Here is a 72,089-nt window from a genome sequence, read left to right on the forward strand (position 1 = left end):
TCCTAATAATAGGACAGGTGCGCTAGCATCAAACTGTTTATTTGTCACGCTAATGAAATTTACTGTAAACATTACACATTAAAAAAAGAACATTGAACATTAATATTTGCACACAAAAAGGTTCAACTAAACTGTGTCTTTTTGTCTCACAAAAGTCTGATAGCCTAATGCTAACATATAATGCTACACACCATAGACAAGCTAACGAAATTTAGCATGAATGTTCCAGTAAAACTTCAAACAACTGCTACTATAGCACACACGGAGCAGCAACACATAGAAACAAAGCATATAACACGACGCTAGAAATGAGTTGGACCATCTAGCTCTTCTTCATGCTCTAAATTATGCTGCAGCTCTCCCAGTAGACATCAGTGCTGCCCTGCATGTTGTGGCACGAGGCGGAGCTGCGCTGAAGGTGCGCAACTCTAAATTCTGACTGTGAAGCCTTCAGATTCTAATAGTAGGGGAATAAAAATCCCAGTGGTTGAGTAGGGGTTGAAGGTCAAAGGTCAGGAGCAGCCTGTCGTGCGCGGCAACGGATGTCTACCACCTCGTCGTTGATGTGTGGCGATCATAATGTTCTGAGTGTAAGTTCATGAATTCCTGCTTTGTGCTGCTATTACGCGCTGCGGCTGTGACAGCAGGCTAACAGGCCATGCGCACATCTACACTATCTCGACATTTCGCATTAAGAAGCTAACGATGTTCCCTTTTCCCGAGCAGCTGTCTCATCCCGTTCCCCTCCTCCTCCTCTTTTTCCTCGCCACATGACTGATTTTCATCCTGGTTCGCAGGTGCAATTGAGTATTTAAAGGTGGGAGTGCATCTCGTGACGGATGGCGATGGGAGAAATCAATGCGAGGAGTCACGCTATCTGATTTTCTAATCAGCCAATACTGCCACCCATTTTTCTGGCTTCATTAAATCGGTGATTTTTAGGCTTCCTCTTCCCTTCAGTTCATCCGAGAATCACACAAAGGCTGCGAGATGTCGTTTATAGATATCAGGTGCAGTCGTATATCATTTGAAACGACTGCAGGGAAATGAAATTAACTGAATTGATCGCGAAGCAGCGGGCTGCATCCGTCATGACAAAGACGGCAAGGCGCTACGTTCAGATTTGACCCAAAGGCAGAACGTCATGCGTAAATAAAAGTATTGTGAGCAATAAGCAACTGTGAGAAATCTCTCTTTTTTTTTTTTTTTTGAAATAGCCAAGTTGCATAGTGTTGTTATGTCTCGCCAGATTACAATATAGCGCTTTATAGGGTTTCTTTTTATATGATTTTGACAGGCCTGAAATGTAAATTAGCTTTTTAACACAAGGCTCTGTCGTGTCAAGTCAATATAGTTGTCTTTCAAAGAAAGTTAGCATTGAGATCAAATCCACTTGTTCAGAGTTAATCCTTAGTCTCTTGAGAGGCTCTGAATCTTCAATGTCCAGAATAAGTCAAAGGTACAGAAAGAGCTTCAGGACACAAAGCAGAGAAACATTAAGTCTTGAATCGCAAGACAATGTCCAGCCCGGACTAAAGGTACAAAAAGAAGAAAGAAGAAACTCAAGTGTTGAATCTTAAGTAGCTTGAGGTAATTTTCTTTGTGCTTATAAAAAAGACAGCTGTATGCTTGACTGTATCTTGTCCTGATCTTGGAACTGATGTTGTATATATGACTGCACACGGTTTCTGATGGTACCGAGCTGCAAATAAAGTGAGGCGCTGGTCTGAAAAATTCTCACCAGCTCATTGAGCCGAGGGACAGCTACAGACAGAAACCCTTGAGGAAACATACTCAAGTGCAGGCGGAATATGCAAACTGCACACACGAAGGCTGGAGCCGAGAGTCGACCCCCTAACTGCACAACTGTGAGGCGGATACGCTAACCACTATCCACCTCAACGAGTTATTTAACCCCAAAATCTGACACCATGTTTTATGTAAAAAAAGTGACAATTCCGCTGGCTGAAGAGCAGAAAAGACTTTCAGAGAAACCCCCCAGTGGGCAGGCGACAGGGTGAGCTATGCCAAAGGGAACTCATGCGTGTTAATCTCCGAGTAAACAATTACGCTTCTCTTTTGCACGCTAGGTAACGATGTCAAAAAAAAGCTGCAGTCGGCATCGTCCTCCCATCTGTTGTTGCCGTGTTCGGAGTCGACTCGAGCGTCGTGCCGACCTCGCGGGCAGAGATGCCGGCAAGACGTTCGTGTCTCCCGGCGGCGCGAGCAGCGATAGCCGCCGTGCGCAGTCAGAGGCTAATTGTGGATTTCAAATCCGAGCGTACGCTGCCAGGAATAGAAATGAGGCGGCGGGAATGTGGAGAGGGCTCGGAGCAGGAAGCAGATGTTTGGGGTTGTTTTTGTGTACGCCATCAATAAGTCATGACCGGTCGCAAGGTGAACAACAATGCGGGTGGCGAGGCCAGGATACAGTAAAAGCGAAGAAAAACAACAACAACATAATTAATTGAGGCCAACCCGACCTACATTAAAAAATACTTGGAAACAGTTTTTTTCTTCCTAAAAAGTATATTTAATATTATTGTAAGTCACTGTAACATTATGTACAGTTTGAACATTTAATACAGAGATTCTTTCACATACCACTTGAGTTCAAATTGGGGTGAATGTAGCCCATGAACTAAAATTCGTCTAACACCCTCGATGAATTTGCACAACTAGGCGGGGGTTCAGTGTGCTTTTTTAAAAGGTACAAAATTCCCGCTGCAAGCCCTGACGCGGCAAGGTCGTGGGTTCAAGCCACAGTCAGCCGTCAATGCTCCCTGTTTAAGTGTCAGGCGACCCGCCGAGCCACAACAACACGGAAGTGCTTAACGGATTCCTGTACGGCGGGATGGAAGGCTTAGAGACCGTTCAATCGGCAAGACGACTTCATCGACGAGCAGAAAACAAATCTCCGGCGCCGTGTTTCATCCACTCCAAGCAACCTGCAGCCTCATCCGCTCCCACCGGGGAGGAGATTCCAAGTAGATCCCGTAATGCGAAGAGCGCCTCGTTGTTTGATGAGAGACTTGTTATGCCGCAGACGTGTAATACCTGAACAATACAACACGTAAATACACTAATAGGATCGCATGTGTACGGGTTGCGTTTACATCAGTGCCAATTCAGATCAGATCCCGATTAAACTCTGATTACGCAACACATTTCATTTAAATTGGATCAGAAACAGGAAACAGAAAATCTCATTTGAAACCCTAACTTTGGCCTGAAACCTTTGTTTGAAATCCTAATCCTGTCTTGAAACCCTAACTTGAGACCCTAACCAAAGTTTGAAACCCTAATCCTGTCTTGAAACCCTATTTTAAACCGCTAAACATGAACCCTGGGACTTGAAACCCTCCTTTGAAAGGATTGCTCTAGCTCGAAATCCTTGTTTGAAACCCTAACCCAATCTTGAAACCCTACTTTGAAATGGTAACCCATGTTTGAAACCCTAACCCTGTCTACCCTTCTCTGAAACCCTAACATTGGCTTGAAACACACATTTAAAAACCCTAACCCTTGTTTGAAGCCCTAACCCTGTCTTGAATCCCTACTTTAGAACCCTAACACAGTCTTGCATTCCTAAATTGAAACCCTACCTTGGAGTCCTAACCCTGTTTTGTAAAAATGGCTTGAAAACCTACTTTGAAACCATAACCATGGCTTAAATCCCTAACTTTGAAACCCTAAGCCTGGTTTGAAAGCCCAATCCTGTCTTGAAACCCTCCTTTGAAATCCTAACACTGTTTTAGAACTCTAATTTGAAGCCCAGAGTTTTATGGTGTCTTGAAACCATACTTTTAAACCCTAAGACGGGCTTCAAATCCTCATTTAAACCCCCAACTCAGGTTGGAACCTTTACGCTGGTTTGAAACCACAACTCTAATATGAAAGCCTCACTTGAAACCTTTATCCTGCCTTGAAACCCCACTTCCACACTCTAACCCTATCTTGCAACCCCAATTTGAAACCTTAACTTGCAAACCGAAGTGTGCCTTCGGTTTGAAACCTACAGTGATGCAGTGCAGTTGTTATATTTGCAAAACGTCACACCGGTGTAGTGAATTAACAAAATCCACTCCTAAAGTTTACATCTCAATAAAATCCAATAAAAACAAAACAAAACACAGATTCCACCATGATAGACGAAGCCATCAAGGCACCCGGGGGCCATGTTATATTCTTTTGTGAGTGCGAAAGCTGACGCTCAAAGTCACCAATCCGTCATTTCGCGTCCCCGACGCTTGTCAGCGTCGCACCTCTGATGTGGCGAGTCCTCTTCTTCCCCCAACACCCCAGACGCTTTTACATGGCAGCTTTCAAGTCAAAGCGCCGGATGAACATTTTCAAAGTCACAATTCAGACGCCTGGGTACAGACGCACAACACTTGTTGTCTTAAAGGGGACATATTATATAAAAATGGACTTTTTAATTGCCAGTATAGTCACTTTGATTTTCTTGTCTAGAGTTGCGAGCACTAGCAATGGTGGCAGCGAACTTCACAACAAGTTTACTTCAAGCTCTTTATTGATTAAGTTCACTGTACAACGAAACACAAAGGTACATGTTGTTTATTTAAGAAAACCGCTTTAAATTCCTTTTATGAACGTCCGCTAGCTTAATGCTAACAAAACTAGCATCGACGTTGCAGTAGTTATGACAACACAAGAGGTAGCAACAAATGGAGACGGAGAATACAATACTCACAGGCTTTGTGAAAAATGAGAAATATTATTGCAGTTTATTTTCGCCAGTTTTCTTGTGTTTCATCATTAAATCCACGTGTAGTATGTCTGTATGGGTTATACTGCCCCCTTTTGACCGAGGCACTCGCACCAGAATAAGTAGGACAATGCCCATAGAATTATCGAGTATGCGACCCTAGTGAGGATAAGCGGGACAGAAAATGGATGAACGGATGGATTGACATTTAACAACCAAATCACGCTTTTGATATTTGCCTATTTCCGAACAAGCGTCTGGGAGTGAGCCATTCTGAATGATTTTGCTGTGCACAGATGCGATAATCAGCCGCTAATGAAAAGATCGGCACACGCAATTACAGCTGATCCAATAATGATACGACCTGCAGATGAGCCATCGACACAATCGTTATCGTTTGAATGCAGCAGAAGTGCGAGTACTCGTCTCTTGGTTGTCTCAACAAGACCATCACACGGAATTTTGCCAACTTTATACAAAGACGTCTACCGTGGCCAAGCACAAAAGGGGACTTGTCGATGAAAAAGAACAGCTTACAGGTGCACTTTATTACAGACTCATATTATTGAATTAGTCCTAAGAGAGTTCGGAGAAGCACATGTAGCCACTTCATGAGATTTACAATTGAATGAGAAGATCATAATGCTCACTTTTGATTGACCCTATCAAACAGGCTCTCATTTATCAATATGTTGATTATTGTTATGTCTTATAAGTCCGTCTCAGTGTTCGGGAAAAAAAGAGTTAGGGTTTTAAGATAGGGTTAGGGTTTTTGAAGCCTGGTTAGGGTGTCATATAAAGTTAATGGGCAAGAGTTAGGCTTTCAAATTAAATTTTGAAGCCAGAATTAGGGTTTCAAATTAGAATTTGAAGCCAGGGTCAGGGTGACAAATTAGGGTTTGAGGCCCCTCTTAAGGTTTCAAAGCAGAATTAGGCTTTCAAATGAAGTTTTGAAGCCAGGGTTAAGGTCTCAAAGTAGGACTTTTATAAAAAAAAAAAAATTATTAAAAAAAAGAAAATTACATTTTGAAACGTTTTATTTTCCCTCATTTAAAGCCTTCCATCCATCCATTTTCTGAGCCGCTTCTCCTCACTAGGGTCGCGGGCGTGCTGGAGCCTATCCCAGCTGTCATCGGGCAGGAGGCGGGGTACACCCTGAACTGGTTGCATTTAAAGCCTTCTTCAAGTAAAAAAAAATTAAAACAACAAATGAAGTGATAAGGCAATACATGATTAAAAGCAAGCTTTTTTAAAAATAACTAATGAAAAACATTTTAAAAATATAGACGGGGAAATGTTGGTTAAGGTTAGGATAGTGGGGAGGCTAGGTAAGTGTAATGAAAGGAAAGTCGTGTATATATTGGTAAGTATGTGTGAGGTAGCGAATTCTGTTTTGATTTTGTTAAAATTATGTTTACGAAGCAGATATAATGTATTTTTCTTTTTTTCAGCCTGTTTTAAGACCTTTCCCTCAGCCCTGGAAGACAGGCATGTAAGAAGATACACAAATCATTCACAAGAATACTCCCAAGATATATCCCCGAGAAAAACAGAATAACAAAACAAAGAAAAAAAGCTTTTAACAAAATATTTTCTTACTGCGGTATTTAACGTTCATCCTGCTGAGAATAGTCCACTTGCTTCTTTTTCATCCAGAAACGGAGCCGTCCATGGTACCTTGGAGGAATTGCAGCTGTCCGTGTTACCTTGTGAAACTGCGCCCCCACTAGCACCTCTCCGCTTGGGGTGGGTCTGGGATGCCAGTCCCCCCTTCCCCCGAAATCCTTGGCCAGGTTGCCAAAGTCAGGCAGCTATTCCTTTTTTCTTTTTTTTTTTTTTTAAAGAAATAGCTAAATTAGGCCAGGAGGTTTTGGTTAGAAATTAAGCTTTCAAACTAGGGTTGCATTTCAAACCATAATACGGGTATCAAAGTCGGCTTTCCTGCAAGGGGTAGGGTTTTAAGTGTTGCATACCAAATGCCATTACACAGTTTTGGTGTTAAAGCACTCACTTCTGTTTCTTTTCTCTTCTTTTCTTATTCTGGAAACTTCCCATTTTAGAGGCCTTCAATTCATTATAATATTTTCAAACACATTCAATGTGTTGATTGTGTGGATGAAGCCAAACACTTAGAAAAAGAAAGAATGAAAGAAAGGTAGTAAAGCCGTGAATGAAACACAGCGTTTGTGTAACATTCACCCAGATGGATATCTCTTCCCACACACGAGTTTACTTCTCATATGCAAATAAGGCTCAAGGTTTTTTCTCCACAATCTCTGCTTGTGCACGACGTGCGTGTGTGTATGAACGGTGTGAACACAACGCACAGCATCCAGCAACTTCATCACTTTTAAGAATGCATGTGAGCTAACAGTTCCTCTTGGCAGGAAAGACAAAAGAATACGATTAGTATTTTCATTACATACAGGGATGCCCGTAGCGGTGCCTGAGCATTATTCACATTTCATCTCAGCTTATTATGACGGCATGAAAAAAGGGGTAAAAAAAATGGGATATACTACAAAGGATATAGGAAATGCACTTTTGTGTAAGACCAAAGAGGTAATTAGTGTTTGTTTTCAATGTGACACTGCCAATTAGTGGCCTGGTATGCATATTACAATGTTTCCTGTTGTTGTTAAAAATTTTAATATAGTATATCCCCGTTCTGTCACTGATGGTGTGTGGTACACTCGCCTGACTTTGGTGCGGACAGCGTGTTTCAGTTCCCAAATCCAGATTTAAAGTTTTACACCTTCAGTGTAGTACCACGTTGTGCCACAACATGCCGGGCAGCACTGAGCTCGACTGGAAGAGAAGCAGCGCAATTAAAGAGCAAGAAGGTAGCAAAAGTGTTTGTATGTGTTGCTGCTCTGTGTGTGTTAAAGTAGCAGCTTTTTAAAGCTTTTTAATTACCGTAAGGATTGGCTGGCAACCAGTTCAGGGTGTACACCGCCTCCTGCCCAAAGATAGCTGGGATAGGCGCCCGCATGCCCGCGACCCCAGTGAGGAGAAGCGGCTCAGAAAATGGATGGCTGGATAATTACCGTAACATCTATGCTAATTTCCGTTAGCCCGTCTCTATGATAGTCTTCCATTTCTTGAAAGCGACAGCGTGAGAACAGGTGCTAAGGAATACTTAAAAAAGCTTTGTTTTAATAAGTTGAAATGTTTTAAAAGTCTGCGGGAGGGTTAAAACTACAAAAAAAAGATTTTGTACCATCTATGATGGATTTTCACCCTGGGTGGGGTGTGTCTGGAACCTCGCAGTAAACGAGATCCAGTGCACCACAAAGCCGGAACATAGTGTGAACTTAAATTTGTGGATGTCTCTGTGTAGAAAGGCTGCTTGGCTTTACCTTTCGTGGATTTTCTTATTTTTCTTTCTTTGGCCTTTCCAATGGCGTTGCTCACATTTTCTGTGTGAATATTATCCTTTAAACATTGAAATACACGTTGAGTATTCGAATGATGTTATCCCGATGACGCGTGAAGGTCACCGTCGCCGTGCCGCCGTTGTTTGTCCAGCAGAGACGCAGATTGCGACACTGTGAGTTTTTTAAAAAAAAAATTATATTTATATTCACCCCAATCATCAGACAAGCTGTCACCATTGAAGGATGGCAAAGGTTTTATTGCATTTTCCCTCTCCTTCGGCGGCACTTTGCCGGACAACAAAGTGGATTTTCTTTGTCAGAGTTGACATATCCTTGTACAAACTTCTTTTCATATTCTATTTGATGCAAAATTTGAATCAGCACCTTCACACATTCCCGCCTCATGGATATATATATATATATATATATATATATATATTTTTTTTTTATATGCATTGGTCACTGACAAACATATTGTACCATACAGTACCTTTTCATACCATACATTACACGCCATACCATCACATAACGTACCATGCCATTTGTTACTATCATAAATATCATTTGTTACCGTACCAAAACATATCATATCATCTTGTAGCGTACATAACATACTGTTTGATACCATATCTTGTCATATCATACTTTACCACATCATACCGTCTCGTACCATTATATGCTATTCCATACCATATGGTACTGTACCATAACATACCATCAACCCAAAAAACAACAACAAAACAAACAAAAACAACAAAACAAATAAAGACAAATAATTAAATAAATAGCTACGAAAAGAAACTTTGCAAGCGACGACATCACACAGGAGAGCCAATATGGTTTTTGAGTGAGGAATATGAAGTTATGAGGTGACTATTTCAATCTTTTCTCCCAACGCAATTATCGGTTTCTTACTATCTAAAATTAAATCGTCTCACCTTTTTTTTTTTTTTTAAACACAGAAGAACACCATCAGCGGCAGATATACGTGATTCATATGCTATTCATTTGCTTATATCTATTACCGCCCGCTCTACCTTTTAACACGTGCACTTCGATTGCGCTGACGGCGAGTGTGGCGTTGACATGTCCGTCCACGTCGAGGCACGCGAAAGAGCGTTCGTCCATTACGTAGCGAGCAGCGTGTCGTGTGGCGTGAAACAAGATTTGGGAGACGGCAGCTCGTAAAGCAACACCTTTTGACGTCTCCATTTCTGACGCATCCTAATTCCAATCAAGGTGTTTAATGACTTCGAATGGAACACCTGTTTCTCAGTGAATGGCTTCCCCGCACGGACGCTGTTAATCAACCGCAAATGACGAAACGCCAAGAAGGACCGACACAGAAAGAAATCACCTCACAGCCTATCGTAGCAAACCTGCGACACCTTGCAAATGCGCTTCCAGAATGCAAATGACATCAGGGCAATTTAGGCCAATTAAAAACAAAAAAAATACTTTGTGAAGCATCAAAGGTTGTCTTTCCAGTTCATTCAAAACTGTTTTCTATACAGCAAAGCTGTCATTATCTTATTTTATTTTTTTTAAACAATATCACATAAGACTTAAAATACTATATCTTTTCATATACATATGTTTACTACATATGACCATCTGTCCATTTTAAAAATTAAATGTGACCTTTATCTATCTATCTGGCTATCTAGCTAGCTACCTATCTGAAATGATCCTAGCACGTCTTCATTAGCCGGCGATGACTTACTCCCCACGCCCTTTCTTTCCTCCGGCGACGATGACAAATATCCCACGACCCCCGGCGGTCCTCGTGTGTGTTGACGACCCTTGACTTTATTGTCCTCATCGCTCATTAAAGCTGCACCTCTGGGGGATGCAGTGGCAATAAACAGAGCAGTGATGGTGGGCGTGATGGCGATACAACTACGTCAGGCCTCGGCACGGTGGGAATCGATGTTGTGGGCCAGGCGGCTGATGATGGAGCAGCAGCGCGTTTTAATTGAGAATTTTATTGGAAAGTGTGACAAGATGTGGGATAAGGAGAGCTCGCCTCAGTGTTGCTTTTAAATAGGAACATTGTTGTTTTTGTTGTAGAATTTTCCACGAGAAGTAATTGTTAGCACTTTCTATGGAGAAAGAAAATCACTTGAAGTCTTGGTGTTGAGGACAGTCTTATCATATTTTCTTCATATTTTGGAGGGGGGGAAACATAGTCAATGAGTATGGCAGGGCAATTCGGCATTAACATTTTAATTCATGCTATTTAGTTATTTATGTTTATTATTGTTGTTTCGTATTTGACTGAATATGTTGTTTATGTTACTGTTGGTTCCTTTTCTATGTCACTTTATAATGATGATGTAAATATTGCTTACGTTATTTATTTCTATCATGTTGGTCATTATGTGCCCTGCAACTGACTGGCGACCAGTGCAGGGTGTAGTCCGCCTTTTGCCCAGAGTCAGCTGGGATAGGTTCCAGCGCCCCGCGACACTAACCAGGATAAATGCATGGATGGATGGATGGATGTATGTTGGTCATTATTAATATTATTCAAGCAGAATAGGTCTGTGGAAGTGTTGGGATGTCATAATTCTAGACTTCTTCCCATAGTTTATAGCTTTCATGTTCAAAGTAACTGTTCAAACAGAAATTTTTTTCCACAAAAATCTGGTTGACAATGACATTATTCTACACAAGTTTTCCTATGAGACGTCCCCCCCCCAACCCCTCCCACCCCTTTTGTCAAATCATGTATGTAAACATGATCCTTCATTAAAAAAAAAACACTTTTCAAATGTTCAACATTTACCATTATTAAAAATAATAATGTTGGTCCATATTTCTTTTGTCGACCCCGGCAAAATATTTGTAACGGTGTTATCTAACGCCAATCAAAGCTAAAACTGCACGTTTCCTGTACATGAGAACAATCTCCCGTATTCTCCATACGTCTTTTCTTACGATAAAAAACATCAAAGGTGGACTAAATAAAAAAAAAAAATAATAAAAAAGGTAGACGGAATCTCCAAGTTCCGGATGACATAATCTCTGTCAGATTCATCGATCTCCCTCCACTGTCCGATCATGATCTCTATTGATTTTGACTGACATCTTATCCTTCATACTTTAGCTTTCTAGTCGTTCATTCTTCACAAAAAGGAAATGTAGCATTATGATTGACAGCTCTTCTGAGGGCATGATGTCCATCTTCGCACGTTTTCCCACTTTGGGACGGTTGCGTTGGCAGCGTAGTTGCAGCACCATCATATTTCATCTTTCATGTCATATTTTCACCCTGTATGAACTTGTGAGTAGCAGACATCCAATCATCCTCTCCAAGGTGAAGGAATATATAAAATGTATTTCTAAAAGCACTCCGCATATGATTACTTCCATTGAGATCTAGCTTGCAGCAGAAGCAACAATTAGCCTGTTTCCCCGGAATTGAAGGAGGGCGTTAATGGCTCTGCGTCTGCTCTGTAAATGCAGTCATTATGACGCGTTCACATGATATTTAGCAGCATGGAAATAATTAATAGAATTAGCATGCATTTTGCTTACTGATTCCATGCCTTGGACTTGTCACCATGCCGCAACTGGAAGGAGGAAAGTCCACGCAAGTTATTTTCTTTTGATTGCTTTCCCACCAAAAGTCATAGCAGACATTGTGGCCTGATCTAGCTTGACATTAAGGCACGCTTGCAAGACATAATACCAAAACATTGCAGTGCATCATCATAGCGTAACATCGTAGCGGGTCACTGTAGTTGATCATCATAGCTGAATGTCGTAGAGTGACATCGTAACGTGACATTGTAGTCTGTTCTCGTAGCGTGATATTATAGATATTGTAGCGTTACATTGTAGCGTGACATTGTAGCGTGACATCACAGATATTGTAGCGTTACATTGTAGCGTGACATTGTAGCATGAGATTGTAATGTGACATTGTAGCATGATATTGTAGCGTGACATCGTAGCGTGACATTGTAGTGTGTTCTCGTAGCGTGATATCATAGATATTGTAGCATTACATTGTAGCGTGACATTGTAGTTTGACATCATAGCGTGACATTGTAGCATGATATTGTAATGTGACATTGTTACGTGACTAGTAGCATGACATTGTAGTGTTATATCGTAGCACGATATTGGAGCATGATATTGGCGCATGACATCATAGCGTGACATTGTATTGTTACATGGTAGCATGATATCGTAACGTGACATTGTAGCATATCATCGTAGCGTGACATTGTAGCATGATATCGTAGCGTGACATTGTAGCACGACATTGTCACATGACATTGTAGCGGCATAGCGTGAGATTGCAGTGTGACAACGTAGCACGATATCGTAGCATTTTGGAATGACATCATAGCGGAACATCATAGCATGACATCATAGGGTGATACAGTATTAGATTATAGCATGACGTCATAAAGGGATATCAAAGAGGGAGATAGTAGCCAGACATGTTAGCAGAAAATAGCATGACATCATAGCGTGACATCACAAACATGCAATTGTTTAAAGTTACTTGCAACACTAAAACCTTTTGCAATCAACCACGTGCTGCTTCAAGTATAAAGATACATTTCCATGACCGTAAGGTTCTTTTTTTTCTCTCCTTCTGATGTTCTTCCACACCAAACTCACCCAATCATGCGTAAACGAACCTTGCTGTGTGCACTGGGAACAGTAAATTAACTCCCCCAAGGCGCTCATCTAGCCTCTTAATTGCGTCCCGATACTTGCAATGCAAACTCAACAAGGTTTTTGCGTGATTTCACACTCTCTGGTGTTATTTGCATGTTAAACACTGCACACTGTGTCAGTTACCTTTTACGATCTAATCAAGCGGGCACATTAGCGGCTAGCTTTGAGCAGCGCGATAACCTTCGCGAGGAGGCACAAAGACGTCTCTCTTATCAGCCACATAATTCACACGTCCTCTCCGCCGCTCTTCTTTTCATGTGCCTCAGGTACAGAACGAGACGGCCAATAAATGAATTTCATGCTAATTCCGAGCGGCTGCGGCGGTCTGTGTGCGTCTGGGTTATTTAGGGCCCGGTGCTGAGAGAACAAATGGAACAGGACAATGTGACTGTGTGCTTTTCCGACGAGACTCCAGCTGTGATAATGTCGCCTCGGCATAAAAGTCGTCATTTACTCCCGTCGGAACATGAAGTGACTCAAAAAGGCAATTTTATGCTGTACAATTAAGCACACTTGTGAAAATGAAAGAAATTTTGTGATTGGAAAATGGTCAGTATAATATGGTGATTTTGGCCATAGTTGGTTGACATAAATGGACTTGAAATGTAAATCTACATCATTTAAGTCGATGTGATATCGAAATACTGACAATCACAATGTGATATGATTCAGTCCAATTACAACATGATACGTTATGATTCACTTTAATCATATTTCAATATGATATGATATGATTCACTCCAATTAAAATTGACTCCAGTTACATTACGATAAGATTCACTCATCCAATTTGGATACAACACAATTACCTCCAAATACATTTGTACAATATGATACGATGTGATTCACTCCACTTTCAATATGATACAATTCAGTCTAATTACAATAGAATACGATGAACTCTACGATATGATACTATGTGATTCACTCCAATTGTTATGCGAATCGCTCAAGTTACAAGACGAGCTACTCCAATTGCAATACGATGCGATCTGAATCACTCAGATAATACAATTCACTCCAATTACAATATGCTATGATTCACTCTAATTACAATAAATTATGATATAATTCCCTCCAATTATGGTACGATTCACTCCAGTGACGATTACATTTGACTTCCAATTACGCTATCTTAATTTCTGTACGTGGCACAGTTTTGCGATCAGGTCATCACATCGTAGACAGTTCCATCGACGTGTATAATTTTTATTCACTACCCAAACCGCTACACTGTCTTCATCTTCAGCTTTTGCTTCAACATATTGGCCACATTGCCTTTTCAGAATCACAGCGTGCTAATCCAGTTTTTGAGTGCATTTCATTAGCCAGTACTTGACAATTCCCGTGCAGTGTGCACGCACGTCGGGCCGAGAGCTGGCTGCCTCTCTGGAGAAAAGGGCTTGGCTGAGCAATTGTGCACGCCGCTTTAGCATATCTGCCCGCCTGAGCACATAAAACGCAGGTGAAGCACGAGCGGGGCGGCGTCTTATCACTTTTGTCTGTAGCACAAAAGGCTAACGTGGAACGCGTTCGCTTCATTTCCTGCCACCTACAACCACAGGGCTTGCTTTTTTTTTTTTTTTTTGCTTGGCGGGATCCTCGTTTTAATTGCCTACGCAGGTTGCCAGTTCTGACCCGTCATCTCTGTTTCAGCAGCTTGTAAAGCATTTTCGCTTTTTTATGGAGCGCTTGTAGAGCAACACAAGGACGAGATGTTCATGCTGTGAATGTGAACAACCAAATGTGTTCATTTTTTGCTCTAATGGGAAGACAAAGACAATGAACAGGCTGGATGTTTTTCAGTCTTCTTCCTTTTTGTATCTCAGGTGAAGATTTAATATACACGTGGTAGCCACGTATGACACTACGTTTGGCCTATAAACACTGTAAAATGAAGGAAAAAAAAAAGAACGGTTGGCTGGCGATTGAAGTGTCTGATGCTCAACCTTGACATCATACCTAGAGAAGGAAACAGCTTTTCAACAGCTGTCCACTGTAGTGACTGATGTGCAGCTATGATGTCAAGACTCATACGCATATAAATGAAAGAGCTTTCGAATCACTCCACATTGTAGTCTCTGCTGCACAACTTTCACGTCGTACAGAGAGAAGATATTTTGAATAGCCGAACACTGTAGTGACTGATGCGCAATTCTGGCATACAGACTAGAAAAACACTTCCAGTGTGTTAACGGATATTCACTTTTGACATCAAAATGCGTACGCTGTTAACAAAGCCGCTTTTGAATAACTGGCGGCTGTGGTGACTGATGCACAACGTTGTCATCATCCTCATTGAAGAAGCTTTTGACGAGCTGCTTGCTGTAATGACTAAATAAAATAAAAAGTAAATTTCCTGATGAATGTTTTCACAATTTATTTAAGAAAGGCTTTTTTTTTGCTCTCTCGTTCAGCAAAGAAGTTGAGTTATGTGCAGCATGAGCCGTGTTCGCATGTTGTGCCAACGACGTGATTAGCATTTCAGTGATTGAGTCGGAGGCTTGTTGGATTTCATTTCGCAGACGCAAACAATAACCCCGGTGCATTCTGATGGTCCGAAGTTATTGTGCCTGGCGTGCCAGCCCCCCCTTTTTTCTTTTAATTCCTCACCGCCATTTCTATTCATCCCGTGTTCCCCGTCTGCCTTTCTCTCACCTCTTGGCTTGCCGGCGCGCAAATAACATTTAATAGCGCGGACATTGTGCTCCGTCACGCAGGCCAACTGCATTAATTTCAGCTCATTTGCGGCCCCTTCTCCTGCAAAATAAACCGCTGGCGTGTTCGTACTGATTACCTCCAAACGAGGAGGCGATGCGTGTCGCGGCCGAGTCCGTCTCCACTCCGCCGATGATATGAAAGAAATGTCACTGCTTGTTTATGAGGTGTGTCAGAGAAGATTGCAGGACTGCTGTCACAAAAGGTGCATTTCAAACCCAAAGTTTTCCACTTCAATGTAATGATCGACTAGCACGTTTCCTAAGAGGCATTTGCTTCTGTCAAAAGCGCTGTCAACATAACAAACACGTGTGGTCTTACAAGTCGGTCTTCTACACGGAGGCAACCAATCAGAGGAAAGTGGGCGGTCTTAGCCAAATATGGACAAAGCGGATACAAAACTGGGTCAAACAGAAGTAGCTGTCAGAGGAGCCTTTTCTGGACACTTGTATGACAAAACCAAGGTGTTGTTTTTTTTTTTAAATGAAATTGACACTTTTATACTAAGTCCATATTAGCGAATCACTCTATGGAGGTCTAAATAGCCAAAACACGGGATCATTAAGGGAAATAAAATGAATGAATGAAAGCAAGCCCTGCAGGGTGACTTCTCTGGGGAATCGGTTTCCCACATGACCTGTCCCTAACCAACCCTGACCTCTAATCCTACGACCTTAAAATCAGCTGCATCCACCTGTGCCTCGCTCAAAACGCTCGTCTCGGTCACGTGATATGGGTAAAAAGTAAGCTTACAAGCAAGAAAAGAGGAGAGTAAAAAAGACAAAAACAAATGTGTTTAGAGAGGTTCTTTGAAAATCCTGATACAGAAGAAGAGCCTACAAGTTCAGAGAAAAAGAAAAACTGTATTTAACAGACGGCAATATCGGCAGTCCTACTTAAGGTACGGGTTTATTGCTTGTTGACTCACAAACCCACCGCCACGTAATGTCTTGTGACAGGCTGGAAATTAGTCAATGAAGCCATCTGAACTGCTTCAGCATTAAAAGACAAGCCTTTTGGAGTTTTTTTTTTTTTTTTTTTTTTTTAAACAAAAAATCATTACCCCAAGGTGGGACGGGGTTGTTGAAGATAAACAAGCACTAATTCTAAAAACTACATTGAGTGTAATGTTAATTGTATATTAAATAGTTAGTTTTTACATACATTTACAAAATACATCCAATCCGTGGTGCAAAAAATGGTTCAGGACTGCTGATGAAGTGTGTCCATAAAGTATCTTCACAATTTAAAACCATTAATTACAAAAGCAATTGATGAGAAATCAGATCAGTTCTCAACAGTTATCAGAGTTTTTGCATCTTACATTAAATCAAAAAACAATCGGGTACTTGAAATACAAACAAATAACGTGATTCAAAACAAACCACTGAGTACATAGAACAAATCATTTCTTACTAGTTGCTTTTGTAATACACTTTTTGAATTGTTACGATACTTTGTGGAGACTCAGTATAAAAACAAGATGCATCACAATTGTGCCTTGGCAGGAAGATGCATCGTGATCATCATCGACACTATTTAGGATTTACGTCTCAATCCACTCTTTATCAGTGTCGCATTTTCGTTTTAAACCGACTAAAAATGATCGATGGTGTTAAAAAAAAGGGCTGCAAATGAAGTCCGAGCACATCACGGTGATTTATCACAGCGTGCCGCCTCATTTATTCAACGCGGGGAGTAACTTAGCAAGCTTAATGCTAGTTTGAGCGCAACACAAACTTTTGTTTTTGTGTTTTTCATTAGTGCATATGCATAAAGCAACATAGCCAGTAGATTTGCGACTGATAGCGCTGATAGCGACTTTAGGTGTGAAGTTTGACACCACAGTGACAGATAGCTGCTAACATTAGCTAGCAGTCACTAGCTAGTTGTCAGCTAATCTTTAGTTTTCTGCATGATTGCACAAAGAGAAACGTATTTGTACAATTTTTGAACTCACCCACTAGACTGTGCTTTCTTTGTACGGCAACTGTTTGCTTAAAAAAAGTTTAGCACGAGTTGTTAGCAGAGAGTCTTCACTGCTGAGGGACTGTTAAGTGGCTATTGGCTTTGGTTCTTGTACTTACAAGTACTGTTGAGTTAATCATCCAAATGAACGTGTCATTACATCTTTTGTTGCTAAATGGCATATTTACAAAAGCCACAGTGTCTGGGTCGTGTACACCGCAACCGACGCAATTAGCTTTGATAGCTAGCGCCTCTTGAAGCGCCGCACACGAGCCAATGACGTTTATTAACATGTGATGGCTCCCAGCATGGCGTCATTAGCATCAAACATTAGCATCAAGCATTAGCTCCCGGAACAAAGCTGTGGGAGTTTAGTCGCTTCGCACTCAGTTGTAATTCGTGTGCCTGCAACCTGGTCACAAACTGGTTGCTAATCATTTGAAGTTCTTCCCTGACAGTGTTGGGACGTAACTAAATACATATACTTTGTTACTGTACTCAAGTAGATTTTTCAGCTAGCCTAAAGAACACCAATTTCTGTTGTTCAAAAATTCTCCGTTTAATCTAAGAAAAACAATGAAAAAATACAGTTGTTATCATTAGCTAATTTAAAAAAAAATTTCTTCCTCAGTTACAATGTCAGCAAAGTATAAGAACGCATTCTAAAAGCATAAAACTCGAGCCAACGCAAGCTAGCTCTTTAACAACAGCCGACATATAATGTGATATTTTTTTGGTCTTCTTTTTTTCAGTATGAGCACTATGTAAGTTGCTAAAAGAAGGGAACTATTTTGTGAGCAGAGATCCCCCCGCCCCAAGTTATCAAAAGTACAGTACATTTCAGAGTTCATTTTTTTTCTTTTTTTTTTTACACGTGTCTGTATGTGACATATTGACTCATTGGCTGTCGAGACACATACTCCATAACTAGCGTCATGACATGACATCTGACGCACTGCCATTAAGTGCTGGGCCCACTCAGTAATTTTCCGGCTAATGCGTGAACTCACTTGCAGCTACTTGATAGCTGCCATTTTGCTGCGACAATGCAAATTACGTCATTATGCTACATGTATTATATTAACATCATACTGTATGTAATGTCGATACACATCTAATTTACCATATTTACATCATATTTACACACCTCATGGACCATATTTACATCGTAGTAAAGTTCTCAATGTCTCTAATATACATCAAATTTGATCTTCTGCACACCTCTAACGTACAATATTAACATCATATTTAATGTCTATACAGATTGCATGTACCCTGAATGCATCACATTTAATATTATATACACATAATATAGCATATCGAAGTCATATTTGATGTTCTTTACACCAGTAATAGGTCATTTTTACATAATATTTAATGTCTGCCTTGAATGTAGCCTACTTACGTGATGTTTAATGTTCTATGCTTTAGTTTCTATTGTCAATCTGCAGTCTGTTTTAATGACTGTTTTGCTCAGCTGACCTTGCCTCGCCCCCAAGCCCGCTTCCTCGTCGACTGAACCGCCGCTGGCCCCTCCAAACAGCCCGAGGGTTCGACCGTACCTTGAACCTCTCGCGCCCCGAGCCGCAATCATACCACCAGACTGTTACTAAACGCTACGCGAGTCGGCGGTCGCTTCCAGTTTTGCCACCGCCATCCGCCCGCAGCCGAACATCACACGCGCTTGCAGGCCCTCGGGGTCGTGGTCTGATAAGCCGCGGTCTGTGGAGCGTGTGTGCCAACGTGGCTTCAATGGTTCTTAACCCCAGAGGGCCAGTGGAGTTTGGCAGCCAGGCACTTTTAGGAGGATGGGAAGCAAGTGCGTGGACCTCGCATGAGGGAGGAAGCGCGGAAGGGGGGGGGGAGAAAGTGAGCCAGTAGAATCCAAACGTGTGAAGCTAACGAGGAAGAATATATTAGAGGTCAGTCATGGATTTTATAAAGCAAAGGTTTTCAATCTTTTTCCAATTTTTCCAACTCATAATCCTAACGCTAACTAAACATTAACTACCATGTGGACCCCTAAAAGCCATAGGGATGAAAAAGATAATTAATTAATTATCCATCCATCCATCCATTCATTCATTTTCTGAGCCGCTTCTCCTCACTCGGGTAGCGGGCGTGCTGGAGCCTATCCCAGCTATCATCGGGCAGGAGGCGGAGTACGCCCTGAACTGGTTGCCAGCCAATCGCAGGGCACATACAAACAAACAACCATTCGCACTCACATTCACACCTACGGGCAATTTAGAGTTTTCAATCAACCTACCATGCATGTTTTCGGGATGTGGGAGGAAACCGGAGTGCCTGGAGAAAACCCACGCAGGCACGGGGAGAACATGCAAACTCCACACAGGCGGGGCCGGGGATTGAACCCCGGACCTCAGAACTGTGAGGCAGACGCTCTAACCAGTCTGCCAATTAATTAATTAATTTTACAATTAAAAATAATATTTATAGACAAAAAAGTTATAATTTCATGGGAATGAAGTCATATTTTTTTAAACTAAATTAAACATAACTAGCACATCTACCCCTAAATAGCATTGAAATGGATTGCCTTTTATCAATAAATAAAGTTATGTTGCAATGACAAATTCATATTTTTTTGAGAGAAAAAAGGTGTAATATGAGAATAAAGTCATATTTTTTCCAAGAAAAATATGCATGACTACCATATTTACCACTAAACTGTTATAAGAATTAAGTTATATAAATATATTTTTGATAATGGTACATTACAATATGTACCGCTAAATGGCAAAGGTATTAATAAGTTGCCAAAATGAGAAAAATAGCCGTAATGTTATGATAAAAAAAATCATATTTTTGAGAGAAAAACATTGTAATGTAGTAGGAATACTTATTATTTTTTTTCAAGAAAAAAGATGTAATCTTTACAAAAACAAAGCCAAATATCATCGGGGTAAAAAGTTGTAATCTTACTCGACTTGGGGTGTAATTTTTCAAGATAAAGTTGTAATATTATGACGTTAAACAGCCATAACAGGGGAATTTGAAAAATACAACTTTATTCATTTGATGTTAAGCCTTTTATCATCAGAAATAAAATAGGACTTCTGGAAACCCTCCAAAAATGAGCCTTTTGTTCTAAAAAATATAGGACTTTATTCTTGTAATAATAATTTTTTTAACAATTTAGAGTCTTCAATTACCCTACCAAGCATGTTTTTGGGATGTGGGAGGAAACTGGAGTGCCCAGAGAAAACCCACACAGGCACGGGGGAGAACACGCAAACTCCACACAGGCGAGGCCGGGGATTGAAACCTCAGAACTGTGTGGCAGACTGTCTAACCAGTCGTCCACCGTGCCGCCGTAATAATACACATTTTTTCTAAAAACAAACAAACCAAAAAATAACTATTCATGTAGCGATGTCAGATTAATGTGATGACATGTCCCTATCAGCTTTTACTTGACCCAAAGCGAAGGTCGGGAGAAGTAATTGATTTGTCATGTTTGTTTCTTCTTAAAATAATTCTACATCATGAATTGCAAATGATTTTTCAGTGCCCCAGTTTGAGAAGATCTAAAGCAGCTGAGAGCGAGTTCGAGTGAGGTGTGGCGGCAGAGCTCGTCGCTGGCAGATGCTCGGCCGTGTCGAGGTCCCGCTCCGTGGCAGCTAGACTGGAAGAACCCGACGAGGCCTCAGCGGAGTACACACGGAATAAGACGGGTGATTGCGTTTGGGCCAGCGGGGGCAGCAAAGGTCTAATGAGGCATCGTGTTTTGACACACTGAAAATACCACAGGAGCCGGTTGTTGACCGCGCCACTGGATCTGCCCTCTCGTATAAATTACATCCTGGCACAAAAGATGATTTTTTTTTGGGTGGGTTGCCCGTCCTCTTACCACTGTTAGCAATAAAAGCAATCAATTAATATCAAACCCGTGGCCCGGGGGGCCAGATCCGGGCCGCAACATCATTTTATGTGGCCCGCAAAAGCAAATCCTGTCCATCAACTTCCATGATTCTTGCTAGAATCTGTACCAAAATTTCGTAGCGTGTAGTAAATCGTCATATGTAATAATGACAATATATTGCAAAAACATTTTTAACAGTAACTTGGGGTAATAGTTGTTCAATTATCCTTGACTTATGATTTCAAAACTAGTTATCCATCAACAGTTCCTTTGGTTGCTATGGTTACGACGACACTTGCAGATGTGGAGGACCTTCCTTGAAGGCTTCGCTGCCAAGGTTGAATTATGGCTTCTTGCTCAAGTCGTTTATGTCGTCATCAGTCCGTGTTGACAATGACAAGGTCCCATTTGACTTGCGCAGCGTGATGTTGACTTGTGCGCGCCTTCCATCATGTGGCGGCGAACACCCCCCACGATTCAAGCCCGTTCCTCTGGTGGCCCCTCCCGACCGGCGGCCTCTTCTCGCTTAAGTGGCGGCCTTAGAAACTTGCAAATACGTGCAAGGCTGGCGGCACGGTGGCCGACTGGTTAGAGCGTCAGCCTCACAGTTCTGAGGACCCGGGTTCAATCCCTGGCCCCGCCTGTGTGGAGTTTGCATGTTCTCCCCGTGCCTGCGTGGGTTTTCTCCGGGCACTCCGGTTTCCTCCCACATCCCAAAAACATGCTTTAATTGGAGACTCTAAATTGCCCGTAGGCATGACTGTGAGTGCGAATGGTTGTTTGTTTCTATGTGCCCTGCGATTGGCTGGCAACCAGTTCAGGGTGTACCCCGCCTACTGCCCGATGATAGCTGGGATAGGCTCCAGCACGCCCGCGACCCTAGTGAGGAGAAGCGGCTCAGAAAATGGATGGATGGATGGACGTGCAAGGCTTTAATGCACTAAAAAGCAGTGGTGGGAACTAAATGATTACAAATACTTTGCTACTGTACAGATTTTTCAGCTATCTGTACTTGAGTCTTGAGTCATTTTTCTGATGACTTTTTACAATTATGCCTACATTTGAAAACAGATATCTGTACTTTCTAGTGCTTACTTTATAAAAATAGACTCGTTACTTTTTTCAACCTGTGCAGATGACGACACTAGTTTAAAAATCAAGTTAATACAGAGAGGTGAAGTTGAGAGTTTTTGTTGTCAACTTTAGCTAATTTAACATGTTTTTGCTCGTCAGTTCACATCTGACGCAAACCTCTGGAAACACGTTTCGTTTATGGCATAACAGTGTGAGCCAACGATGTTTTTTTTTCCTTCTCAGTACAAGAAATGCAAATGAATAAAACAGGGAAACTACTCTGTGTACAAACAAGCTGTTTAAGGTACTGCATATAACCAACAGTAATTATTCATTTTTATATTTGTATTTTACAAGACTATGAATGGTTAAATTGTTAAGGTGTTTGTTTGATCCGTTAAAATGTTCCCGTCTCTCTGATGTCTGTCACAAACGGCTGATGAGTTGCAAGAGAGAGACTGGAAGAGTCACAGAAAGGCCGAGAAATGGACATCTTTAGAAATGTTTTTGTCGATCCTCGGTTCAAACACCTGTTGCGAATTTTGCCATTCTTGAGATGAGCAACTCATGCAGAATGAACTGAAACACTGAAGTGTTGAACACGCGTCTCAAGACACGCACATGAAGTGGAAATTGAAGGTCCGTCGTGTGACTCCTGTGATTCACGCCAAACTCTCTGGCCTCTCAGCTCTTAAGTGTCGGAGTTCTTCCCGTGCTCATAACGTGTTTGAGGGCATTCGCGGGGGCGAGTCCGGCTCCAAGCTGTTAGCGCGCCGCCGCGTTACAGCTCGCCTTTCCCGGCGTCATTATCGGGAGCTCGGCGCTTCCGCGCGCACTTCAAGGCGGCCTTCAAAGCCACTCGATAAAACGCGCAGGTTGGCCGGAAGGAGCGTTCGGGCGGCCACGCAGCAGACAGACGAGTCGTGTGATGCAGACAAGGAAAGACCTGCAGCGGGTCCAGCAAGTTCATCAAGGCAAAACAAACAAAATATGAGTTTTTATGAGTTTGGAAGCTCAAACACTATTTGAATAATAACTGACTCATAATGTCTTCCTGTATTTGTACCTTTATCCAGCAACTCACCAAAATTTTATCGGTTCACCACACCCAAAAGAATTAGTCACTGAGTTTTTGTGTAATTACCTTAACTTAACTTAATACCTGACAGTAAATAACTACTAACCAATCAACCAGCCATAACTAAAGGGCTGATCAAACGACTACTGTAGCTATCAAGACAGTCAAACTCGCCAACCAACTATCTGGGAATTCAGATTCTTTGCTAACTAATTGTAACTTACTATTAGGCCTACCAAGTAACCACTAGCTGTCCAATCAATGAACCAACCAATCCGTAACTAACTGTCCGGCCAATCAAATGGTTACTAAGTAAATTACAAACCAACCAACTATCCGACTGATTACTATTTCTAAGACTACTAACTTACTAACCAGGCAAACGGCCAATTAACTATAGCTATCTGGCTGATCGAACGATAACTAAGTAATTATCTGACTGCCAACTAACCAAGCAACCAGTCAACCAGGGCAGCGTTCCTTTTCAGAAAATGCATTTTTAATTCTTGCTTTACATCAAGTGAAAAGAACATTTTCTCTAATGAAAATAAAATTATTATGGTACATAAAACATACAGTAGTTGGTGGGGCACTGACAGTACTAATAATAATACTTACTAATGATAGAAATCCATCCATCCATTTTCTGAGCCGCTTCTCCTCACTAGGGTCGCGGGCGTGCTGGAGCCTATCCCAGCTATCATCGGGCAGGAGGCGGGGTACACCCTGAACTGGTTGCCAGCCAATCGCAGGGCACATACAAACAAACAACATTCGCACTCACATTCACACCTACGGGCAATTTAGAGTCCCCAATTAATGCATGTTTTTGGGATGTGGGAGGAAACCGGAGTGCCCGGAGAAAACCCACGCAGGCACGGGGAGAACATGCAAACTCCACACAGGCGTGGCCGGGGATTGAACCAGAGTCCTCAGAACTGTGAGGCTGACGCTCTAACCAGTCGTCCACCGTGCCGCCCAATGATAGAAATGATATCATTAAATATCGAATATAATAATTTCTTTGTTTAAATTAAGTTCCACAGTATGTACAGTCGCTTTTAAATGTTGTGTGTATAATCTCAATGTATTTCTCATAGCACAGATGGGTTCCCGATAGAAATATTTCTTAGAGTAAAATGCATCGCTGTATATAATATTGACAAGCGGGAAGCTTCGTATTACGTTTGTTGCATCATTGTTTCATCATTCAGTTCCAGTCGCATTGTGGTCATGCACGACATGTTTTGTCTGCGGCGGGACGCACGTGAGCATCTTTATTTAACTTGTGTGTCGCACTTGGCGTGGTAAGGTTCTCATTTTTATTTTATTCACAAGATCATTTCACAGATTCTTCACCAGGCCTCAGCGTGAACATCAGATTACTGCTGCCGTGCGACATGCATGATTAAAACGTGCCACTGAATGCAAAATAAAGTATTGGCTTCAGGGTCGAATAGGTGGCATGAATGTCAACATTATTAGCTTCGATGTGGAGGCCTACTTAGCCCATTGAATACAAATTAAAGCTACCTGCTAAAAATAATAAAGTGCTTTTTATCACTTTTTATTTTGCTGAATACAATCTGTTTGTGTCATGGAGATTTATTTTTGTCTTAAAGTTGGATCAAGTCCATAAAGAGTTGGAAGAGGGTTTACGAACCGTCTTTAACGTCTTTATTTGCCCCATGAATGCTTCGGATGAATGCAGTCACTCACACACTTTGGGAGATGCTTTTTCTTGTCTTTTATTCCTCCTTCCAAATCCTTTTCCGCCTCGATTAGTTGCGCTGTGTGTGTGAAAGGAGCAGAGAGGCTCACGGGAGGAGGGCGCCGCTCCCCCAAAACAAGCAGAGCGGCGAGGCTCGGCGCACGAGGTGCTCAGAGTCGCTAATGAAGTCGTCGCATCCGGGGACGGTGTTTATCATCCAGAGAAATTTCACGGAAAGCCGGAATGTCGCAGGTGTTATGCTTGGCGGTGCGTGTTGTTTATCTGAGTGTTGGCTCCTATCACCTCCTCCACAAAACTCACTGTTGCCTTCTCCAAGGAGGTGTGTTTTTTTTTCCCTTTTTTTTTTTTCATGATTTGTAATGATTCTGGATTGAGACCAGAAGTTCAAGCATAACATTTGGTGATCTGAGGAACATTTTGGAACATTTTCCATTGTTTCACGGTGCAAAATGTAGGACACTTAATGGTAAATTAAAAAAGATAAGTCATAATTGAAGTGAATCATATGGTCCTGTAAATGGAGTCAATCTTACCTTGTCATAATTGGAATGAATCCAATTGTAATTGGAGTGAATCGTAACTTGGTCGTAATTAGAGTGAACCGTATCTTGCCATTAATGGAGTGAATCGTGTCGTATTTAGAGTGAACTGGATCATATCGTAATAGTCAATCATATCTTGTCGAAATTGGAGTGAATGATATCGTGTAGTAATTGGTGTGAATCGTATCGTATTCGAGTGTTTTGTACCTTGCTGTAATTGGAGTGATTCATATTGCAATTTAATTGGAGGGCATCGTATCATAATTGCAGTGAATGCATATAATATTGTAATTGAAGTGAATCATATCTTGTCATTATTGGAGTGAATTGTGTCTCATATTTGGAGTGAATTGTGTCTCATATTTGGAGTGAATTGGATCATATCGTAATTGGAGTAATTGGAGTTAATTGTATCTTGTAATTAGAGTTAATTGTATCTTGGCATAATTGGAGTGAATCATATAATTGCCTTGAATCATTTCATATTGTAATTGAATTGTATCTTGTTGCAATTGGAGTGAATCGTATTTTTAAGTAATTAGAGTGAATTGTTTCTTGTCCTAATTGGAATGAATTGGAATTGGAATTCATAATTTGAGTAAATCAGGTCATATAAAAATCATAGTTAATCGTATCTTATTGTAATAATAGTTAATCATATCTTAACATAATTAAAGGGAATAGGATCGAATCATAATTTGAGTGAATCGTATTTCGTCATAGTTGGAATGAATGGTATCGCATCAGGGGTTAATTGCAATTACTGGCATCAGAAAGGGTAAACTTTCTCATTAACCCTAACCCATCAACAGTCTTTGAGCGTTTTGTGCCACTAAAGCGACCTCACCAGGCTGATGCAAAAACAACGAAAGTCATTTCCCGAAAACTTTATGAAGGTGTGGACTTTTAGGTCAAGGTACCGCCGTATATTGGATTTCCTCTCCTTGCCAAGCTGCTATTTTCACTGCCCAATTCCAATCAGCGGTACTTGCCGTAGTTTTAGCAGGTCAAAGTTGAGCCTGAAGCGCCGCTCGGGATTGAATGGGCCTCTTGTGCGCGACGCTTCCCGTTGGCCCTCACGCGAACAAACGCAGCTGTCTGGAAATGGCGGCTCGCCAGGCGTGGGTTGCTCTTGCATATTCATATGGAAGCTGTCTGCACAGTTTGGCGGAGGAGCGTTTTCAGTTCGCCTTGCACATTTGCCCAGTGAGAAGGTGCACGCGAGGCCACGCTTTAGAGTCGCTTTGTCTGAAGCATCGCCACCGCCGCTTGTGGGAATTGGCCAGCAAGCCGGCTAATAAAACTGCCGTGTTTGTTTGTGGATTCGCCAAATAAGCTCACCTCGGAGACGCGGGCGTAAGCGCCACCGCTATTAGCTTTGAGTAACGCCGGCGCAGCGTTTCAATTTTTCAGCCAAATGTTAGCGTTGTGCAGTGGCGTCTGGGGAGGTGGACTGTCGTCATGTTGCAATCACAACAGGAAATGATCTTACCTGCTTCTCCACGGAGAAATAGCCCCGACCCTAATAAACATTTGTTTCGCACCACTGTTACACGTGAACTGCATTTTAAAGCCTCGCAAATACTCAGCGTCCCCAACAAATGTTCAGTGGTGCCTTGACTTACACAACTTTAATTTGTTCTGTGACCAAGCTTGTAAGTCGCTTTTCCACATGGAAATGATTTGATATGCCATTAATCCATTCCAGCTCTCCAAACAACAACGTTACTTGTTTTTAATATTGAAAACTTGCACTGGATTGTATAAAAAACAGTGAAAAGAATTAAACTGGTTTTATCAAGTGAAATTATTGTAGTAACGTAGTATCCGTGTTTAAGGGGTGTGGCCTAGCGAAAGCACCCACTCCTAGCCTACATGCGAGGCCATAAAATTATTTTTTCAAAACAAAATTCGTATTATCACAGGAATAAATTCATATTTTTGGGGGAAAATAGGCATACCTTTTTTTTTTTCACAAATATATACGGTAGTCCCATTTGTGTGGCAGTTAATCACTTCGTAATTTTATTTTTACAAGAATAAAAAGGATAGTAAACTTCACTTGTTAAAATACTATTTTCTACCCTCGTTAAACTTTTTATTATGGCTAACTCGGCCAAATACGACTTAATGCTCATAAAAGTTTGACTTTTTATACTTACAAAATCTTGAAAAAAAAAAAATTATCTAACTTCTTTCTCACAACGTTCCAACATTTCCCCCCAAAAATAGGAGCTTCTCGAAAATAAGCAACTTTTTAATTCCTCTGACATTCAAAGTTACACCTGGTTATGAGAGTTATGTTTAATTGGCGTTACGATGATGAGGGTTTTCTTGGAAAGAACCCAAAAAGTTTGAGAAGCGCTGTTCTATACGCTACATCTGTGAGCTCACCTCATTTTGTATTCCTTGAGACATTTGTTTACTTTGTTCTCCGACAGAAACAAACATGGACAGCAGAAGCCGAGTCACATCCTCCCCAAAGACTTCCTGTCTCGGAATAATGCAGCTGACTCACGAGACCCCCACCGGTGAGCCACATAAATATACATAATCAGCCCGAAGCAAACAAAGGGGCTGGGGGTCCTCCGCCTTACCTTAGCTAGCGTGCTCGTGTTCCTCCCAGCTGGGCTTCCTGTCACACGTCTTGCATGTCAGCAAATGATGCTCCGGGGGACTTTTAGTCACCGAGGAGGGAAGTTTTACATCAAAGCTGTCAAGTCAAGATGGTGTCCTTGCGTACCCCGAACCAAGATGGCTGCCAGAACATCGTAATAGGACAAAAGGAAAGCACTTGAGTCCAGTGGAGTAACGTGGGTTTTCCAGTCCAAGAAACTCAAACCTAGAAGTCTGTCGATTTGGTCTGATTTTGCACATATTAGTCGATTTCTCACCATTTCGACTGTTTGTCCTTCGGTGTGGGATTGATGCCCACTCTGCCAAATTCAAGTCAGCCAGCTGGGTTGCATAGCATTTGCCAGCAATGGCGGAGCTAGACTTTTATACTTAGGGTGGCCAAGGTTATTTCAGGGGGCCACAGACTATGACAATGAATTTGTTTCTCGACCAATGAATTGCAATCAGAGTCTCTAAATGTTGCAATGTACATACTAAGCACACACAAGATGAGGTTTGTGCGCATAAAGGAAAGTTTATGAACATCGTACACACAAACACAACTTCGAAAACCGCAACAATTTTTCAATCACAGAGTAACCCGCTCAAACAGTTATCCTCTCACACACACACACACACACACAATTACCCACTCACAGATACTCACGCACACACACACGAGCAATGCACTCACACTGTCTCTGTCCACCTTACCGTTGCCTCACTTGCTTCTCTTTAAAAAGAAGCTATATATCTTGTCCCCCAGTCTTTTCATTTCTCAACAGACCCTATGGGGGGAAAAAAAAAAGGCCAGTTCTGTAACTCTGAGCATCACTTACAATTGCACAATGTTATCAAAGCCGCACTTCAAGCCTAAAAAATGTTAGGGGAAATAGACCACTGTAGATGTGAGTTTCATATTCAAACATTCAGCTACTCAGTGGTTCCCAACTGCTTTTGCCTCAGGAGCCAAAATTGAACTTAGTCATTAAGTCGCAACCGACATTTTTGACATTCTTTCGCAACTCAAATTTATTTCACCCCCCCAAAAATTGCCCAGTAATACAAAAGCCTTTATGCACAGTGGAAAACATGAAAACAGTTGATATAAATGAAACATGAACAAACATGACAAATATGAAATAAAAAGGCACACTTTTTTTATGAATAAAAAGGCATACTTCTTTCTTTGTAGTTGAAAAAGGCATTACTTTTTGAATCAAATAATAAAATAAAACGGACAAAATACTTAGAATTCACTTGAATAACAGGTAGGCTTTCAAACAAGCTAAATTGGTGATACTGGTGAAAAAGGCAGAATTCACTTAATTAAATTACAGTATTTATGGTTTTAAAACCAGTTCCACTTGTGAAGCTCATTAACAGCACTCTTGTGATGCCCTCAACTTTGAAAGCACTCCACTAGTTTGTCTTAAGAGTGTTTTTAGCTAGCTCGCCTGTTGTGCTATACATTATGTATGAAATAAGATGCTGCATAGAAGAAGAAAAAAAGAGATGTAACTTGTAAAGTGTTTTTAAACAGTGACTCATTAGGACACCACCGTCAAACTTACTTTAGAATGACGTCGGAGACTGGCTCTGGGGCAAATCCTCTTCTTCTGTGGCGATTCTTCTTCTTCTCCTAATAAATGTGGATTACGACTCTTTGTGCTACACAGCACAACTAGTGTACAGGAGGGACTTAGCAGTCATAAGGCGTCACTGATTTAAAAATGCAAACGGTTCCTTTTGACAAGACGTGCGGTGCCGTGATATGTCAATCATCTGGGGGAGGGGTCCAATCAGATTTCAGGGGGGGGGGGGGGGGGGGGGGGAGGTCCAGTGCTACCCCGGCCTGTGTTTCAGACTTGCAACGTACGGGCTGTTTTTTTTTTTATATATATTTTTTAATCATTTCAAATCCAGTTGCCTCCCCAGGTGTTCATGTCATCGGAATGGCAAATTTGAACCACGTATACTCGAGGAATGGGCGATGGTGAATGGCGAAACCTATTTTGATGATGTTTTGCCACGAAAAATGAACGTCTAGTATCCTAATATTCATTGCTGTTGTTGATGGGCTAACGCTAATTAGCACTATCCAGGAGCAGGACGATACAAAACAAATGTGTCTTCCTCCAGTCACGGCCTGCATTTCATTATCTTCAAACACTCAAGAAAAAGAAGATTACGTTTGACTCACACCTTCAAGATTGAACCGATAGACAGAGCGGCAGAGTCTCTGCCTTCGTATCCAAGACGACATCACAATGAGACAATTAACAATTCATTATTGAGCTAAGTGCTCGGCTGCTCACCGGTGACACGAACAATCACGACAGGAAGACGTTGATCAAGTGAGACGCAGGTGGGAGTACTTCACCGTCACAACAATCACTGATAATACAGACGCACCAAGAAGCTTGTTTTCATTCGACGCAAGATGAATCATCACACAACCCTAACCCAGGCTTGAAAACCTACTTTGAAAAACCAACCCTGCCTTTAACCCTTATTTGACATCTTAGGAAACCGTAGCTTCAAACATTCATTTGTTACTCTAACTTGAAACCCTAACGTGTTTCTTTCTTTGAAACCCGACACCTGGCTTCAAACGCTAATATGTCTTCCAGCATCAAACCCCACTTTTAAACCCTAAACCAGGCTTCAAACTGTCACTTGTAACCCTTACCTTGTCTGAAACTTTATTCTAGGTTTGAAAGCCTACTTGGCGAACCTAAACATGTCTTGAAACCCTACTTTGAACACTAACCCTGGTGTCAACTCCTCAATTGAAAGTCTAACCTATTTTTTAAACCATAAACCACGTGTGACGTGTTTGAAAGCCTAACCATAGCTAGAAACCTTAATTTGAAACCCCAACCCGTTTGAAACTTTAACCTAGTCTTGAACCCCCAATTTTAAACAGTTCTTTGGCATCATCTCTGCGGCAAAGGCTTTGAATTTGCAGCCATTTTTTGGCGCAAGAACCCGACTGCTTTTACATGCATCTGATCTAAGACGCTTGTGTTAGTCATATCATTAAGGTCACTTCGATTTATGTTCTTGTCAGCTTCAAACAGTGTGCTGTCATTGAATTAATCCACATATGGAAATGAAGCATCTGCTGTCCAATCCCAAGACTGTTTCCATGGTTACTGCAAGCAGTGTTGTTGATTCCACAGGAGAAGAGCCAGCGTTCTAGAAACATGGAGCAGAACTCTTGGCGTCAAAGATGTAAAGACGTCAACGGAGGATCGACGAGCTCGCTCAATCTCCGGAGTCAGCAGGTTGCCATCCATCATTGGCCGCCGCCAAAATGTACCTGTTGTTTTTCTCCGTGCGTTTGATTGTCATCCCGCTCGTCTCCGACAGGGTTGGTGTACGGGTACCAGGTGTGCTCATTTGTTCAGGGAATCATTTTGAATTAAGAGGAAAATGAGGTCTTCGGGGAGACGGCGACGAGATAGAAAGACTTTGATGGGCCTTCGCCGTCACAAACGATAAACGTTTCTGTGCAACACGGATGTCCAAATTACAGCTCGGGAGCCTTTGCGGCTCAACGTCAATTTTTTAGCCGCCATATATAATGGCGTGTACTACGAATAACCTTTTACACAGCCTGCATCACTAGTTAAAAAAAAAAATAATAATCTACACATTCAATGCCATTGACAGCTTTAGAAGTCAAATATCCATGTTAACTGGGACATTTAACAGTCTGAGAAGTGGCATAAAGAAGAATACTCTTCCCTCACATTCAATAATTGTTTGGGAACTGAGGACACTGATTGTTGAAGCCTTGTAGGTGGAATTCTTTCCCATTCCTGCTTGATGTGCAGCGTCAGCTGTTCAACAGTCCGGGGTCTCTTTTGTCGTATTTTACGCTTCATAATGCGCCACACATTTTCAATGGGACACAGGTCTGGACTACAGGCAGGACACTCTAGTACCCGCACTCTTTTACTGCGAAGCCACACTGTTGTAACACGTGCAGAATGTGGTTTGGCATTGTCTTGCTGAAATAAGCAGGGGCGTCCGTGAAAAAGACGTTGCTTGGATGGCAGGATATGTTTCTCCAAAACCTGTATGTACCTTTCAGCGTTAATGGTGCCTTCACAGATGTGTAAGTTATCCATGCCATTGGCACTAACACAGCCCCATACCATCACAGATGCTTTTGAACTTTGCGTCCATGACAGTGCGGATGGTTCTTGTCCTCTTTGGCCCGGAGGACACGACGTCCACAATTTCCAAAAACAATTTGAAATTTGGACTCGTCGGACCGCAGAACACTTTTCCACTTTTCATCAGTCCATCTTGGATGAGCTCGGGCCCAGAGAAGCCGGCGGCGTTTCTGGGTGTTAATGAATGGGTTTTGCTTTGCATAGTAGAGTTTTAAGTTGCACTTACGGCTGTAGTGCCGAACTGTATTTACTGACATTGGGTTTCTGAAGTGTTCCTGAGCCCATGTGGTGATATCCTTTACACATTGATGTCGGTTTTTGATGCAGTGCCTCCTGAGGGATCGAAGGTCACGTTGGTTTTCGGCCTTGCCGCTTACATGCAGTGATTTCTCCAGATTCTCTGAACCTTTTGATGATATTATGGACCGTAGATGATGAAATCCCTAAATTCCTTGTAATTGTACATTGAGGAACATTGTCCTTAAACTGTTCGACTATTTTCTCACGTACTTGTTCACAAAGAGGTGAACCTCGCCCCATCTTTGCTTGTGAATGACTCAGCAATTCAGGGAAGCTCCTTTTCTACCCAATCATGCCACCCACCTGTTCCCAATTAGCCTGTTCACCTTTGGGATGTTCCAAACAGGTGTTTGATGAGCATTCCTCAACTTTCTCAGTCTTTTTTGCCACCTGTCCCAGCTTTTTTGGAACGTGTTGCAACCATAAAATTCTAAGTTATTGATTATTTGCTAAAAACAATCAAGCTTATCAGTTTGAACATTAAATATCTTGTCTTTCTAGTCTTTTCAATTAAATATAGGTTGAACATGATTTGCAAATCATTGTATTCTGTTTTTATTTATGTTTAACACAACGTCCTAACTTCATTGGAATTGGGGTTGTAAATTTGCAATTGAACATGATTTTTGGGGTGGTGTTTGTTTGATTTCCTGAAAAGTAGTGACGTTGGAGATGGGAGGATTCCACCCAACAGATATGATATTAAACTATTTCAAGGCGATGGCCCATAAAATTGGACTGAGAGGTGCTAAGAAGAAAGTAGGTCTCTCAGAGACTTTGAGAAGAAGAGTTTCAGGACACAACAGACACACATAAATCCTGAATCTCAAGACAGTCAAAGCTCCAGAAAGAAGAAACTGAGCTGAAGTCTTGAATTAGATTAGCTCGCCTTGGCAAGCAGAATGAAGTCATTTGAATCAAGGGCTTCCGTTCGCCTCCTGGACGCTGACTAATTCCTGGGTTTTAGTTCCCAGATACTTGCTAATATCTGGTCTCTGCAACCGTCTTCTTCTTGTTTTCAGGTTTGTTATTTTGCTCTGACCTCTGTGATATTGGATAATTACTGGAATTTACTCCTCTAATTCAGGCTAATTGCTGGAATCTATGGCTCCCACACTTGCGGCTTTCTGACATCAAGTCTGAGAAAAATGTTCTTTGTGTTTATAAAAAGACCTTCGTATTCTTCATTGTAACTGGTCTTGATTTTGGGACTGATAAATGTTCATTTGTAGCTGCTTAGTTTTCACACTGTGGGATGACTGATGGTCTGCAGATAAAGTGAAGCACCCGTCTGAAAACGTTTTGTCTATTCAATGAGATGAGTGACAGCTACAGCAGCAAAAGTTTGGGCACCCTTGCTTTTGAGGAATGTTGAAGGGGGAAAAAGCCTCGACGAAATCCCATCAAAGTGTTGATAAAGAATTTTTTTCACCCCCCTTGGAACTATTGACCCTGTTTACCTTCTCTTTCGCAGGCTGTCTGCGCCCGACGAGGACGACTCATTTTTCAGAAGGCGCTCACGCGAATAATAAAGCTTGACAACATGTTTTGTAGCTAAATCACACGTTTCAGTTTGTCCAAACAGCGGCGGCAACGAGACGCTCTGTGCAATAAACAACATCAGTCAAGCTGCTAACACCGGGAGCCACAACTTAACCCGGGCTTGAAACCCTCATTAAAAACCTTGTGAGAAACCCTAAACTTTGAAGGAAAACCTAATTCAAAACCCAAGTTTAAAATCCTAACCCTATTTTGAAATGATAACCTTATCTTTAAACTCTGAATTGAAACCATTAACCCTGTCACTAAACCCTGATTTGAAATCCTACAATCAGCTTGAAACCCTACTTTGAAAAATCTGACCTTGGTTTGAAAGCCAAACCCTACCTTCAAACTCAAATGCTGAAAACGTTTCAATTTCTCTTGTGGCCTCAATTAAAAAAACAAAACAATTAATCAATAAATAACAGGTGAAAAATGCAAAGAAAATAAATAATAACATGATGTTGACCGAATTCCGAAGCCAAATGTTTGTAGGCAAACACGAGCGAGCTCGCATTTGAAAGGCTTTCTGTGTGGCTTTGATATGTTTATTTCCAAATCGTCTTCATGCACTCAGGAGTCATGAACATTTATAAGATGCACCGCCGCAGCTGCATGCCAAGCCTCCGACCTCGTACACACACACACACACACACACACACACACATAAACAAACACTTGGTCTCCCTTGACCTGATAAACAAAATTCCCGAGTTTTAGCGGTTGCAGTATGGCGCTACCTGCATATGTTTGGTGCCATTTGAATGACTTTTTACATGTTAACAGAGAATAAAATCCAACACCAGACGCGACTGGGAGAAGAAGAATCCTCGTGAGTTGTTCCAGAAATGTTTTTGTTGTTGTTGCCTTTTTCATTCATCACACCAAACATAATACACCCACTGTATTTATTGTTATTTTTTTTAATAACTACATCACACTCAAATCCTTACGTATGATTAAATGTTCCCTCAATTCAACGAACTAAACTAAACCCAAACATTTTTAAAGCAAGAATACAATGTATGTGCCAAGACTTGGGTGGATAGTAGCATTTCTGCAAACTTGCTTCCAGTACATGTGGATGTTCGATTTATTATACAATCGGATTTCAGCGTCTCTGTGTTGCCATGTCAATGTAATCTGCCCAAGGCCTTCAGAATCAGTCGTGCTGGCCAACTGCAACTATCATATTAGCAAAGGCAGAGTTGGTTTGAACAATCAGGTATCTAATTTGTCCTCACAGGACCAGCGAACCGGCCCTTGATAATGTCAGCTTTTTTTTTGTCCTCTGATTGGTTGGTCAGGTTACAACCAACTTCAACTAGCAAATACTGCGTGTAGCGATCTGGATGCATTTACGTGATAATCATGATTCAATTAGTATATTTGCTGAGTACGATGTATTTTATTATTTTTTTGCCATGTTATTAGATAAATATTGATTGTGAACTGCTCAACATATGTATGTGGTACAGTTATGTGCTGTTTTATTGTAGTTTTTTATAGACTTGATGGTTTCCATAATGGCGGTATTAAGAGGTAGATTGAGTCGGGTAAATCCCCACTGAATTTTCGTTATAGGGTAACTTTTCATTTGACAAAATAAAGCGGTGCCTTGAGATACAAAACATTTGTGTCTCAAGTAGGGCTGGGCATCGTTTGAATTTGAGCGATTCTGGTCCTGATTCCGGTTCCTCATTTCGATTCCGGTTCCAAATGATTCCCGATTCCAATTCTTTTAGTGAGCTGGGTCAAAAAGTTTGCATGTTTTAAATAAAGGGTATCCAAATTATGAACATCTATTTTCTTAGCAGCCCACTTTATAACCAGTATCACTATCAAACCTATGAACTAAAAGGCAATGTGTGTGGAACTGAATTAATCTTCATTAATTCATGTTTCAGCTAAAAGTTAAATATAGCTTTGTTAAAATAGTTATTTGCGACTGTTTTACCACGTCAAACGGTTGATATGTGCAAGTTTGAACCTGACTTCCTGTTTTAAGCGTGCACTCTTTTATTTTGAAGGCTATGCACCGCAACTCAACATTTTGGCACGAAAGGTAACTTCACACGGCAGCGGTGAATTTTGAAAACGACAGTAAACCTAGATGGCAAGAAAAAGAGTAATAAATGGAACCAAATACTATAAAACGTTGATTCCTTCACCTACCCACCAATGAGGCACAAGTTTAGTGTTTGTGATACTGTAAGACAACGTTGATGTGAATTTTGTCCCAATTCATTGTGATGTAAAGTTAATAGTTTGACCTTTGGTGAAGTTTGAGCTCAATGTTAACGTTTTTTTTCTTTTTCTGTCATCAGCTCTTACGATGGTTTGAAGACAAAAAAAAAAAAATGCTCAAAAAGATCAGTGTAAAAGTGCAAACCAGCTTTTCACTTGCTGCCTCAATGTTGGCATAGACGTATTTTATTGTTTCACTCACCCAGTTTGATATGACTGAAGTTCCGTGCGGTGTAGGCTGAGGCCCGCAGCGCGTCAGACTTCTCCACATCGTGAAAGCCTCCATTGCACAGTATAAATTTATTCCAAGTGTTGCAGTGAGGTGTCTGGTCATTTATTTGACCAAAGTTAAGACACAGGTTTGTTCTCCGCCGCCGTTGGGCACAAGCACGTCTTCGTGCGCGTTCTTCTTCGTTGGTTTTTGCCACTTTCTTCTTCGGGGTCGGCAGACTGTAGGCATCGAAACTGGGGAGCAAAATGTTTTCATTTGAACGATTCCGGGAGAACCGGAACATTAGTCCCGGTTCCAATCGGTTCTCGATTCTCGATGCCCAACTGTAATCTCAAATCATCTTTCACCATTGAAATGTATGGAAATGCAATTAAACTGCCCCCCCCGCAAAACACCAAAATTGTAGAACTGTAGAAAAACAGTAATAACATTTGCCCTCCACATAATCTGCAAAAGGAAAATGCGAAAACTCAACTGTACCAACTGTAATGTCCTTCCTTGTTCTTGTGCCGGGGTCAACTTCATATGTCAGGGCACTTGTATCCCACTGTGGTTGCATTTAGGAAAATAGTTCAAAGGTAAATGCAGATATTACAATTCTCATTTTGACATTAAATAACGGACGGGGAAGTCGAATCTCAGATTCAGGAGGAGCAGTGTGGTTTTCGTCCTGGCCGTGGAACAGTGGACCAGCTCTTCACCCTCGGGAGGGTCCTCGAGGGTGCGTGGGAGTTCGCCAGACCAGTCTACATGTGTTTTGTGGACTTGGAGGAGGCGTTCGACCGTGTCCCTCAGGGAGACCTGTGGGGGGTGCTTCGGGAGCATAGGGTACCGAACCCCCTGATATGGTGGGCTGTTGGGTCTCTGTATGACCGGAGTCAGAGTTTGGTCCGCATATCCGGCAGTAAGTCGGACTCGTTCCCGGTGAGGGTTGGACTCCACCAAGGCTGCCCTTTGTCACCGATTCTGTTCATAAATTTTATGGACAGAATTTCTAGGGGCAGCCGAGGTGTAGAGGGGGTCCGGTTTGGTGGCCTCAGTATTCCATCTCTGCTTTTGGCAGATGATGTGGTTCTGTTGGCTTCATCAAGCTGTGATCTGCAACTCTCACTTCTCAAGTGTGAAGTGGCTGGGATGAGAATCAGCACCTCCAAATCTGAGACCATGGTCCTCAGTCGGAAAAGGGTGGCGTGCCCTCTCCGGGTCGGGGATGAGATCCTGACCCAAGTGGAGGAGTTCAAGTATCTTGGGGTCTTGTTCACGAGTGAGGGAAGAATGGAACGGGAGATCGACAGGCAGATCGGTGCAGCGTCTTCAGTGATTTTGACTTTGTATCGGTCCGTTGTGATGAAAAAGGAGCTAAGCCGAAAGGCGAAGCTCTCGATTTACAGGTCGATCTACGTTCCTACCCTCACCTATGGTCACGAGCTGTGGGTCGTGACCGAAAGAACAAGATCCCGGATACAAGCTTCCGAAAAGAGTTTCCTCCGCAGGGTGTCCGGGCTCTCCCTTAGAGAGAGGTTGAGAAGCTCGGTCATCCGGGAGGATCTCAGAGTAGAGCCGGTGCTCCTTCACATTGAGAAGAGACAGATGAGGTGGCTGGGGCATCCGATTTGGATGCCTCCCGGACGCATCCCCGGTGAGGTGTTCCGGGCACGTCCCATCGGGAGGAGACCCCGGAGACGACCCAGGACACGCTGGAGAGACTACGTCCTACGGCTGGCCTGAGAACGCCTCGGGATCCCCCCGGAAGAGCTGGATGAAGTGGCTGGGGAGAGGGAAGTCTGGGCGTCCCTGCTAAAGCTACTGCCCCCGCGACCTGACCTCGGATAAGCGGTAGAAAATGGATGGATGGAAGGATGGACATTAAATAACACTGGTTTACTGGTTTTTAAGTCTGGTTCTGGCCCAGTAAGATCCAGGGACGTCTTAAAATCCATCCTTCCTCTGTGGACAGCACTCGCTGTTCTCATGAGGAGAAATTTCACTGACTCGCCCCCTGGTAGATTCGCGGGGCTTTCGCTGGGATGAAATCTTTATTTCAGGAGTGACGCATTAATCTGCGTAAACCTCTGGTGGTGTCGGGCGCTTATCTCCCGCTCGGTTTCCCACACACTCGGCACCCGAGCGGAAAGTCGACAAGCTTTTTTAATTAATTAGCACCGGAGTTCATTTCTCAGCTCTAAACTTGTTGTGTGACTGTCGGTGTGTGCGCTTAATTAGCATTTACAAGCAACTATTTGCCCACGGATGAGCTTTCCCACTCATGGGTGAAAACACACACATACACAAACAGTCATTTATCTCTCGCCCAAATTGCGCGGGGGTTTGCGTCAACAGGAAGTGATATCGTCAGCGGCCATTTTCGGAGGGGTCAAGCTGGTGCCATCGCATTCAATAGACCTCCAATTGCGTTAAAATTGTGCAAGTAAATTATGTGGTGCACAGTGGATTTTCTTTCTTCTTCCCTGCAGGATGAAATGTAAGGATTTCAGCTTCTTTGTTTCCCGAGGCATCTGCTTGATTTTTGTGCGACAAAAAGCAAGCTCGTGAAATTATGCACAAAATTATGCAATGTGGTTTGCAAACTGTTTAGGTACAGGGGAAAAAAATATTTGAAATAATCACGATAATGCCGTAGGAATTAAGATGTTGCCCAATATTATGAGAATGTTATTTTTTTTTTTTCTAGAATGGCTTCATGTGTTGTACCTCTAAGTGCTGTTGGAATTAAAAAGCCGCACGGTTTTTGAGAAAAGAAAAAATTTCGTTACCATATATAAACAATCCCAATTTGAAGAGAAAGAAAAGTTGCAATGTTATGAGAATAAAGCCGTATATTTTTTCAAGAACAAAGAGATATTTTGCCGGGATAAGAAGTCGTAATCTTATGTGGTTAAAGTCGTATTTTTCCAAGATAAAGTCTGAATATCATGCTATTAAAGTCAAAGTTTAATGAGAGGAAAAAGTTGAATTTTAACTTTATTCTCATAATATTCATATATTTTATTCTGCAAAAGAAGCTTTTATTAATTTATGTGATGATACATCGTAATCCAACTGCATCTTTTAATGAAAATAGAGCGGAGTAATTGGCTTTCTGGATTTGTGCACCGGTCCCCATATGTACAGTAGTGCTTATTAAAATGGTAAAACATAACAATTCATTGCAAATTATTTTCCAGACTCCCAACGTTATACGTCCATCTCAGGGAGCGCAAGTTTTGATAAACGCTGCCTTAAAGGATCTTGAGAGAAGACGTGATGACAACGTTCTTGGTGACAAGAAAAAAAAGACGTCGTCAGGAGATGATAAGCGGGACGCGGGAGGAGAAAAGAAAGGGGGAGGATTTAAAATATTCATCAGGCGCTCGTTTGTTTTTTTTCCCAGACTGTCATCAGAGTTTGTGAGGCAACGAAGTTCAACTTTTCGCCGAACATCAATGTTGTGTCGGGTACACTGCTAAAACTCCAAAGACGCAAAAAGGCGAAATAATGTGGGCTTCTTCGACAATGAGTGTACACATTATGCTGCTATACAGGATATGTACACAGACTTTAACAAATTGTGCTTTGAAAATTATCGAATTTCACTGAAAGTAATTAGTAAAAAAAAAATGTGTTGATATCAAACATGAAATTGAACTGACTGCGACATAGCAACGTGTCAGGCTGCTGTTATGTAACCGTTACAATGCAATAAATATCAAATACATGTGCACAGATTCATCTTTTCAAGATACGGTAAATGCACTTAATATTCGGGTACATATTAAGTGACAGTCGTCTTTCGGTTTCCTCTTTGTCTCTAAGGCCTTTAAATGGTGAGTCGTTTTATCGCATTTTTTTTTTTTATTACACGGTGCTTAACTTCTCGATGTACAAATGTTACTTAAAACTTGGCCTGTGCAGTGAATAAAGTGTGTCTATGTATGGTTTGGTATGGTGTATGTGCTGTTGTCGGTAGTAAAAAGTGAGAAAAGACGATCCAGTTCATTGCGTGTATGTAAATAAGTAACTGGTGTTCAACTCAAGCCGTCCAGTGATTCAGTGTCGCTAATGGCATATGAATATATTGAGCAGAATAATTAGTGAAGCTGAGGAATGGTTGCTTCATTCAAACCAACGGGTCAAAGAGTTATTAAACCAGGCCAACAAAAGACTAAGAACAAACGCTACGCTAACAAACGCTAACAATCGGAATTTGGCACTTGGCCCTGCCAAAGCTCAAGATTACTGTAATTTTTTTCAGGTTCAAAAATCACACGTCAAGAGTATAAAATCTGCAACATTTGTAATACCAACCCTGTAAACAAGCCATCGTACACCTTAGGTCATTTTTGGACAAGGTTTCTGAAAAAAAAAGGATTATATACTACATAGTTGGAGGTAAACACATTCATTAAAATCTTTGTGAGCCGCGCTTCGGCGCTGCGATGTCCTCCAACAATCGTAATCTTAAACTCTTTCATCAGGCCTCCCAAGTGCCTCTGGCATGAGGATTGTTCGCTCGCCAGCTTCCGTCGGACACGAGCTGGCGGCTTGCCTCCGGGACTGCCCTACGGAGCGTCGTTGCAATATTCCTGCCATAAACCCTCACGGGCTGTAATAAGGCCTCCTTAATTAACTCCAAAGCTGTGGACAATACGACAGTACGTGTCCAGGTGATGGCCCATGTCGGAGGACGTGTTTAAAAGGCCGCGTGGATTAAAAAGAACAGAAGCTGATCTGACAGGATCCAGAAACCGCGATGCAGGAAGAAGACAAGCGTGCACTTTCTCACGTAATATCCACCCACGTGGATATCGCAACTTTATTGAGCAATAAAAAATATACACAAGGAAAATATCCCTTTCATTTTTCCCCATAGTGTTGCTCCTTCTTCTCAAAATCTCTTCCTCGTAGTAGTTCCACACCAAGGAGGATCAAAAAACAAAAACAACTCTCAGTTCAGATGGTAAAAACCACTGGACAGTAGATCTGTTACTTCATTATGTCAGCAAAGATTCCAAAAGATTTTCAATCTGGTTTGGTCTGAGTAGGAGTGAAGCGGCACATTAAGTCTTCATGTTCAGTTCTGCCTCTGCGTAGAGTTCCGCCAGTCTTTGGAAGTGAGGCCCCCAGTCGTCCAGGTCGTGATAGTCCTTCTCCAACTGCGCTCCCGTCCCCGGAGAGTCCAGCGGACTGATGGAACCCGTGGGCGAACCCTGGCCCTCGTAGGCGTAGGTCTGCAGCGAGTCGTAGGGCGGCCCGCTGGTGTCCATGTTGGCCTCGACCAGTCTCTGCTTGATGAACTCATGCACGTCCACCTCGTCCAGTTGCGGCGAGGGGCTCCGACGGCCGCGGGGTCCGCTGCCGCTGCGCAGCTGCCTGGCTTCCGGGCGCACGTCCCGCCGGAACTTGAGCTCCTCGGCGGCGGCCGGGTTGCGCAGGGCGATGATGTCAAAGGCCTCGGTGTCTTCCTCGCCGCCGCCCTCGTCGTCGTAGGTGACCACGTTCTCGCGGATGTCCTCCTCCGAGATGATGAGCGGCTCCTTCTTGCTGCGTCTCAGCGTCACAAACAGAACTACGATGGCTGCGGGACACAACATAGAAAAAAAAAAAACAAAAAAAAGATGATGAAACTGCAAGCAGGGATATAGTAAGAGACTGAGCCCTGCCATGAATAGTTCAGTTCAGCTCAGTATACTTTATTGTCGTAAAAGACAGTTTGGACACAAAATACATTTGAAGACAATTTAAGAAAAAGTACATCACGCAGATGTAACTGCATTGATCGAACACACACCGTCACCGTATCACCGGTTGAGACTCGAGTGTGCTAAGCACTAAACTAAAAGCCCGGACTACCAACCTAATGGCAGCGCCCTCTTTTGGACTTCCGAGGCGTGAGGTTTCGACTACATTTGCGCTGTGTGAGCTGACATCTGTTACACAGATAAGACTTAAGACAGTTGACGGATAAAAACAAAGACACATACCGGTTATACTTTATCAGTTTCCGGTCTACATGAAATTGACTTAGGAAAAAAACAAGCAAACCAAAAAAAAAAAAGTAATTTAAGTTGTCCCCTCACTAAAATGTTTATAATTCCCTATATTCAACCATTTAAACCATAAATATACCACAAAGCATGATGCCAAAACTGTAAAAATTTCAAAAATGCGCCGGAAGTATTTTTGTTTTTAAATTGGGCTTTACTATGGGGTACTGTATACTGTACAGTCAAGACAGAATTTAGAGTTGCGCGGCTTTACTGCAGAACCACGCTGTGCCACATCATGCCGGGAAGCATCCATGCTACATGTTATGGCATTAAGCTAGAGGGCTTTGTTTCAAATTATATAGTTAGGTTGAACATTTTGGTGTTTAAATAGCTAATGTTTAATCCTCTATTGTTTTAGGTGTCAGTTTTACAGTACACTTCAACTGGGAGTGGCCAGAAAAACAGCTTGAAGCAAGCACGCTCTGCCTCTTATTTCGAGAAGTGTCTCAAAGGGAAGTCCTAGGATAGTCTCCCATTTCTTGACAGCGAGAGAGTGAAAACAGGCGATATGGAATACTTTAAAAGTGTGTTTTAATTACATTGCAAATGTCCCTATTCTGGGACTAATAAAGGTTTTCTTTTAATATTTTTGCTTGCTCAGTTTATTCTTATTGTGACTCCATTACAGTAACTGTGTGACTAATTGCGAACATGTGTGTGGAGCTTTTTTTTTTTTTCCCCTCTAAGAATTATTTCTAGTCTGACTTTGTTTTATTTCTATTGCTCAAAGTGACAATTATTATGGACAATGGACGATTGCATTCCAAACAATGCATCACTATTCATTAGCATTATGCGTCTTACATTTTTATGTATTTATGTTTTATGTTATTGTTTTGCTCCAGGGGTTGTCGAGTGCGTTCTACAAATAAATGTGACTTCCGTGTTAAATTAACTGGATACAATCCCATTAAAGTACAGCTGCTGTGTTGTTCATGCTAATGCCAGTATGAAGTGCGCATTAATTCACAACACAAACCTTATGGCTTGTAAACACATGCTGATTTTTTTAATGTGCATATTTATCTGATTTTCCGAACTGGACAATAAAATGCGACCAAGCGCGGAGGAGTCGTAAATCAATAACACGCTTCAGCTGACGGCGCTGACGCTTCTGACGCAAGCTGTCTACTTGACGACCGCGCGTGCCTCGTCATCGCCTGTGTTGCTAATATAAGAAGGAAGGGAAACGTGTTTGCATATGCGATCATGTCATTCTGCTGCCGGTCAGAAATGAAGTCGCATCAATGTATAATGCAGCACAATGGCTGCAGAGATGAAGCGGACTGACTGAAGCCTTGGGGGCAAGAGTTCATCTTTCTGCAGGACTGACTAAAGATAGGTGTGCCAAGCTGCTTGTGGCATCATTAAAAAAAGACAAGGTTGTAATTACGGGATGGGCGAGCACCAATACCAGGTATCGTATCGGGCCGATGCCGAACTGATTTCAACGTATCGGGTACTCGTGAAAGCTACTGACAACAGCCACCGATACTGAGGGCAAAAATACCGACATCGAGTAAGTCCTCTGACAATAGTTGGCACTACAGTGAAGCAGGTTGACTTTTCGGTGAATCATCTTGTGCATCAGAAGGAAAGAAAAGTCTTTGTTCGCAATTATTTGTCGTTAAAAAAAAAATAAATGAAAAGGTGAAGATATAAACTGGTTTTATAACGTGTAAACAAGCCAAAAGTCACATACACATGGTAGTATTTGTGTGTTGGTGTGTGCCTTTAAGGGACGTGGTCTCGTGTGTGACATCAGAATCTACCACATGGTTAGTTTAGATTTAGTGTCTGCGCCATGCTCCTTGTGAGTGTTTTCATTTTGTATTTGGGTTTTTGACCGTTTGTCCCATTCAATAAACGGCCGAAAGTGCATTGGCCTGTTTTGATTTTTAAAAAATATATAGATTTCAACAATAAGAAAATCAACTAAACAAAATCAAACAAGCGAAGGCTCTTAACTGTAAAAAAATCGAAAGTCAGGGCACTAGTAAGTCAAGGTACCACTGTGTTGGGCGAAGGCTGTGATGCATAGTTTTTTATTCTTAATTCATTTCCAAAACAAAATTGAAATTTAAATTTCATGGTGTCATTATTGAGTGCTGTGTGTAGAATTTGGAGGAAATAGATGAATGTATTCAATTTCAGATTAAGGCTGTAACATACCAAACTAAATAGTTTCCATAATCACTGCACATTCAGTAACATCAATATGTGTTCTGTATATGTATGATCCATGATAATGCACTAAAAGTTGTTGTTTAAGTTATTCTTATCGTTATTGTGAGTTGTGCTTCTTCTGGTTACTGATGACCTCCGTACGAGATGTTAACGCCACCATCTGCTGAAATAAACGCCGTCTTTTTACCACAAAGCCACATCCCCAAGGGACATCATTATGCTTCATTAGCCCACGCACAGCACAGACTAATCCACCTCATCAAAATCAAAAGCTGACTTGAAATAGATTTTTTTTTTTTTTTTTACTAAATGACACATAAGAGGCATCCCGACAATGGATAAACAACCAATTTCACACCAACGTTGGTATAATGCTGTGATACGAGCGCGCTGGCTGGTGATAAGAAATGCTTGAAGATGACGACACTGGTGCAGTGCGAAAGCAAGATAAGAAAGAGTCAAGCTTTCACACTGACACACTGCTACTCAAACTTTTTTTCTGACATTATAATTGCATGGAATGTAACAAAAGGGACTTTTTTTTTTAGTTTGGATTATTTTGTTTTGGTTTTCCTTTTGTGCAAACTGGTAGCTGTCAGGAACAACTGGCGAAAGAAACCAAAACATACATATATATATACATATATATATATATATATATATATATATATATATTTATATATATATATATGATATACTGTATATCGTTGTCACAGTTTTGACTGGATTATTTCTAGTCATTGTGTTACATTGCTGGGACTTTTTTGACTGGATTGTGTCCAATTGTTCTGTATATTTCTGTTGTACAAGGTGGCAGTTATCAGGAAAACGTTAGCGAGCGGACCAAGTTTAGGATTCAAGGACTTTTTCATCCCAACACACATTTACACAAATGGCACACGATTTTAATACCAAGGTTTCAGATCAGCCCATCACGGCTACAGAGCACTGTTCGAGTTTAGTAGTCTAGCAGCTTCCAGAAAGAAGCTGTTCCTCAGCCTGGTGGTCCTGCATCGGATGCTCCGTAGCCTCCTGCCTAAGGGCAGTGGATTGAATAGAAGGTGGGCGGGGTGGGTTGAGCTACTCAATTTATTTAGATTGCGCAAAATGGAAGTTACATATAACTGTGGCTTATTTCTAGTCATTCTGTCTATTTCTATTGTGCCTTTCGATTGTGCCTTGGTGATTATTATGAAAACATTAGCGAGCAGTTAGCACATTTTTTTTTGTACATTACTGCCACTTTTTTGATTGTGGATTATTTCTAGTCGTTCTAGTTTTTTCTGTTCTGTTATACCAGAATTTTTTTTCTGTGCAACAGGGGAGTTTTATGTACTTCCTCTGTGGTTATTTGTATTATGATAGATATTTATTGAAAATTGCAGTTGGACAGAGCGAGTACTGGAGACACAGAGAAAAAGGAGAGGGCAGAGAGAAAGAAAAGAAAGAAAGAAAGTAAAGACAGGACGCTAGCTGTAAGAAAAACAAATGGCATTAAAAGATTATATGACTACTACAATGTTACATTGGAGTTAGGTTAGCTTGGGCTTCAGGAGCTTTGCTGAAACTATGGCAGGATATCCACCTCTGGAAAATCAAAAATGCAGGCAAGGTGATTTTTAATCGATTGTGCAGTCCCAAAAATGAATAAAACTTATTTAATGTTTTAGTTTCACTCCATTGCAAATAAGTCATACTAGCAACGTAGCAGACGTGGCTAACATTGGCTTGTTTACAGTGCTAATGTTAGCTTACTATTGCTAGCGCTGCTACTTTGTTGAAGCTGAATATTTGTGACTACTTGACTTTTATGACTTCTAGTGTGCAAGGTTGCAGTAATCACGAATCAGTAGCGGGCACGTTAAGTTTGGCGTGTACATCGAGCGGATGCCTGTGCCTTGAAAACCCTTTTGGCTCTGTGGATGATTTCTAGTCCCTCTGTTAGTTTCTATTGTGCAGCGTGGTGGTTATCATGAATAAGTGGTGACTGGAAGTACTTGAACGTGTCGTTGGTGAAGGTGTGAGCAGCATTCATTGCCTTCTTTTATGTTTCAGATTCACTACATTGTCGTCTCTCAGCATTCGACACTCAATCTCGGAGAAAAGCCGCTGTCGCGACCGGTTCGCGTCCCTCCCGCTTTGATCCCATCTGTGATGAAAGATGCGAGGTGGAGTGGTGGATTGTGCCTTTTTAAAAATGTTCTGACCGAGGAAAGCCAGCACGAATATGCATCATCTTCACGCACTAACACCCCGAGACAGCGGCTGGCACCGCGCGTTCTATCGGATCACGTCCGGTCCGAAACGCCTTGCGGGCCACGAGACAAGCTGACGCCAGATGTTTTTCGACGTCTTTTGCATTACATCATGCATCGTTTTGGTCACAACTTTAAATATACATCGTCTTTGGAGGCGGGTTTCTGCAAAGTTGTCATCTTTGGTTATGGGCGGCGAAGACAAAATCGACGTAAAGGAGAAATTCGGGGATTACAGTTTTGTGGATTGTCAGGGTGTTTTTGAACTAGGCCGTTCTATTTTTTGACTGTGGATTATTTCGAGTTGATGTGTTTGTTCCTATTGTGCAAGGTGGCAGTTGTTAATGACTGCTGAGAAGAGCCATCACATTAATCCTATTAAATGTACAGTACGCCCGTTTGTGCTGCCGACTGTTTTTTGACTGTGGATTATTTGTAGTCCTTCTTTTTATTTCTATTGTGCAAGGTGGTTATTATAGGAAGTAGCAGAAAGTTGTAATGCAAGCTGCGCACTGTACCGAATGATCTTCCGGTCTCCTGTGTCCTCCCCTCATCTTATCCTCTTGCCGTGTCCTTCACAACCTCCACCTCTTCTTTTTCTGCCCTCCAGGCCTTTTTCTTTCTTGCCAGCCTCATTCTGAATCCCACCTGTGTCTTTAAGAGTGCACTCATTCCTCCTCCTACGCCTCGTGTGCCCTTGTCAGACACTGTGCAACCATCTCGTCCGCCTTTGCCCTCACAATACATGCCGTCTTCCTGCTTTTTTGTCCTCTCAGTATGAGCACTTTGTAAGTTATTAAAAGAGGGAAACTATTTTGTGAAATTGTATATCATTAGCCTAAGAACACACCATAATTTCTTGTGTAGAACGCACATCCCCCCCCCCCCCCCCCCAAGAATTCCTCAAAAGTCAATTGACTGTATTATACATAGGTATAAGGAAAATGAAAAAAGAAAATCCATTGTACAAATGTATACCGGTACCAAGGGGTTGTGGAAAAGGTGAAATTTTAGTGCAATATCATTTGTAATGTCTAATGTTACAAATGTATATATCCATCCATCCATTTTCTGTACCGCTTCTCCTCACGCGGGTCGCGGGCTGCTGGAGCCTATCCCAGCTGTCTTCGGGCGGGAGGCGGGGTACACCCTGAACCGGTCGCCAGCCAATCGCAGGGCACATAGAAACAAACAACCATTCGCACTCACATTACGGTAAATTTTCATTGGTCACCCGAGAATCATGACCTCCTCACGGGCACATATTGATATCAAATCCCAAACTATTGGGGATTTCATTGTGATATTTTCAGATAATTTGAGAGGAATTACATACATTTGGGTGACAATTGGTCGCAGTTTTGAGACATTAGGTAACTTTAAGCTTTTTGACATTAAGGGTAGATTGTCCTGACACAGGGAATAAAAATAAATAAATAAATATTGCGGATTTAATCTATTGTGGGGATGGTCCGGAGCCTAACCCCCACAATAAATGAAAGATTACTGTGCTTCTATTGAAGTGTGAGTACTTTTTTCCATCTCTGCCCAACTCACCCAGCAGGATGATGATGCACAAGAGGATGGCGATGAGCGCTCCGGTGCTGAGGCCCGCCGAGGACAGGAAGGCCTCACCTTGGCACATTTGGATCTTGCCGTGGCGCTGGCACGGGCACACGTGCAACGTCAGGGTGCTGGTGCCGCTCAGAGAGGGCTCGCCGCTGTCCCACACCACCACGGGCAGTTCGTACAGCTCCTGCGTCAGGTGGTTAAAGCGTCGCCGCCGGGCCACGATGCTCGCTGTGCTGTCTGCAACAGCAACATAAGGTCGGTTAGAAAAATGCCACACCCGGGATGATTTCAGTAAACTGATTATGGTATAAATGGCTATATTAATTGTTTAGGCCGTAAATGTACCATAAACTAGGATCCTAAAACACTTTAATATCCTTTCAAACTCATCTTACAAAATTACCCAAGACCCTGTTGCTGAAAAAATGCAACGGTATGTCGAACTCAGTTGTAGATATACAGCATCAAACAGTTTTTCACTGTTTCAGTTCTCCTGATTTTTTGGGGCGTGGCTAAAACAGGGCCCTGTGACCCACCTCGGCTGAAACAGAACTGAAACAGTGAAAAACTGCTATGAGTCGCCGCTCCCCCACTAGGTGAGAATTCACGCGCCTTTGTTAGCATCAGCAGTTATCGGGACGTGCGGTTAGCTAGCCATGCCTACCCTCTGAAAATGCATCTTTCCTTTGGATAGTTTGTTTACTTTAGAGCGCCTCGTTGTTGGCCGTGAGTGCGCACACATCACGGAGAGAGGGCAGAAGAGCAGGGATTTCATTTATTTATTTCTTTTTTAAATCAGACTTGACAGTGAGCATTTCTTTCCCTCTCTCTGCTCTAAATGTCGATGAGTCTGAATGTGAGTACGTGTCCTGCGATTGGCTGTCGCTCAGTCCATGGGTAGAGGTTTAGAAATAGATATGGCTGTATGGACATTGGCGCCCCCTACGCGCTAGGCGCCTTCACTTCCCTCGCCAAGCTTGTGTGAATAATTGCCAAAATGGACAGTGGGAACGGCAACGCGCACTTCAAGCTTTATTAAGTCGGACTCGCCGTATCAGCGAATCAGCACGCGGGTGGCTTGGCTGGAGGGTGGTACGGAGAAGGCGGGGGGATGTGAGACTGTGTGCATGCAAATAAGACTCGGGAGATGAGAGGATGCAGACAGACGTGTGTCTATATGTGTGTGTTTTTGTGTGTGCATCCTAACACAGACCACAACCACGCAAAGCACATAAATGTGGACTGTGAGCTGCAACGGTCCATTATTTCCAGTTATACAGTTTTTTCCCGCATATTTTGCGAATTCGTCTATTTGTGAATTTTATTTTAGCTTACTTTTAACTTTAACTTATTTGACTGTTGATTATTTTTAGTCCTGTGTATTTCTATTGTGTAAGGTGGTGGTTATCATGTGCACGCCTGAGTGCACTAGTGGTTGAGCAGATTAGTCGACTAGTCAACTTTACTGACGCTTAACACTTGACGCTGGCTAATAATTAGCGTTATTGTCTTTCTGTGTTTGTCTATTGATATGTCTTTCCATAAAACCGGTCCGTGGCACAAAAAAGGCTGAGGAGGCTGTACTGCGCTAAAAAATATCAATTAATACACGTTTTAATTGATTAAAAAAACTTCCTTAGTCATTTAACCCCAAGTGAGCGGTGTACTATTTTTCAACTGTGGATGATTTGTAGGCATTCTGTGTACACTGGACCAGCACCCGCAGGGTCACCAATTTAAAGATTTTCTTTCCAATGTAGCTTTTGTGGGTTCACCTATTTGCAGATTTTTTTCCCCCCAATTGTTTTTATGCATACGTCTTCACAGAGTCCACAAATCAGGCACAGCACATCAATGAGGACATGTGAGGCATAGGTGGGCGGCCTTTCGTCCGCCCACCTGTTGATTAACACCGCAGCGTGACGGCCATCCATAAAATCACCGTTGTGTTGTATGTTGTGTAATTTGTGTGAGTGTGGGGCACAGGTAATCATCCAGGAGGTAGAGTGTGTTCCTAAGAGCGACTCACATCCTCGTTAAAGGTTTTCAGCACACCTACTTGTACTTCACTTCCTGCTGCGCATTTTCTAGCAGTACTACAACATCATCATTACGACCATAGCGGCATATGTTGCTGTCAACGTACCGTAATTTCTCGTGTATAATGCGCATTCCCCCCCCCCCCCCCCCCCAAATGTCAAAAGTCAATAGTTCGCATTATACATAGGTATAGGGGCAAATGGAAAAAAACTTTCACATTTTATGAATGTATGCCGTCATCTAGTGGTAATGAAAAAGCTGTACACTTTCATTCTAAAATGCCACCGCCACCTAGTGGTTACAAAGAAGGTGTAGCCTACACTTTCATTCCAATATGACAGGGGGTACGTATGACTGCATACATGTACAGTTGTGCTCATAAGTTTACATACCTTGGCAGAATTTGTGAAATATATATATATATATATTTTTTTTAATATGACTGATGAATGAACAACAACCATCATTAATTACTTTATGGTTATGTTTTGTTTACTGATAATGCTTTTCTGAAATGCTTGACCGTTTAATTTGAATCCCATTAAAATAAAATTAAATGTTTTTCGCCTGGTCCTTCATTTTTTCTTTAAAGAATTGTACCCATCTTACAGATTCTGCCTGGGTAATCAAACATATGAGCACAACTGTGTGTTTCCTAATTTACTAAATAAAAGTAGGGCTGTGAATTTCAAAATAAGAGCAAGTAAATTTAAAAAAAGGATTATGTGTTCAAATAAAATGCTTAACTTCACAATAATTCTTTGAAAAAAAACTAACAAAATACAGATAATACTTCATGTTTTGATCATATGGGTAGAAGCAAAATCCTGAATTGTAAAAATGCACTATACATAGGTAGAAGGGTTTTCCAGAATTTAGAGGTCAACTCTGGGGGTGCGTATTATACATGGGTATGCATTATACACGAGAAATTACGGTATGTCCAATTACTAGCTCAAGAAATCACCATGTGATCTGCCTAACCGCATATACAAGCACCTGTTCTTGTCCAATGAATAATCCACTTATGAGCCAGAAAACTTTATTGTTGAGCTTTTTAACTATTAACAGAACATGGAATCAAATCGGGTTATCCACATGATTAGTCATAAATTGGCTATACATGCTTTTCACGGGACAATAACAGCATGTCCAGGTCTGAGCGGCGGCATTCCACACATGGCAAGGTATTTAAAAAAAACAAAAAACTGTGAAAGTCGCTCTGATGGGTTGAGGTGTGCGAGCAGACTCTCTCTCTGGCTGCAGAAGAATGAAAAATAAACTCAGAGGACACGTTTGCCTCGGAGAGAGCTCACTGAAGTGGACGGAGCACTTTTTTCCCCTCCCAGGATGTGCTGAAGCGGACAATAAAGCGCTGCAACAACACGACGGCACCCACTGTGGGAGGTCGCTTTAGTTCGGAGTTTAGAAATATCACGCTCGCTCGGGACAGTCTAATGATATAAAAGCTCTGTCCTTTACAAAGCTATGTTAAACCAATGCCTGTTCGTGAATCAGCATTTACAGACCTCACCAACTGACACATTTTTCCTATCCAAATATTCTTGTGCTCTTTCTGTAACGCACTAGTGTCAACCACGGGTTGATAGCCAATGGAAAATTCCAGTAAAGGTACGACAGGCATGCGGGGTCTGAAGAAAGCAGGGTGGTAAACCTCTCAAGATGATGTAGAGAAAGGTCTGGGTTGTCACCAGGCAGTGGTGGAAGTTAAAAGCTGATTAGCTGCTAATGACTAGCTGCTCCGTGTACAGAAATGTTTGCGATGAATACATAAATGAGAATATCTCTGTATCATAAAAAGGTAAGTAGTTCAGTAATCTCCATCATATTCGTAGAGTCACAGATTTTTTTGGGGGGAACCTATTATTCGCATACCTTTTTGTTTTGACCCGATCCGCTGCTTATTTGTGTTTTTTTCTTGTTTTGTTTTGTTAATTTTTTCACATGGCAATGATAAAAGAGCGTCAATTATTCAAAAATTCAAGATTTTCGCTATTCGTGGTCAGCCTCAGTCCCAATCCTCCGCAAACGTCCTCACTCGTCACGACTTCACTGATTAGTGTTTATTTTTTTCCCGTTTTCCCGACTCACCTATTTGCAGTTTTTGAGCTGTTGCGGAAAAGCCTTAAGATGGCACAAGTTGCAGCCAAAACCCTGTCTAAATAAGAAAACAGTACAGTAATCGGTTTCATGGAAGTATGTTGAAGTGATACTTGATCTTGACTGAGAGAGAAGCCTTGTACATCAGGGAGGAGCTAAATTCAACCTGGGCATTTGTTTGTAAACCAAATCATCTGTAAGCCATTCATTTCGAATGATAATGTTGTAAAATCGACTTGAAGCGATATTAGACTATTTTGAGAATACATTTCACAAGAGGCTATATTTAGGTTTAAACTATTAATATAAGCAATTACAATTTTTTTGGGGAGGGTTCGCTTGGTCCCTACCATCTCTGAATAGCGAGGGTTCACTGTTAACGACAAATGCATGGTAGTGACGCACCTCTTATATTGTACATGCATACCTAATGAAACACGTCTCCTTTTGTCTTATTCAAATTCACGTACAAAGTGAAATGTACATATATCAAAAGCCTCACATTTTATCTTGTTAACCGGTAAAACAAGTAAAACAACATCTCGTCTGTGACAAGCAAAGCAACAAACGACAGGTTGCTCTGCCGTTTCTGCGCCAACTGGACGCATTAAAAGCCGCGCCTTTCCCCCCCCCCCCCCACACGCACGAATGACATGAAGGCTAATTAAACGTCCGAGACATCAATGGCCTTGACAGCTCTTCTCTGCAACGGCGCCGATCAGCCGCAATGTGAGACGGCCTCTTGGTATGCACGACGGAAAGGGATCGCTCCATAAATCAATTGATCTATTTATGCACGGCGGGTTATTCAAAGATCATCGCCCCGCTTTCGTCGCCTTCTGAAGCAAAATGTCATCGCAAAGTGACAGATAAAGAGAACAAAGTAGCATTTGCTTTGCAGGAACTGTAACGTAGAAGTTAGAAGTGGTGGAAAGTAACAAAGTCAAATTACTTTTTTAACTGTACTTTTACAGTTACAATTTTCTGTGTTTTTATCATTAGCTAATTTTTGTTATGACCTATTGCCCGTTCTGATATCAATCACCCTAACCTGGAAAAGTAGATGCTACTTTGTCTAGCATATTTCTTATGCCTACACATAACTACATGTTTGAGCCGTGAAAATATATCCGCTGAAAGCCTCCAGTGGCTAGAGTAGATCCCACACGCTAGCTATCACATCGAACTTTTTCAAATGTTTCTTATGTGATTCTTTTGTCTTCTCCCCATAATATGCATGCACTCACGGCCAACAATGAGGCGCTCTAAAGCCAGTGGACTTTCTGAGGGGAAGATGCATTTTTCGAGTCTAGTAATAGCTAGCTAGCTAACCGTACGTCACAATTGTGCCGCATAACCCCTGACGTGAACAAAGGTTTCTCATACGGGGGGTAGGAGCAACTTCTGACGGATTCCCAAGTGCGTCATCGGGCGTCGTTTTAGCCACACAAAAAAAAAAAAAAAAAAATCAGGATACCTGATATGTTGAAAAACAGTTTAACGCAATAGTCCCACAATTGAGTTCTGCATAGATCTTAGTATTTGTAGACTATCAGAAATGATCTTCAAACACGTATAATGTATTAACAAACAAATCTCTAAATTCACTTTATAGGGTGTTTAAGTAAGTACTTCTACTTTTCTCTGTTTTTTTTGTTCCTGGACATTTGCCACCTCTGCAAGTTAGTCACCAAGCGCTTGGATGAGTTGCTCGGCTTTAATGGCCGCTGATTTGCCGCCAGCGTTTGACCTGCGCTCGGCGTCGTTTCGTCAGCACAACGTTGACATTTAAGAGCGACAAACGCCGTCACTAATGGCTCCTCTTAAAAGTCAATTTTGCTTAAGCGGCTGAAATGAATCACAGGGAGAAATAATCGCAGACTTTGCTTAAACGCAGACGTAGATATGTAGATAATCACTTCATTATTCTGCACTTAATTATCATTGAATGTATTAGATTATGTAACTTGAAATTGCCATTACGGCAAGAGCTGAAATACCAAAGGATGCTGTAAAATACATCGTTTTAAAAAAAATATATTTTAGTGGCTTTTGTGGTTCAAAGTGTTTCCTCACTGAAATGCACTGCACTAGCAAACAGATAGAGAGGAGCTACTTTACAAAAAGCAGTTCATTTTGCCAAATAAGCAATTTGGTCGCAATATTCAGCAACCTTTCCAACCTCTCTAGCGAATATTTTTCAATAAAGCAACTCGGGATTTTAATTTCCACTAGGAAACGGGCAATATGAGTGGAACAATTTCCGCAGTTTTCCGTATAAGAGGAAAGAAGCCTGTCAATCACGCTGAACATTGCCAAAGACATGCTGCCCATGTATATATTTACCAAAACCTTTGACTCGAGGTACTGTATGTGCTTCTGAGCGACTCAGAAAACTCGTAAATTGGTGCATGGCCAGACACTGGCTAGTCTATGATGTTAAATCAAGAAGCTAAAATTTCCATTTGGGTTGAAAAAAATAATGGCTCACATTTTGTTCTAAAGAAGCTTCTTGTGTGCCTTTCTATTGCGTAATCTGTCCAACAATCAAAGTATCATCACCTTCATGCCAGCAGAGGATTACAAAAGCAAACACCTGCAGACTTCAGGATACAACCTCTTCACATACTTCATTCTTTGTACGTTACTGAATTGGAAGCAAATATTGTGGCCGATCTGGCAGCGTTAAACGCTTTCTCCGTGTACCTCGTCCTTGGCCCCTGCTCCCACTTGAATGGAATTCACCCTGTTGGTCCGTGCACATAATCCCGATGACAGTTGCACAAACAAGCGCGAAGAAAGCAAACTCAAACACTTCGGCGGAGTCTCACAAAGCATCTGCGCCAGAAAGGAGGTCATGAGAGATTTAGCGGTGTGAATGACTGCGAGTTTTTTTTTATTAGGGCCTGCCACTGAGCGGCAAGCCACTGTTGGTCGGCCGCCACATAAAAGACTGCGAGGGATTTTTTTCAGTCACACAACAACTGAGGGTTTTTTATTAGGGCCTGCCACTGAGCGGCAAGCCAATGTTGGTCGGCCGCCACATAAAAGACGGCGAGGAAGCCGGTCTGTGCGTGAGAGGCGCTCACTTTAATTACGAGACGCCGGTTGTCGACGGCGTGCCCCATTGTGTCGCTCTGGCCGCCGCAGCAAAGGACTTCTAATCCACGGGGGCGGCGCCGGACCACTTTAGGACTCAAACGGCGTCTTTTTAGTGTCAGTGCTGAAGCAGAATGCGAGTGGGCTCCAATGAGCTCAAGGAGCTTAACACTAAGAATGCAGCTGGTCTTTGACATCTTTGGGCAAACTAAACTGGACTTAGAGAGGCATGAGTCAGAGGACTCAAAGACAGAACTCAAAGACTTTCTGATTCATCACATCATCCACTATGTGTGTGAATGATTGCTTCTCTGGCATGGCTCGGATCTGAACAAATTCAAGGCTGTTGAGATGACAGTGGACGAACTTAGACATCGCTCACATGTTCAAACAGTCCCTTGTCAATTGTGGTGATATAAAGGCTCTTGGAATCAGCATTTCCCAAGACCTGAACAGGGCGATGAACATTAATTGCGTCTTTAAAAAAAATGCCAATGTAGCAGAGTTTACGACATTCCCCGTTCATCAACTTCCGGTGCCCACGTTGAAGGACTTCAATCTGGTGGGAAAAATCCTGATTGACACGTGATGTCACCCCGGGAACAATCTCTTCGAGCGTCCTTCATCTGGCAGGCTCAACAGAACTCTGCAGACACACTCTTGCAGCATCTTCCCAAGAGCAGAAGGTGTAAAAGGCTGCCGAGGTGGAACAATACCACATTTTCTTCACTTGTCTCTTCCAATTACTAAGTCATTAAAGTTGATTCAGGATCAGATCTTGTTGCTCCATTTTCAGATTAGGGTTTAGGGTTAGCGCATAGGTAGAGGGTTAGGATTGGTTCAAGGCAAGTTGTCATAAGTGTTAGTGTTTACGGTTGGGCTTGGGGTTTAGGTTTTAGGGTAAGGTTGGTTAAAGACAAGTTGCCATATGGGTTAGGGCTCAGGGTTAGTGTTAAGCGATTAATACTAGGGGTTAGCTTTAGGCGTTAAAGACAGGGTTGTTAAAGACAAGTTGCCATATGGGTTATGATTAGGGGTTAGGGTTTAAGGTTAGGTTCAGGGGTTCAGGGTTAGGGTTGGTTAAAGACAATTTGCCATAGAAACTGGCATTGTGTTTTTTTTGTTTTTTTAACTTTACCAGGCTCCATGCTGTTTCAAATACTTGATATGCTCTCGCACCATTTTGTGTACAATTCCCCAGCCTATAGAAATCTCCTCCGATGATTAATGGCGGGACAATGTTCTATTTCCAAGTCATGTCGCACGAAAGGCCAATTCCAAGGGGGACGATGTCGCAAGAAGAAAAAGCAGCACCAGTTGGATGAGGTATAGTCAAAATTATTCCAACAACAGATTCCGAAAGCGCTGCTGTCCAGCCACACAAGAAAGTTTCGTGCAAGATCTGCCAGCAGATGGTCCAGGACAATGATTCTCAAACTGGGGTCTCCGGAAACCAGGGGATCTGGGAGCCATCGATTGGAGGCAGGGCCATAAAATAATTGACGTGTAGTTGAAAAAATTGGCAATGAAACAAACACAATAAACCAATAACTCCTCCAAACCAATTTTGTTTTGGTGGTGACATCACAGAAATCTGACATTCCTGAATATCTTCTTCAAGAACAAAATGTACATTTTTTTCAAGCATATAGTCCCATTCCTGTCACAGTATAAAGGCCAGAATAAAAGGTGTCAAATTATATTGTATTTTCTTAATTCACTTGTTGAAATGATTTACTTCCTCGTTAAACTTTGACTTTAATATTACAAGATTGCGACTTTCTCTTGGAAAAATAGCACTTTATTTCTTGGAAGATGATGACTTTTTATCTCGGCAAAATATGTCTGTTCTTGTAAAGGTTTGTCCGAAAAACCGTTTTTCTCGAATAAATATGAATATGCTACCATAAAATAGGCGACTTTTCATTCTTATGGCATGTATGGGTACATTTGCTAGTTCTGTTAAATTGGCATAAGGATTATGAGGCAGGCTTTGAAAAAGTTCTCTCTTGTCACGAGTCCCTGCACCCAAAAAACGTTGAGAGCCTGTGGTCCAGACTCTCAGACTTTGAATGAAGAATGAAATGTCAGAACTACTACTCCCTTGAAGTCTTGGCGCCCTTTGCACAATGGTCATTGCACCGGACTATTGTAATATTAGTCATTCGAACTGCTCTTAAGTGCTAGAGGACTCTGCATCTTTTTGCACAATTGTCAAAAAATAAATCAATAAATAAAAATGTACCGGCATTACCAAATATCTAGCAACCCTTTATTGACTGTGACTGTTTTTCTCAATGTCTTTATGTCTCAAAAGTGTTCTCTGTCAATTGACTGTCTGTTGTCGTACCAGAGACAAATTCCTTGTGTGTTTTTTGGACATACTTGGCAAATAAAGATGATTCTGATTCTGAACTTTCCGATCTGAATGACGCAGTTTTTGTTTTGCAAAGTGCACTTAAGCAACTTTGCACACGGTTCTCAAGAGTACGGACCAGGACTACATAACCCGTGTCCCTTAATGGGGCCACCTGATGTTATCAAACCGCTTTTATTGGCACTCAAATGGCTTCAGTGACTGCAGCCTCTTCGTCGTTCCCAGGTTGAGGACAAACAAGTACAGCCAGGCGAGGCATTTATTATCCGGCGCACCCGATCCGACACCGTCGCTGTCCCGAGCTGCGCATCTTCTGATTTGATTTACCTTTGAGTGGCTGGCAAAGTCACCCGAGCTATTTTCGTTCCCCTTTTACCTCGCATCACACGAGTAATGCGTCCGGCGGGGACAGCGCTATGACATTTTAATGTCACCTTAAACTAAGCCTACAGAGACTTTTCTCTTCATGTTCTCGAGATTTTGACATTTGGCTAATCAGTGAGGGGTGCGAAACAACCATTTGGGGGCCTCTCTAAAACAAGCCATCAAATTACATAGGACAAGGCCCTTAAACCAAGACAAAATAGTAATATATTGTATATGGAAGAAAAAAAAATCGAAGTAAATCCTTGAATAATACATCTACAATGTCATAATATTGACAAATATATTTTAAATAATTTATAAACACATATGGATAGAGGTTTTAAAACGGTTGAAATGATCAGGTTTTTTTTTTTTGCTTTTCACCTAACAATCAAACAATCTGAGAAATCCATAGAAAATTGTCAGAAGCTAAATAAAACTATGAATTAAAATACATTTGAAATGTAATTAAGGCAAGAAAAATCAGTCAAATAAATCAAATGCATCAATGCCACCCTTAACATGTACAACGTTAAAGCGGCACAGGAAACGTTCAAACGGCGGCGACAAAGCGGTTTGGGAGTGCGTGAGTGTGGGCCTCCTGACCACTGCAGTCCCACCTAGAGCGAGGTGTTCTGCACAGAGGGTTGCCATGGTAACACCTTCTGTCGGCGCCGCACAAATCTCGCTCGCCGCTTGGGGGAGAGTAGCAAAGCGAGAGCGCCACTAATCCATTTGACAAGCGCACGTGCGTGCACACCCCAGCCGTTTGCTCCGACTCAGGACTCGAACACCCGCCCCTGCCCGGCCGACCCCCAACAGTAATCCGGCCTCCAAAGGTCGAGCCCACATCAGCTATATGGGAATGTTGATTTATTCATGCTGGGTTGAGTTTCTGAGGTGTTTGCGGTTCCTTCAAAAGTTTTCAAATGGATTTGCCAAGATGAGATCTTATATATACTATATATCCTTAAATTGATACATAATACTTCATTTGCCATTCAGCGGTCTTAAAGATCCCACCAACACAATAACAAAAATTTGCTATGTTGATTTATTGGCAGACACGGCCTCCAGATGTCACGCCAGCAACATCAGACGTATTTTTACTAGCCGCCAAGCCGCCGCCCCAGCGGGAAGGCCGGCAGGAACTCGTAAGAAATTCAAACACAAGCGACGGCGCGGCTCCATTACCTTCGTTGTCCTTCAGGGTGAAGTTGGGATTAATCGGCATCTGGCTCGGCAGCGCGAAGGAGAAGCGCTGTCCGTTGGCAAAGTCATCCTTGTCCACGGCGCCGACCGTCTGGATCACCTGACGTCGGGCACAGCGAGATGAGATCATTAGCTGAAACAATACTGAGAATCGGGAACGGGCGTCCACCAGCCCAAACGACAGAAGGGGGCTAACTTGAGTTCCTTTAATTGGCGAAAGTGCGACACTGGTGACAGCCACCTCAGGAGGAAAACACGCTGCCAGCAGAGTTTTCCTCTTCAAAAGTGAGAGATGTGTTTTGTTCCTCTGAGCGTCGTCTTTGGACATCTCCCGGTACACTGTGTCCAATTATGAGTTTGACAATATGTGATTTACGGCTAGATACGGCAAACAAATTCCATCTTTGGGGTTGGCTCTCCTGGGTTTCTGCAGATCCGTGAAACGTTTTACATTGGAATTTACTAACTGGCGTGAATTATCCTTAAACATTACACCTATTCTTTAAATCCATATCATTTTAGGTTCTCCATACTTGTCTTCGTATGTTCTAAATGTATATTTTGTCATCGTGGATGTTCTTCGTCGTGCTAGAGTGGCTGCAACTACAAAATACTTGGCCAATAAAGATGATTCTGATTCTTAAAATTGCCACCAAAAAGAAACAGTGTTGTTATATTAATTTATTGGTAGAGACTGTGAACTCCATCTTCAGGGTTAGCTTTACTGGGTGTCTGCAAATCCTTCAAGAGTTTCAAATTAGAATTCCCTTAATTGCCTGAATTATCATTACAAATGACACTTAATTCTTAAATCCATCGTTCTCAAAGGTCATAACAATTCCATGACAAAATAAATAAACATTGTTATAATGATTCATTGGAAGCAACGGTGAAGAAACGACAGAATTGCTTTGATCGGATTTTTGGATAATGCTCAACACTAATCGAGGAATGGTGCATTTAAAAAAAAAGGAATGCTAGAGTCTCTCTGTGAGTATCTTGAACTCCTGTTTTTGAAGAAGTTGTGCCATAGCGCACGTTGGATTAGCTCTACAGTAGCTCATGTTCTTCTTTCATCTAGTCCAGAATGAATCAAGAGTGCCTCTGCTGGTTGCAGCCAAGTAGTGCACTCCCATTTGGCCTTAATTGCTCCAAAGTTAATTAACAATCGATTCCAAACAATTGACCAAATTCTTAATGATCAAAGAATCAATTATCATTTCCATTCCAGTAGCGGTAGTAGTTAAATATTTCGCAGTGTAACAGATAGAACAAAATAATCCTCACCTGCCAAACTTTTGAGTGTGAGCGTTTGCCTCCTTGATAGTTGAGTTTTTAACCATAACTATACTTACCGGTAATACATGCAAATAAATTGAGGTTTAGCTGCCGGTTGCGGTGAATTGACACTGGCTATCTCCTTAATTGACCCACGGGAACGTTCCGCACTTCATGACGCCAAACATACAAACTGACTGCGTTCTTGAGCGTGTGCGGCCAAGCATTTAACACAATGTCATTGCTCACACTTAATCCGCAGTAAAGCCACGGCGTCGTTTAGCGCAAACCTTAATTCAAACTTGTCCCAAACCAGCTTCAAATGATTAGAAATTAGGTTTTCTTTTTTTAGTCGTTCTATTCCGGCAGCGAGTCAGCCTCTCAGCCATTTCCGTGTGACTGATTGCTCTCTATCTCCAGAAAAAGAGAGGGGAAAAAATGCTGCTTAATTTGAATGATTCAAAGAGCAGTGAGAGCAAATTGGAAGGAACTTCAACTGCGAGATTCATTTGTTCTTTCCATTTTCAATGGGCAATCAAAAAACAAAACAAAAAATTTGAAAAAAAATGGCTCATGTTTGTTTTTTAATCTAACACACACAAAAATAAAATGACAGATTTGATGACATGACATTTAAGGATTTTTCATAATTCAATTTTAGGGTCAGATTAAAAATAGGAAATTTAAACAAATGCACAACAGGACTGATCTTGAGTTTAATATTTAATTGATCATGTTTACGTGAGCCGGAAGTTTGGTAAAGAGCATTAGTAAAAGTATAAAACAAGTAAAAAAAGTATATTAGCTTGTTATTTGTCACAAACCAGTCAACCAAGACATACTGTATACTGAAAGCACAGTTCCTCACGTATTATTGCATGACAGTTTAAAGAAGAATAAAAATAGCCGTGTTAAATGAATTCAAGATGAAGCATGTCAAAGTGGCCCTTTGATTTTTCTGAATGCGGCCCTCGCAATAAAAAGTCTGGACATCCATGTGTTAGATTGAAAAAAAAAAAAGAAATAAAATAATGAGTCACTTTTTCATCGTTAGTTTTTCGATTGCCAATTGAAAACGGAAAGACAGAACGCTAAAGGGATTTGCAAGGCAGGAGTGTCGCTGCTGAAGCACAAAGACGGGGGACGCCGCCACCCACCTGTCCGGCTCTCGTGCTCTCGCAGACGATGACCTTCTCGTCGGCGGCGGCCACTTGCGGCGCGTTGTCGTTGACGTCCAGCAACTGCACGGTGACCGGGATGTAACTGAGGAGGCCGGGGTTGTCTGGTCAGACACACGGGAAACACAAATATCAAAGAAAAAAAAGGTCAGCCGTGTCATTTTTGGGTGTACTAACACCCTCGGCTTTTCTTGTCTGGCTGCCGGTAGACCTTGCACGCTGACTCTCACTCTCAAAAGACCTTTTTATAACGTTTATAATTGATAGGAGCAATAGGTGTTTCCGGGTAGCAGAAAAGCGACTGACTACCGCTGACCTTAACTGAAAACGACAACAAAAAGGAATGGACTGGGAACCAAACATCCATCGTTGGCTTTGTGGAAGGCATTTTCTTACAGTTATGTATAAAATGTTGCGTTGGTTTGTCTTTTCATTGACTCATTTAGCAAAACATAACGGCTAGCCTGCTTTTAGACGACAGGGCACTATCAATTTCAACGTCAAAAGAGAATGTTTGTGCCATTAATTCGAGGAACAGAAAAGTCAATGAGTTAGGCAGTCCCTCTATAATCACGTTATGTCTGAAGTTCCACCAAGTATAAACATTTTTTACGGCCGGCGTTCTGTCTTGCTTCGAAGAAATTTACCTCACGTGACTGACGCGTGCCACATTCAAAGCACGCTAGTCAAGAAGAAGGCGAAAAGCTAGCTAACTATCTATTTTCTTAATGTTCCTTGTATGTTCCAGCTATTCTAAAAGCTATGTACCGTATGTTTCCCCATCATTCTAAACTGATGGCATCAAGGTGTTGGTTCCAACTAAAAACGTACTTACAAATCGTGTAAAATATATCATGTAGTGTAACAAGAAACAAACAAACCCACACAGATAGAAAAATCATAATTTCCTTGGCAAACACTCGACAGATTGCATATAAACTTCTGGAATTAAATCAAATGGGATCATCATCAAATTTAGATTAAACTTGGTTTGACATTTCCGCTTCACACTCTTAAAAGTGAACAAATATATGCTTTATAAACATACAAAATGACTAGAAAAGCCACAATGGGTTCTTTTAGTCATATTCTGTTCACCTTTATGAAAACGGCTAGCCTTATCTATTGTATAGACTTCCTTGACTTTTGTGCTTGTAACACCTGCCACCCGTCAACGTTCGGCATGAAAGACAAACTGAAGAAAATAGTATCCCTGCCGTGTAGAAAACACAGAATAACTGATGCATTTATCGTGGTGCAACTTTCTTGTACATCAAGATCATATAGGTGCTGCTGTTGCGTTGAGCAAACATTTGTATTAGTGCCTGCGAGAGGTTGCACCTGAGCTGTATTTGGCACACTTCCGATGCTTTTCACTCCCTTTTCATTGCCTTCTGGTCTCCTATGCGTCCTTGCCCATTCATTCGAAGGTTTGCTTTTTTCCCCGGCGCCTTTGAATGGAGGCACGCGGCCGCATGCAAATGACAGACGGCGGAGATAATGAAGCATTAGCATGTGGCGCCTCTGTTGCTTGGCAGGGGACTTGCCGAATTGTGATTACAAATTAGCCAAGTTACCTGATAGCTAAAGTTAGCGGGGGCCTGCATTAATTGAATTAATTGTTACTGTATGAAAGGACATTGAACAATTGGGACTAATTTGATTTAGGTTGTCAATTATAAGGAGGAGTGCGCCTGATCCGATTTGAATACACTCTCATCAATATGCAAATTATCCCGGAGAAACGCAATTGTAAATTTCACGCTTAAAGCTCCCCGTATTGGCAATATTTACCCGCATTAGTGATAGTATCATCATGCTGCATCAACACTTCGAAACTCGACAAAAAAAAAAACAACAACCTGCATTTGCACAAGCATAATAGTTTTTGCGTTGGATTACACTCGCCGGGTACCTACCAACCTCCGAGGCCATCACGGTGATGTTGTGCCACGCGGCATCCTCGCGGTCCAGCGGCTGCGTGGTCCTGATCATCCCGCTGAGCTCGTCGATGCGGAAGTAGACTGGGTCCGCCTCCTTTTTGTCCATGTAATACCTGAACACATTAATCAGTCAGCAATGGACGTTATGTAAACTCAGTAGTCGGCCGTCAGGTCGACTCCACCAGGTTGACTTCATCCCCTCGGTCGGTGTCGATGCCGTTCACGCAGAACAGCGATACGGGGGAAAACCAGGAAAGGGACAGCTTTGATTGTCAATTTCATGTTTCACAAAGACGCCACATTGTCGCCTCAAATCCAAAGAATGAAGCATTTCTGTTTCACTGTTGCTTTTATTGTATTAGAATATTGACTATGCTGCTGGTCTCATTTTTGGTGAAATATTTCCACACGCTTGTAGCGTACGCCAGCCGTAAGTATTACGACACAGTGTTGTCAAGTGTCATGGTGTTGGTGTGCGTTGTATAGTACAACTTCTAAGATAAATAAAGTTATCGTTAGTTGCTGTTCGCGCATTTTTGGACATCATGTTCTGGTGAGAAAGCGTCACTTTGCGTTGCTGCCCTTGTTCCTAGCTGCCATTCCATGAGGAAGTTTTGAGGGTCAATGGCATGTTTGGCATCATTTGGCGGGGTGCCAAAGCAGTTGTAGGGTGGAGCTCGACATAGTTTGGTGTGTTGATAAATCAACAGAGAAAGGTTACTTCCAGAAGACCAAAAACAAAGCTAGACACACCGGAATACTCATTCAAACTGGAATGTGACAAACAAAAGTCGACTGTACCCCTCGGTGTCAGAAGTCATTAGCAACATCAACATGGAGGATGATGACATAAAGACCGGTCTTCTGCTGTTCATGAAAAGCTTGCTTCTCCAAGAAGCTGTGAAGTGATCCAAAAAAGCGACAGAATCTTGTCAAAGCAGAAGCAGCAGCAGCGGCGGCACGTCATCTCATTAGCGCCTTCACGTTGTCTCTCGATGCTGCGGGTGGAACGCATGCATAAGTGTCACGGAGCGAGATGCCTGTGCACAGTGAAACCTCGGATTAGTCCACCGCCTCAGGGGCGCTATCTGTCTTTTCCATTTGCGCCGCCTCACAAACTGGAGTTTAGAGCGCATACAAATGTGCTCAGCAGTTGTAGCGCCCGCAGGTTCCTTCACCCGGGAAACAAAGAAATCATTCACGGAAATATTCATGGAGAAAGCAGGGACAAAAAAGAAAACACCGAACTGTAAATCTTGCAGCCTGACATCATGCCACATGGGTTAGGAGGTCATGACTAGCATCACTTCTGTGGACCAGGGATTCAAGGTTCGTGTTCAGAGATGGTACTACCATATTTAGGATTAAAGAAAAACAGTATTAGAATTAGGGTTTGAGTTGGGCATTCCCAGGGGTTAGGGTTCAGATAAGGAATTAAAGATATATCTGCTGGGTTGAAGATTCCCGGGATAAGAGTTAGGATTAGGGATTCTCAGGGTTAGGGTTGTGTATTCCCAGGATTAGGGCTGTGGTTAGAAAGGAGGGAATTCCCTGGTTTAACATTCAGGATTTTCAGGGTTTGGAATTAAGTATACCCAGGGTTAGGGTTAAGGGAAGCGACTGCCAAGGTTAGGGTTGGATTCTCAAAGTGTTTTTTCCAACTCTGTAGAGACATTGAAAGTGGTGGATAGCAGTAGACACATGGATTTATAACTGTATGTTTTACCTGACCGGGCTGTTCCTGCTGTCGGGGTCCCGGGCCGTGACAGCGCCCACCTCCGTTCCGGCAGGCGAGTTCTCATACACGTCCATGATATAATAATCCAAAGAGAAGACGGGTGTTTCGTCCACGTCCCCGACGGTGATTTTAAGCGTGGCTGTGTCCTTGAAGGAGCCCAAGTAAGAAAAACGAGGATCCGCATGCGTGTTGGTGCCTTCGATGTGGAGCGTGTACGTCTTCTTCCTCTCATAGTTTAGTGGCTGATGGGACAAAATTGAAGATTTGAATGGTCATATTGCAAACTTTTATATGACTAGTATTGCTCAACTGCAGCAGTAGAACCTGACAATTTGACAGAGGCACATGCAGATGCACCTGATTTCTCACCCCAAGAGTCATTCATTCTCTGAAAATTAATAATCAAAACAATTGTGTCCAGTCTTGCTGGTTGGGGACTGCTGCTTGTGGTCCAAACTGCACCAGGCACATTCCAAGTTTACCTTTCTGAGGGTGATAATTCCCTCTTTGGTGTCCTTGTCAGTGGCTATAGAAAACATGTTGGCCCCCTCCGAGTTAATGATGCTGTACTTGATGTCGGCATTGACGCCCAAGTCGTCGTCGTTGGCTTTAATCTTCCCCACCGGCTTCCCGACTTGAGCTGACTCCGGGACGTACTGCTGGTAATTTTCTGCGGATGGAGATCGGGATATTACAACAAGAACTTCCCATCAGACCGACTTCTGGCTACGTACTTTGCGGGAACTTTGGTGGGTTGTCGTTGACGTCGGTCAGCGTGACATTGATGATGGTGGACCCAGAGAGGCCGCCGACTTGGCCCGCCATGTCTTTGGCCTGGATAACCACAATGTAGTGTTCCCGGGCTTCCCGGTCCATGTTGGCTAAGGCAGTCCTGATGGTTCCTGCAACAAAAGACATGTTTTTCTTATTACCTGGTTGGAAATCTACAACACAGAGTATCATGTAAATTTGTGGATGGGTTTGGAGATATGAAGAGCAATCGTTTTGGTGCATGTGGGAATAAAAATGCGGTTATTGTGTGTTGCCAATTATTCCAAATGGAACCTATCGTTATCCCACCCAAAGCAAATGGTATGGTCTCATACCACACGGATTTTCTGGTACATGAGTAAATGGAAAAAGTAAACCCAAGAAATAACCAACCAGCTGACCTTGGGCAAGAGGCGGGGTACACCGTCGACTGGTTGCCAGCCAATTGCAGGGCACATATAGATAAACAAGCCCTCAAACTCACATTTGTACTAATGGGCAATTTACAGTCTTCAACGAAGCTAACATGCATGTTTTTGGAATGTGGGAAGAGAAAACCCACACAAGCACAGGAAGTAGATGTTCTGCTCACTGGCAAAATGCTAAAATGCCAGATTTTCTCCACCATCGACATTGTTGCGCTTTGTGATGCAGTGACGACTTTTAACACTGTAACATGGTTTAAAACCTTTCTCGACCAGGAATCCTTTGGATTGACACCCTTGACCCTAACCAAGATGCATGCAAATGGAATGGAAATGCTTTTTTTCCCCTTAGTTCTTCATTGCGTGAAGTACAAAGACAATAAGTCCGATCAACAACATGCAGCTCTCGAGCTTTCCATCATGGCGGAGTTCTGCGCTCTACGTTGTGACTTATACTTCCTAATAATTTGCATTTCACCGCAAGAATTATATCTGAACAGAGTTACACAAGATTCAGTACATGAGACTCATCACTGCAGTGAGCTGCCTTCATCCTGGCTTCCCTCGTCGTCAAGGCCTTGCCTCGTGTTTCATGACATTCAATGTCTACTCAGCCTTGAACTAAGGACTTTTTTAAAAAAAAAAAAAAGTTTTTTTTTTTTATCTCCAGCTCACAATTAAACCTACATCAATGTGCATGTGAAAAAGACTGCAATTTCTTCCTAGCACTACAAGGACAGAGCCTGCAAAAGAAGGACCTGCGTTGATTTACTGGATGCAATAAGTGGAATTCACGTGTTCTCTGTGAGGCTTTTCGCGTGAGTCGCAATGAGAGCCTTAATTCACCAGCACCAGACGTAATAACGTCTAATAACACTCGCACCTCTGTCCCCCGAGTGCTAAATCTGACTGTTGCCCTTCCCACGCGCTTGCGCCTATCCGTCAGCCGTTGAACACGCGTTTTTGTGAACTTGTGAACCCCCGCAATAATACGCTTGAGCGGGGGACAGTGAGAGCCAGCAGGAAATGCCGTGGCATTGATGGCCATGTGAAGGGAAACGCCTGCCGCTCTCGCCTCCCTGCTGACACCATTGATTGCTCGACAGGACGCTTTGGACGTCCAGTGGGCTTTGCGGCAAATTAAAGGACTCAATGTTATGACACCGTGGATTTGGTCTCCGTGACAGGGAACTCGAAACTGCGGAAAGCAAAAATATAAATTCAAAAATAAAGTAAATAAATGATACCCCCCTTTAAAATATTTTTAATTGCCTAGATTTATAGTTTAAACCACAAATATACCACAAATGGTGATCCCAAAACATCCATCCATCCATTTTCCATACCGCTTATACTCATGCGGGTCGGGGGCGTGCTGGAGGCGGTACACCCTGAACTGGTCGCCAGCACATTCACACCTACAGAGTCTTCAATTAACCTACCACACATTTTGGGATGTGGGAGGAAACCGGAGTGCCCGAAGAAAACCCACGCAGGCACGGGGAGAACATGCAAACGCCACACAGGCCAGGCCGGGATTTGAATCCCGGTCCTCAGAACTGTGAGGCAGATGTGCTAACCAGTCGGTCACGGTTCCACCATGATCCCAAAACACTTTTAATATAATTTTAAAACATTTTACAACATTATTTTTAAAAATAAATGACTTAAAGATCAAATGCACCGCAAGCTCACAGTTTTACATCTCACAAACAGCATTAATGTCTAACCCTCTGGCAACAAAAGTGAGAACACCTCTACGTGAAAATGTCAATGAAGACTTTGTAACTTCCACTAACAACCCAGGCTAAACTTCCTGACATACAAAGCCTGTCTCCTTGTCGAGATGTATCACTTCAACATACTTCTTTGACACCAATTACTGCATTATTCTTTTTAGACAGGCTTTGATGGCCTCTTGTGGTATCTTAGGCCGTTTCAGGGTTAGGGTTTGCTCAAACTCTCCAATTGCAAGTTGAATTAAACCAAAAACCAAGGCTGTGATCTATTTAAATCCTGGATCATGGCCATATATAACATGAGTAATAACACAAACCAACCGTGATTACAGTGGAACCTCAAATATTCCAAGATTGGATTTGTTCACCAATGTATACAGACTCAGAACCATCAGAATCATCTTTCTTTGCCAAGTATGTCCAAAAAACACATAAGGAATTTTACTCCGGTAGTTGGAGCCGCTCTAGTACGACAACAGACAGTCAATTGACAGAGAACACTGTTGAGACATACAGACATTGCCAAAAACAGTCACTGAGCAATAAAGGGTTGCTAGTTATCTGGTAATGCCGTTAAACTTTTTCGACAATTGTGCAAAAAGATGCAGAGTCCTCTAGCACTTAGAGCAGTTCGAATGACTAATATTGCAATAGTCCGGTGCAATGACCATTGTGCAAAGGGCGCCGAGACTTCAAGGAGTGTATGCAGTTTAAAGTGACGAGTAGCGCGATAATCCGGGACAATGTTGATTGTGCAAAAACTAAGTAACTCCTCAGTCAGTGTGCAAATGGGGCAGATGCTTCTCTGGCATGAGTGGCCAGTATTGGTCAACAACAGATATGCAAATAGTGCAGCGTGGCGAGACTACTACAGCGACTGCACGAGTAATATATAATTGGCCCGACAGAAATGTGACAACAAACTCAGAGAAAAAAAAAAACAGCAATTTGGGTGTAAAACCGTGACTTTACTTTGAAAGTCCTCATTCCTGTTCAAAACGTTAAAACGTCAAGAGATCGCTAAAATGGTTGTCAGTCTTGATACTAGATTGTCTCTGGGTCAAATAGGTGGCAATACATTTTTACGACTGTTACTGCTTATATTTTTTATATAAACAACAATACGGCATGAGATGTTGGCCTCGGGCGATGATGCAACTACAGGCCAATTCATTAGGTACAGCTTCTCAATCTAATGGGATCTGATGCAGGAAGGAGAACTCGAACCACAGTGTATACCACTCTTGGTCTACAATAACTATGCTATAATAAAATCAGGAGAACGAGCCCACTTGAAGCTTTTCTGGGTGCCGGCTAATACATTTCATTCACGCTATTCATATCAATAAAATTATGGACAAGCCTAATTTCCCCTTTACAAAAGTGACTAAATGAAAGCGCTTTTCACGAGGCTCCAAAGGTCATTTCTGCCTCACTTCCTGCGTCAGGACCCCGCAGATAGAAAGTAATCCCTCCCCGCATCCCGGCGGGCGGAGTAGTCATTAAAAAATGGGTCAAGGAGGCAGCGGAATGAAGACGCACCGGCGAAGAGTTCGCTCACGTCGTCTGTCACAGCCTGGCCGATTCGCCGCGCTCGTCAGCGATGAATCAGCATATAGCCACGTCAGAAACAGATTGATAGCAACACAATTCAATTCTATTCTCAAAAAAATAACAAGCTTTTTTCTTACCAGATGTTATGTAATTTAACATTACGTATATATGCCACACTCGCCAAACAATTGATTCTTCTTGTGCCACTTGCATTTTAGTTACTTCACAAAAGACTTTTAAATGTCAACAATGGCTAAAGCTGTATTCTCTGCTTCACATTTCTTACGAGCGTGTCATTTTCCGCATTACGGCCTTCAAAAAGAACCGCAATTACGTGAGCTCAAAGGTCACCAATTCCCTTTCCTTCTCGCTCTGTCTTTCTCGTTGTGTCTTTATTTATTCTGCTCCTCACGACATTATCGTCATCGTGTGGCCGTGTACTCCAGAAGTCTCCCAGCCTCAACGTTTATGCTTCGTCACCAGCCGGCGGGGTTCTGAACGCTCCACAAACGGAACGCGCATACACGCACGCATGCGTTTACAATAACCATGTTCCTCGTTCCTTTATCCCACTGTTCTGTATCCATTTCTATAAATCTAACATTCATATTAGTGAGGTTAGGTGGCGGCATTAAGAGGCCCAATGGATGTTGCTACTTGATGGCAATCAGTTGAAGGCACAAGTCATTCATGCCCAACTAGCTTGCACCTTAAACGGGCTGCGGAGAAAGTTGGAAAAACTAAGTAAAAATGCCCTTTGGTGCAAAAGGAAATGTTCAAATACCATAAATCAACACCAACTGAAGGAGAAGGGATGATTTAATTGGGGAAAAACATTACTGTATCTTAGAAACTCTTCAATGCATACATTTAGATTTATTTGATACAATGATACAAAATATTCTTTTAGAATATTCAGCCGTGTTTTTGATGAATACTTGCCTACTACGCTGCTGTATCTTAATGTTGGTGGTACTTGGAGAGCCAAGTATTTTTTGGTGTGTGTTACTTGGTGTAAATCGTTTGAGAAGCAGTGCTCCACACAAATCCACAAGAATTTCCAATGCCAACAAAACAAAACAACAGCAACAGATGGTGAAATGCAATGAGGGACACGAGATCATTTTCGCCACGACTCTGTTGTTGGATATTTTTCAAAGAGCTCTGAATCTTTCCAGCCACCAAAGTACGAAGCAAAACTTTGGCTTTGGCTGCAAAGTGTCATTAAAAAGTTCAGAATGGTCGGAAAAGGTTTTGTTGG

General features: G+C 42.1%; 1 protein-coding gene and 2 long non-coding RNA genes across 9 annotated transcripts in view; 1 reads left to right on the forward strand and 2 right to left on the reverse strand.

Annotated features, from left to right (window-relative positions):
- Positions 1-2,538: 2,538 nt before the first annotated feature.
- Positions 2,539-30,110, reverse strand: LOC133470442 (uncharacterized). Of its 4 annotated transcripts, none has more exons than XR_009785978.1 (4): positions 29,993-30,110; positions 29,133-29,206; positions 28,400-28,560; positions 2,539-3,057 (listed from the first exon to the last, which is right to left on the reverse strand). It is a non-coding gene; the product is annotated as an uncharacterized LOC133470442 (long non-coding RNA). The 4 variants fall into 4 exon arrangements; XR_009785980.1 differs by lacking the exon at positions 2,539-3,057 and adding an exon at positions 8,234-8,277; XR_009785981.1 differs by lacking the exon at positions 2,539-3,057 and adding an exon at positions 11,647-11,681.
- LOC133470443 (uncharacterized) lies at positions 25,343-31,767 on the forward strand. The gene is made up of 3 exons (XR_009785982.1): positions 25,343-25,579; positions 28,244-28,333; positions 31,604-31,767. It is a non-coding gene; the product is annotated as an uncharacterized LOC133470443 (long non-coding RNA).
- A 9,931-nt stretch (positions 31,768-41,698) lies between these two features.
- Positions 41,699-72,089, reverse strand: part of LOC133470301 (cadherin-18) — a 137,455-nt gene continuing 107,064 nt past the window's right edge. For all 4 annotated transcript variants that reach the window (XM_061758519.1, XM_061758518.1, XM_061758520.1 and 1 more), the window contains 8 exons: positions 67,074-67,241; positions 66,822-67,009; positions 66,328-66,581; positions 64,578-64,714; positions 62,638-62,762; positions 60,185-60,302; positions 48,973-49,224; positions 41,699-42,501 (listed from right to left, as the gene is read on the reverse strand). In XM_061758519.1, coding sequence (XP_061614503.1) covers positions 41,984-42,501; positions 48,973-49,224; positions 60,185-60,302; positions 62,638-62,762; positions 64,578-64,714; positions 66,328-66,581; positions 66,822-67,009; positions 67,074-67,241 — 1,760 coding nt within the window. In that variant the 3' untranslated portion in view covers positions 41,699-41,983. The remainder of the gene's footprint in view (positions 42,502-48,972; positions 49,225-60,184; positions 60,303-62,637; positions 62,763-64,577; positions 64,715-66,327; positions 66,582-66,821; positions 67,010-67,073; positions 67,242-72,089) is intronic.

Source organism: Phyllopteryx taeniolatus, chromosome 20 (genome assembly GCF_024500385.1).
Source record: "Phyllopteryx taeniolatus isolate TA_2022b chromosome 20, UOR_Ptae_1.2, whole genome shotgun sequence".
In the NCBI taxonomy this organism is placed as follows: domain Eukaryota; kingdom Metazoa; phylum Chordata; class Actinopteri; order Syngnathiformes; family Syngnathidae; genus Phyllopteryx; species Phyllopteryx taeniolatus.